At 42.3% G+C, this 72,089-nt stretch overlaps 2 protein-coding genes across 4 annotated transcripts; both read left to right on the forward strand.

Annotated features, from left to right (window-relative positions):
- The first annotated feature begins 808 nt into the window (after positions 1-808).
- LOC115387579 (macrophage mannose receptor 1-like) lies at positions 809-7,525 on the forward strand. The gene is made up of 6 exons (XM_030090355.1): positions 809-836; positions 1,813-1,891; positions 2,131-2,508; positions 3,275-3,610; positions 4,336-4,424; positions 6,566-7,525. Exons 2-6 carry the CDS (start codon positions 1,855-1,857, stop codon positions 6,701-6,703), a joined length of 978 nt encoding a protein of 325 aa, XP_029946215.1. The 5' UTR covers positions 809-836; positions 1,813-1,854; the 3' UTR covers positions 6,704-7,525.
- Positions 7,526-12,997: 5,472 nt separating this feature from the next.
- Positions 12,998-40,720, forward strand: LOC115387580 (P-selectin-like). Of its 3 annotated transcripts, none has more exons than XM_030090356.1 (4): positions 13,001-13,029; positions 17,369-17,447; positions 20,902-21,270; positions 40,614-40,720. In XM_030090356.1, exons 2-4 carry the CDS (start codon positions 17,411-17,413, stop codon positions 40,697-40,699), a joined length of 492 nt encoding a protein of 163 aa, XP_029946216.1. In that variant the 5' UTR covers positions 13,001-13,029; positions 17,369-17,410; the 3' UTR covers positions 40,700-40,720. The 3 variants fall into 3 exon arrangements, 2 of the variants coding, with proteins under 2 accessions (XP_029946216.1, XP_029946217.1); XM_030090357.1 differs by lacking the exon at positions 40,614-40,720 and adding an exon at positions 36,659-37,102; XR_003931396.1 differs by lacking the exons at positions 17,369-17,447; positions 40,614-40,720 and adding an exon at positions 36,659-37,102 and having other exon boundaries at positions 12,998-13,029.
- Positions 40,721-72,089: the final 31,369 nt, after the last annotated feature.

Consider the following 72,089-nt stretch of genomic DNA (forward strand, 5'->3'; position numbering starts at 1 on the left):
CACTGTTTAAAATCAGTATGTTTACTCTCGAATCCTAATGTCCACAAATGAATGAGTGGCCCAAAGTGCACTATAAGCTCAGGATAATGAGAGACATTGGGCTTCATTGGGTGATCAGGAAATAGGTCCTGCCTGAAATACAGATATTCATCAATAAGAACTCTTAAATAGCCTATCTGGCTGGCTGAAATGGCCGGTGTACATATCATCTCCACAATCTCTCGGAGTTGTAAAACAAGTTGCCATACTTTATTAACATCATTCATTGAAGATCGCTTTGGAAAAAACAAGGGGAATTGTTACACAGTGAGCGCCTGCCTTACCACTCCATGTCTGCTCACCAGACATTTTCCAACTCTTTCTGCGTGTCTGTTTCTTCTGAAACAGCTCTGTTTGTTGATGACTCAAAATGGGTTATCATCCTTTTTCTCAGCTTTCAAAAAACAGTGTGATGTTCATAGTCTAAAGGCATGCATCAATTGGTGACACTGAATTGCCCCTTGGCGTGTGTGTGTGTGTGTGTGTGTGTGTGTGGTTGCTGTGTGGTAGACTGGAGACCTGTCCAGGTGTGTGTCCTCAGCTGTCCAGAGCAGGCTTGATTTGACTTCAGAAAAAAAAAAAAAGATTTGACTTCAGCTGTGATGGAAAGCAGAAACATAACCCCACTGAAATGTAAATCATATGTTTATCAGTGTTTTCGCATTGGATGCAAACTGGAAACTGGTGTCGAACAAGTACATAGACAAAGAAGTAAAGCAACTGTTTTTGTATTTAAGGCTGAGCTGAGAAGCCCACTTCATCCTGATCTGCTCACTGACCTCCATCTTTTATGAAAGGTAAGACGTTTTCTTCAGGTGGAGCTTAAACAGTAACAGCAGTGTGAAGAATCAGCTGTTTAAATGGGACTCCAAAAGAAAGTATTTATTCTCTGTCTGCAGAGAGTGTTTTATTTTGAAAGGAAGAAAAGTTGGAGGATGAACCAATTTGGACATCTATAGAATCCACAGGAAAAAATAAAACAAAAACTCAGTGCTGAAAATCAGTTCTCATCTTGAATTTGATGTGATTTAAATGACTCATGTAAAATTAGATAAAGTCTGAATAAGCTTGAGTTAGCACTGGGGTTGTTCAGTGTAATGAGTTTTATATATAACAGTATATGTTGAATAAATGTCAACTCTAAATCGTGTTAAATCAACTTTATATTAAGTGTTGACTTTCAACACTGATCAAGAGTTAATACTAAAATGAACTCCATTTTAGAGTCACATTTACTCTCTTCAGAGAAGTGGTTTAACACCAAGAAGTGTTCAGTTTTATCTCTGAATAGGGGGTAAGAGATCAATTTCAAAAGCAGTTATTTTAACTCCAATCCTGGAGCCAATCTCACACCTACACTCAGACTGAGTTTATTCAACTCACATGGAGATTAATCCGAAAATACCAAATTTTGCTGTGTACTTTTCTTTGTTTTACTGATGTAAACTCGACAGGACACAGTTTTCACTCTACATTCTGGTCTTTAAGCAACCTGAATATGGCTTCACAATATAACAAAGAAACTGTATTTCACATATAGCATGTTGTGAGGTTATTGATGTCTGATCTCAGTTCTCTTTGTGTTGTCTGTGACTCTGATTAAAACACAAATATTAGCAGTTACTTTCACTGGAAAAAAAAGGCTATTCCGAATAATTTCTACAACCAAGACCTTCAGACTGTGAGGCATCGGTGTCAACAACTGAATGATAAAACAATGACCATTACATCAATACCTCATCAATCACACCATCTGTTGTCTTTCTCCTGGAGGGAAACAGAAGAAGAGCGAAGAGAAGCTGAATCATCACTGTCATGGACAGATATCTTGTTTTGTTCATGCTCTTATCAGGTTGGTGAGACTTTACTGATGAGTGTGTGTGGATGTGTTGCTTGATAACTCTTCATGAATGATGTGAATCACAACAAATATACAGTTCAACATTTACAATTGAGTCAAGTAAAGTTGGAAAGCCTCCAAAACGAGCATTAACGTCCTTTTTTTCATATGATTGTAGAGCATCTTCCAAGAAAAACAGTAATCATTAAAATAAATCCTTAGATAACCTGACTTTCTTTCCATAATCCCAGGTCTGTGTTTCCTACCGGCCTCTTTGCCATACAAATACTTCTTGATTGAAAAAGCAAAGTCGTGGTCTGAAGCCCTGGACTACTGCAAGGAAAGATACTCAAACCTGGCCATTGTTCGGAACGCAAAGGACATGGAGCAGCTGGTGGACGTTTCCCAGCCTCATTTAAGGAAACAGGTGTGGATCGGACTGCGGTATGAGCTGACCAAATGGCTGTGGATACAGGGGGAGGGAAATTATGTTCCAGCAGAGTTCACGATGTGGGCTCCAGGTGAACCTGATGACCACGAACAGGGACAAGAGAACTGCGTCTTTGCAAGAAATGGCTTCTGGCATGACTCCGTATGCAGTGAGGAAGAATACTTTGTCTGCTCCAATGGTAAGAAAATCACATTTTAGCAAAATTTCATGTCAGTAATACCACACCTGATGATTTCTGTTTCCAGGCAGCAGTGTCAAGTGACAACACAAAACTTCTGTTGTGTTTTGTGGCTTTCTGTGACGATGGTGTTCAGAGTCACAGCTTTTTGAAAACAGATCCTCAGGTGGCCCCTGACGTAGAGCACAGAGTCAGACACACACCTAAAACACAAACTGAGTTAGAGAGAAGCACAGCAAGCCTCGACAAGAAGTGGAAACACATAATGCACAGCGGTGGTTCTGAAATTAGGGTCTATGTAAACCTGGCGGTACTTGAAATGCTACGTGAGATTTAAAATAAAAAATTTAATTTAGCAACAATTTGAAAATCCTTCATAAAATATATTTATTCAATATTACTTCAATAATATATGGATGTAAGTTCTTAAACTGAATTTCATTTCAAGTAAGCTATTCCATTCCATCACCATGAACCCAGAGTTTCCCCCACACCATGATGGTTTGACCTTACCTATACCCCTTTCACACTGCAACTAGCAGGTCGACCCGTGTTTTCGACCCGCTAATAATCGCTTTTGTGTCCTTTCACACTGCCTGTAGACCTGAGTCTAAACCGCCTGCTGGCGAGCCGTGTGAACAAAAAAAACCTCCGAACTGTAACCTGGTATTTGCACGCTGTAGCGGGGAGCTCCTCCTAGTACGAATATTGGCATCTGTGCATTCCTGCACATATATCCCGTACATGTACCGTCTCATGTTTGCAGGACCATCGGTCACTCCCAGGTTCTTTTTGATGGACATCAAGTTGAGCAAGAGCAACGCCCACAGGCACTGCAGGAGGAACTTCACTGACCTGGCCAGTGTGAGCAATGAAGCTGAAAATGAAGAGCTGAAGACCCTCACAGCGGGCGTCGACCACTGGATCAGCCTCTTCAGAGCCCCGTGGAAGTGGTCAGATGGGAGTCACATGACTTTCTACAGGTGGAACACGACTCTAGAGGAACCAAACGGAGGCAATCGAACTCCCTGTGTGACGGTCCGTAGAGGAGCCTGGGAGGACGATGACTGCGAGCAACAGTTATTCTTTGTCTGTCAAATTGGTGAGTTCTGTTTCTGCTTTGCTTGAAAGACATATGGGTGGGATTGTCCTTCTGTGTAGAGTTTACACTCCCAGTATGTCTGGCTTTCCTCTTTTCTTGTGTAACCCCACCTCTTTTTAAGTGCTAACTGCTGATACTGGTGGTGTTTCAGAGTGAAGTTACCCTTTAAAAAAAAAGAAGAAAGAAAGAAAGACTGTTTTCATTGGGCTCTTTTTGAGCAGAGTGAGTTCGTCTCCACCTTATTAAGGAAGGCTCACTGTCAATAATTCAATGATATCAGCATCATAAGTCAGGTTGCAGTATACAGTCACAATTTCAGTGACAAAAGATCTGCCTTGACTGATTCTGTTTTCGGATGATTTTAAGTTGTTCTAAATCAGCATCCAGTTTGGTCTGTACAGGTACAAACTTTGCATGTTAAATCCAAGCTGGAAGAGACCATGAGGACTCCTTATGTAAGGATTTACACATGATAAACTTCAAATTTCAGTTGTGTACTGTTGTGTTCAGTGGTTCTGAGCACCACTATTGTGTAAATGCGCCCTAAAAGTCTGTCAGTCTGGTTCGATCTGATGCTTCAGCTGTAAGTTGGAGTCTGAGGCTGAAGCAATTTAACTCTGACATTTAGAGTTCATGCACTGGATTCAAATCAGAGACACAGAAGTTTTATATGAATCAAATGAATTTTTCATTATTCTGGATTTTCTTCTCTGTCTTTGACAAAGAGATTCATATGAAGAAGGTCATGTTAAAAGGAACCACTGAGAATTTATCACTGAACCTGGAGGATGAAGCAGAAGCCATCTTGCAGCAGGTAACAGTCACCTTTGACCTGGACTGTTGTCCTTGTGAAACCCAGTTTCAGGTGTTTTCGTTTATCTTGGAGACCGTTGAGCACTTCTCTGACAACTTCCCAAGTGCAACAACTGTGAACGGTAACAATGGTATGAAACCTATTTAACAATCCGCATGGTCAGAATGACAGAATGAAGTCTGAATCCTCGACGCCTGTTTCACAACATCACAAGAAAAGAATCCCAACAGTGGAGAAAGACTCGCATTTTAAGACTAAAATTTTCCTTATTTTGTGTTTCAAATGACTTGTTCATTGGAATGAACAGTTAAAGTGTCTCACCAATGCCATTTGTGTTTTCTTATAGTTGTAAATTTAAAAAAGAGAGACAGACAAAAAAATATGTAAAAACAGTAAAAAGTGCCAGAGGAAATTAAAGTCCATAAAATTGAGTTTTAATCTTCATGATCTCAGTTCAAATGTTCAAAAAAGGAGGACATTTGTAAGGATTTTGGAGAAAAGCTTTTGAGTGACACTGCATAAAACATAAATAAATACTTAAAAAAATAATAAAAACAAAATAATGTCAAGTTGTTCTGGAAATGCGATCTTATCACTGATGGATTTTCTTGCGTTTTCACGAAAGGAAAATACCAACATATATGACAGTGACCTGCCTCACAGATCTGACAATGCTGCACTAATTGCTTTTTTCTGCAGGACATTGATTGTCTAAGAATGGGCGCCTCAAGGCTGAAGTTGTCATATTTTGGACAGAAAACCTGAAATGTAATAAAATGGGACTACCTTTACACTACGGTGACCATATTTTTAATTCCAAAAAAGAGTACCGGCGGCAGGGGGGGGGGGGCTCGAGACACAAATTCAGATAGGCTTCAGAGGTTGATGAACACGCTTCAATGCAAAATTAACTTCTTTAATAAAATAAAATGAAAAGTAAGAACTTGCAACAAAATAATAGCTCTCTTAGACTCTTTTCAAATATTAAATAATGTGAACTCTTCTGCTGGAAAATCCAGACTCGACAATATATTTCTTAGTATTTGTAAGATAGAAGAATAAGATAGAAGAATAGAAGAGTCTCACTGAAATAGTAACGTAACAAACAAAAAATCTTTAATTGATTTCTTCATCCTGCTTTTCTTCTACATTCTATTTTTATCTCGTTATGTTGGATTTTTTTTTTTTTGCAGTTCATCTGTGAAGGTGCTCTTAAAGGTGCTGTAGGCAGGATTCAGCATCTCCGCCATCTTGCTTAGGTTTACCTAAGCAAGATGGCGATTTGAAACCCAGCACAGCCAATCCTGTCCTGTTTTCTCTGACATCACGCCCTTACGCAAGTTAAGCCCCTCCCACAAGAACGTGTGACGAACGCCCCTCGACCAATCACGGTTAGAGCCTCAGGGGCTCTTCTGATTGGTCAAAGATACCTGGAGCTGTGGAGATTCCTTTTCAGCTCAGAACAGAGACAGATGGAAACGCTGCGCCCTCGCGGTAGTGCAATTATGCTACACTCCTAAAGGATTATCAATGGATACTCTAACATTTAATCCAAAGAAAACACAGAAAAATTAGCATTGACTAGCAAAATCCTGCCTACAGCACATTTAAGCTTAAAGGCTAAATGGCATGTTCCGTGCTTCGCTGCCTGAACAGCCTCGTCTGCTCTGCTCCATCTGCGTGTGTGTGTGTGTGTGTGTGTGTGTGAGCGCGGCGCAGATCGGCTCACAAGGCAGCCTCTCGGTAATTACGTCGTGCAACAAAGTGTTATCATAATATTGTGTGCAAAGCACTGGTCAGTTTATGTTTACATGCTATGAGAAACAGTAAACCCCGGACATTTCCTTGAATTTAAAAAACCCGCCCGGACGCCCCGGGCAGGACGTAAAAAGTGGACATGTCCAGGTAAAAGAGGACGCTTGGTCACCCTACTTTATACTCATCTAGGTAAGAACTCATTAAAGTAACATATGAAACATGTTCAACAGTGTAAATCCTTCAGTTAGACTTCAATTTATTTAAGAGAACAGCTTCAGCCATTTTCCTCAGGGGTGGAACGTCGACCAGATCAAATGACTGGGTCTGATTGACATGATCCAGCTTCTTGGAGATCCCTGATCAGGAATGTTTGTGTTTCTTAGTTGAACCAGACAGTGACAGATCTCGGACTGACACAAGCAGTGAAGCTGACCTGGACGAAGCAGCCTGATGGGAAGATCTTCCACCAAGACAAAGAAGAGGTGGAGAAGTCCAAGGAGAACACCTGCATCGTTACATGAGCGAAGAATCATCTTCATGATCTTTTCTGTTCTACATGTGATCATTTTAATTCTATCTGACATGTGTCAGTTGTTCAGACACAAAGATAATGACAAAGATCCAGTGAGGACACAATTCACTTTTAACTCATATTTGTTTGTCAATCAGCTCAAAAAAAATGTATGCTGACTGCTTTTTCATTCCTTCTGAAGGAGTACAAGCTGGGTATTGTGCACAAAAACACAAGTTGCAGCTGATCTGCAAATTTGACAAAATGAGGATTTTTCCAGACAGATATGCAGACCTGTGATCATATCTTAGTCAATCTGCAAAATCGCTCAGCTGAAGAGAACATGTAGAACAGTGCTTAGAGTGTTTCCTAATAGAGCAACAAAGAAACGAGATCGATTTGATAGTTTTTAATGTGTTTTGAAGAGACAGTGCTTTCACTGTATTATTTTGATTATTTTTTTTGTGAGATTGATAAAAGAAAGCAACACAAAGTTATTTCACAGTTTCCCACTGTGTAAATGAAACTGTGTTTTAAATAAAACAGTCTCACTGAATCTCACTGATGTGTTGCTTGTGGTTGGAGTTGAAAATCTCAGTGGAGTGAAAAATCACAGGAAGTCTGTCCTGAAATGAGAGGGAATTAGGAAGTGCACTGTTACGGCTGTTGCCGTGTTCTCAGTTCTCCCCCCCCCCAATGTGAGTGTGTGTCTGTGTCAGAGTGCGTGATCCCAGGCTGCTGCTGCTGCAGGAATCATCTCCATTGCCTGCACCTGGGGAGCCTGGCCCGAGAGCACCTCGTCAACCAACCCTGCGGAGCAGCTGAGGGGATAAAAGCGGCCAGCAGGACACAGACTAGAGCTGGCAGTAGCTCGCCATGCTCTCGTGCCTCTTGAACTCTGAAATAGTATTGTGTTTGGTAGTGAGGCACTCGTTTTGGTTTGACTATTTGTAGTTTTGGTTCTGTGTTTTGAATTAACCTTTTGGATTTGTGTTTTGGTTTTACAACTCTAGGTTAGAGTCTCCTTTTGTTACCGTTTGGTCTTACTTTTGTTAAATAAATAACTTTAATTTCCACATTCAATCTGTGGTCTTTATGTTACTGCCTTGACCCATCTCCCAAACGAGCTGGTCGTAACATGCACTAAAGAAAAGACTTCCTGCCTCATTCCACAGCATACATGCCCGCTCCGCTTGATTCTGCTCTGCTCTGTTCCACCTCCCCATTCTACACGAAACCCATCGCCCTATATATAGGAGGGGGTACCCCAAAAAAAACGGAATTTGGTCAGAAAACAATAATAATAATGAGTTCCGACTTCTGGCCGTCAGATGTGCTGCAGGTAAGCCTCGTGCACATCTGTGAGAAATTTGAGCTCCCAGAGTTACACTGACGCCTGTCAGGCGCTATTTATAGCAACAGAGTGCAGCTGCGGTCTGCGATTTTTCCCAAAATGGCGATATTGACAGTGAAGCCAGAGCAGCGCGCAAACATTAAATTCTGCTTTTTGCTGGGAAAAAACAGCAGCAGAAACACTCACCTTGTTGCAGCAAGCCTACAAGGATGATGCTCTGGGGAAGAATCAGATCCATGAGTGGTTCGGGTGGTTTAAAAAGGGCCAGATGTCGGCGCGTCAGGTGCGCTCAGCCGTGAAAACAATGCTGAGCTGCTTCTTGGCTGTCCAGGGTATCGTCCACAGCGAGTCTGTCCCTCCAGGTCAGACTGTAAATCAGGACTACTACATGGAAGTCCTCAGACGCTCCGTGAGGATGTGAGGAGGAAGCAGAGCGTAGTGGCGGAGTGGAGCCGGTTGATCCACCACCACAGAGCGCCAGCGGACACGGCGCTGCGCCTCACGCAGTTTCTGGAGAAGAATGAGATGAATCTCCTCTCCCATCCGCCTTATTCGGCAGATGTAGCCTCCAGTGACTTTTTCTTGTTCCCCAAGTTGAAGAAAGAGCTGAAGGGACAGCGGTTTGCAGATGTGGAGGAGGTGACAGAAAAATCGCAGCCGGCAAAAAACGGCACTTTTACGCGCGGGTCTGACGACGCATTGGTGAAGTGGGAGACACGGCTGGAGCGCTGCATTAATGTAGATGGGGATTATTTTGAAGGCGACGGTGGTGTTTTATTTGGAAATGTCATAAATAAACAGTTATAATCAAATTCCGTTTTTTTTGGGTACACCCTCGTATATATAGGAAAAACATGTTCTCCTCTGATCGTAGCTCTCCATCAATGCCATCATATTCCATACAAGTTGTCATCAGGGTGCGGGCGGCGTTCGAGCCAGTATGATTCTATTGCGCTCATTGTTGAGGTATAGGCATTTGGTGCAAAAGGGCCTTGCCTTAGGGCCCAACTGGTAATGACCAGTGACGATTAATGTATCTCACATCAACAGTTATTTTTCTAACTTGTTATTCTGAAAATTTGATGTTCACTGGCTCTGAATACACAGGCATGGGGATATTGATCAGTCCTGGGTTGTGATGGACCATTGATGGAACAAGTCACATCTGAGCCATTTAAACTCAATAAACCTCATGTAGGTAAACAATGAGAGATTAAAGCAATTGTGTTCAAGAAAAAAACTCACGTTTATAGATTTTGCATCTTCTCAAACATTACTAGCCTACTACTTATTGACATGCCTCTCAAATCATTCGACAGATGCTTTCAAAACCAAGTAGAGCGGCCTCGTCATTTTGAAATCAGTCAGATGGACATGAAGTCTGACATACTAACACAGTTCAGCACCATGGACAGCAACACCATTCACCCAAAAGCGCAGTTCACACATATATATATATATCAACGTTTTTTTAAAGTTGCCGCAGATGCCCACAGTTAACGTGTCACAATTTCAACGTACAGTAGTACCCCTTTAGACAATAGAAGTAAAGGGAGATTTATTGTGAGTCTGAGTGGTCTTGGAGCTGAAACCAGAGACAGGGAGCCTGAGACTCTCAGCACATGCACACTGTGAGCAGAGGGAGAGAACAGGAGTCAGCACAGAGGACGTACTGTGCAGTGATCAAAGAGGTCTTTCCTGGAATCAAGAGGGGTGGGGGGGTGGGGGGGGTGGGGGGGGGGGGGGGAGTAAACTGACGATCTGGTGATCAGTGGACTTCTGCTGCAGTCTTAAGTAGAGGCGCTAGTGATGATGGTTCTCAGGTGTGCAGCTCAGGTGGCCGTCTCGCATGCCAGCTCTGCCCACCACACATTCAGTGACAGACAAACACATATCACATACCACATACAAAAATACCACGAAATAGACACTGCACAAAGAAAATTAAGATGCTGATAAAGCACCTAGGTCTATGATCTGAGCAAGACCAAAGGGTTGTAATATTACATTTTATAAGACCAGTGGTCAGGACCATTACCATTGCAAACATTGTTGCCAGTTCAGCGATGAAAGTGTTTTTTCCCCAAAGGTTATATTTGACATGTTATCATAATGTGCCTCCAGAGACATTGTGATAATCCACAAAAGACACTGTCCTATGACCTGACGAGCAGAAAGTAATTTCTTGTAAAAAGTTTTCCGCGAACAACAATGTCCTCGATGGTGTATGGTGATGATGTGTGCCATTATTTGCCATTTATTCTTTGTTCATTTAAGAATTCATTTGTAGCCTGAATGTCTTTATTAGTATTGATATGACAAAAAAAAAGCAAAAAAAAAAACAGAAGCTACCTGTGTTATTTCTGGGCAGCATAGATTTTCCTCCTCAGTGGGCATGGTCTCACAGTTTCCACATCAGCGCCTACAAATGCAATCAACAGTAACCTGGGACAATGAGATTCTGTTGCTTCCAAGATAACATGATAACATGTCAATATGGAACACGGCATACAGAATTACTAATATTTCATAACACAAAAGTACTCCATCGTTGCCAGGCTCGGAAAAGCATGATACAGCTCCTTTAAAATCCCAGAACCCTGAGAGGGTTGACAACGACCTGCCAGCTGAAGATTGTGTTCAGTTCAATATATCAAGAGCAAAAGCACCTGGAGGTCTGCTCTTTCCTGAAGTCATGGAGAGAGGTCACCATCCAGTTTCCTTTTTGTCATTCAGGTTAGAGGATGGGACAGAAAACCTTCGGTCACAAATGTGGTAAGGGGACATTACAGTCTACAAGGCAAATATGCGGGTGGACATTAGCTTCTTTGACACAGCTGGTTGTGTCTCTGAGATGAAAGGTCTCATCTCTTTGAAATGAGCCTTAACAGAAAAGGATGGACCCAAAAACACAAAAAATTAAAGTTTCTTTCAGAAAGAAATTCTGGTTCAACCATCATGATTTCTGTCTGTTGACATTCAGTTGCTCTCAGCTTTCTGAAAGTGATCTGACCCATCAGCACCAATTCAAGTAGGAACAGCAGTAGTACAGAAAACACCCAGGGCTTTTGCATATGTAAAACTTCGTTGGCAATAATTTGCAAAGTGATGACAGAGTTTTGTTGTAGCTCTGATTTTTCATATGCTTGCTTGATTTATTTATTTATTTTTTTGGTTTGTGAATGATTTACATGAATGTGTATGTGCTGAGCAGCGTCAATTCTATTCTGTAAGTGGCACAGTGTTAAACTATTCAGCCTTTAAAGAAAATGCTCTGTCACACATGCAAGAACTCCTTCAGTTAAAGTGATGAACATGGAAGTTTAATCCTCTACAAGCTCCAATACTGTTGACCGCTTTGCTGATTTGACAACCGAAGCTCAATGGATTATTTAAAATATCCACAGTTTCAATGCATTCATGAAGAAACTAAATAGTACATAGAATATAAAAAGGAATTTAGGATAGCTGAAGTATTGAAAAAACTTACATGTTCACATTATTTTCTGCTGTTGTTGCAGTAAATTTGGCGAAAAGCCATCTGTACGTTCGGTCTATGAAAAAGGCGGTGCTTAACTGAGATCGACTGACTCCACGGCCAATCAGAAGAGAGTAGCTTTTATCAGTTGAAAAACAAAGATGGTGACTTTTCCTTGTGTTTTCACTGTAAATCCTGAGCTGTAGACTTTATTTTAATAAAATCCATTTGAGTGATGCTACAATTCATCGTATTTTTGCTTTGACGTACATTCTTACGGCCTGTTTCTGACGTATGTCTTCTTGCCAGCGTGGCTGCTATGGATGCAAATAAACTGGGAGAAGGTTGTTGATGCATCATGTCTTGTGGTTGGTTGTAGAGTCAGTGGATCCCAGTTAAATATTGTGTTTTCTCTGTATAGACTGAATGAACACAATCTGTGACTCGTAGGAAAGAACTTCACATCAATACAGGTGTATATGCTTTTTCTCAAAATTTTCTGACATTGATAGAAAAATTGCAGCATACAGTACTTTTTTTTTTTTAATCTGTGACTTGAAAAATTGGGTTTGCAGAGACAGACGCATCCCCACCCAAGAAAAGGAGAATGGACTCCTAACATAAGATTGATTACATTTGGAATAAATTGAAAATAATAGCATGTCTGAATGTACCATTGAATCATTTCTTCTCCCCTGTGAAGATTTAAAGTCCTGGTGTCTTTGAAAACAGACCTCAGTGGTCTTAGATTAGCTACAATAGTATCTTCCTCATAATTCTGCTCCATTGAACCTTCTTGTGTGGACTCCTCTCTTGTTTGCATTCAGTTCCACTGGGAGCTACAGAGTTATGATCATTTACAACTTGACAATGGTTTTTTTTTTTTTTTTTTTTTTTTTTTTTTTTTCAAATTACTGGAGCTTGTGTGGCTGGATTTTGTTTTAACATCAGTAGGGAAATTGGTTAGTTTAATTGGGGACTTAGGAGTGAATTGTCCCGAGGCATCGGTGTGTGTGTGGTTGCTGTACGGCTAACTGGAGACCTGTCCAACTCTTTTCTGTTTTTTTCTGAAACAGCTGTTTGTTGATGACTCAAAATGGGTTTGCATCCTTTTTCTTAACTTTCAAGAGACAGTGTGATGTCCACAGTCCAAAAACATGCATCAATTGGTGACACGAAATTGCCCCTTCGCATGAGTGTGTGTTGTTGCTGTATGGTATGGAACCCTGTCCAGGTGTGTGTCCTCCAGGTGCTGTCCTCAGCTGTCCAGAGCAGGCTTGATTTGACTTTGGAAAAAAAAGAAAAGATTTGACTTCAGCTTTGATGGAAAGCAGAAACATAACTCCACTCAAATGTAAATGATATGTTCATCAGTGTTTTCGCATTGAATGCAAACTGGAAACTGGTTTCGAATATGTAAACAGACCGTTTTTGTATTTAAACTGAGCTGCGATGCCCATTTCATCCTGATCATCTGCTCACTGACCTCCACCTTTCGTCAAAGGTAAGACGTCTTCTTCAGGTGGAGCTGAAACACAAACAGTGTGCACACTCAGTTGTTTACATGAGACTTAAAAAAAGAAAGCATTTATTCTTTGTCTGCAGAGTCTTTTATTTTGAAAGGAAGAAAAGTTGGAGGATCGACCAATATGGAATAGGGATGACTTGATACCACTTTTTCACATCCAGTTCCGATATCGATACTGCAGCCTTGAGGACTGGCTGATACCGATCCGATACCGATATGATTCTTTTTGTCATTCTCAAAGTTGTTAAAAATACATGGATGTAATTTGCTTCATACTGACATCTAAAAATACCACGTTCATTGTACAACACCTGTTCTGGTCCCGTAAAGAAAGAAGGAAAATATGTGACAACAACTGAAGTAATGTGTAACTGCTGTGGGTTTATTAAAACTTAGAGCTCTCATTGCTTTCAACAACACTGTAAACAGCAGACCCAGCTGCACCATTCAAATGTTAGAAAATAAAATAAAGGTGTAACTTTGTGCAAATATTGCAATGAAATTAAACAATCCAAGTGTATAAATATAAAAGTCAAATTACAAAGACAGAAAAAGAAGCGTAAACAGAGACAGTGCAATCTGGTGTAGCATGGACATATTTCAATGCTAACATTAAATAAAATATTTACAGAAAATAAAACATGTTAGCTGCCTGACCTTGAACTTTAGAAAAATTAACATTTCAGCCTTCTCAGCACTCAGTCTGCTCCTCTTGTCATCAATAATGTTGGAGGCTGTGCAGGAGAGCCTCTCGCTCTCCACACTAGCGGAAGGTGCACAAAGAAATTTAGCAGCCTAACTGTCAAGGAGGGCAGTCTATGTTGGTTAACCTTCCAGTACAGCAGTGGGTTGTCTGAACACAGAATAGTTGGCTCGCTGAAGTAGGTTTGCACTTCAATGTGTGCACTTGTGGCTGGCTCAGGACAAGGTGTGCTTTCCTCCAAGATTTTGTCAAAAACATTTCCAAGTATGCTCTTGCTTGCAGCCTCCATCCGTGCCGTCTTCTTTGCTGGCTCTGAGGTGGATGAGGTCCCCTCTGCTGGCTGTGGGGAAGATGAGGTCCCCTCTGCTGGCTTTGGGGAAGATGAGGTCCCCTCTGCTGGCTGTGGGGAAGATGAGGTCCCCTCTGCTGGCTCTGAGGTTCCTGCTCTGGTCCTCCTCATCACCTCCTCCATCTTCATTACATCTGCCATTAGCACGTCCTTTCCCTGTCTGAGAAGTACCTGGAAATAAACATAAAAATAAATATATGCATGGTTTAAAGTTTAAGTGCCATAATATCCAGTGATTAAATCCAGTCTTACTATGAATAACAGTGCATAAGTTTTTAAAAATCCCTACACACTGACAGGTGTGGGATTATTCAGTTTATGTATCCCCTCACTCATTCTAATAAAGTAAAGAAACCAAACATACCTGTCCTTATATCTTGGATCCAGAAGTGTTGCAACTGAGTATTTTGGCTCGGTTTCCAGGTGTGTGAAACGTCTTCTCACAGCCTCCAAGAGGGTGCCTTTCATGGTCCTTATTTCCACATCTGCCTCCTCTGGTCGACTCCGAAGGCATTTCAGGACTTGGACAATGGGGATGACATCAGATGCAGAGGCAGATGAGGAGCTCACCTCCCTTGTCAGCTCCTCAAAAGGGGCTGGAGCTTGTACAGTCTTTTCTAGTAGCCCCCACTGGGTCGCAGTCAGTGTGGCTGGCAGGTCGTAATCTGCTGTGTATGTACACAGGGCTCGATCCTCTGAAAGGAGGCTCTTGATCATGTAATAGGAGCTGTTCCACCGTGTCCGTACGTCTTGCGGCAGATGTTTGGCGGCATATTCAACTGCTCTTGAATGCCTTGCAAGCGTGAGTATGCAAGTTGTGAGTGTTTGAAATGACCCACGATTTTTCTTCCAACAGCCAGCATGTCACTAACATTACGCTGCGACAGCAGCCCCTCATTAACAACAAGCTGCAGCGTGTGGGCGAAGCATCCTACATTGGCAACCCCAAGACGATCCATTGCCTTTGTCATATTACTGGCATCAGTGGCGTAGCTTGGATGTATTACACATGGGTTTTCATGCGGTGCCGAGAGTTGCCGAGCGGGGGGGGGGTCCGAACGTGTCCGAGCGGTGCCGAGGGGTTCCGAACGGTGCGGCGCTCACACAGAGCGTCGGAGCAGCGCAGAGCGGCGCTCACTCGGAACACGGAGCGGGCGCCAGGGGGGCCCGTGGGTTTTCATAACCCACCAACCCTCCGTAAATTACGCCTCTGACTGGTATTGTCCCACAAGATTACATGGACTCTGCCCTTCTCAATTTTCCATACAATCAGTATCTCCTCTGTTGCTGTCGTGATTGCCTCTCCTGTGTGTGAGCCACGAAACTTCTTAGCTTGTAGCACAGCTTTCTGCAAAGTAAAACTTGAATCTATCCACTGTGCTGTCAGACTTATTAGGGACACTGGACACACGTCTGAACTCCAAATGTCAGTTGTTAAACTAACCATGACTGCACTTTCCAAACGTTTAGAGATGAACTCGCTCACCTGTTTGTACTTCTGTGGGATAAGAGCATCAGAGATGCTGTGCCGGTTTGGTAGCTGATAGTGTGGCTCCAAATGTTGTACCACAGTTTCCACCACAGAAAGTGGTTGGTCATCCAACACAATGAATTTGGCAATTTTGTCTGTTATCATTTTGGCCTTGGTGCTCTCCGGAGCGAGTTTTTTACTTTTCTGTAGGGTTTCCTGCAACGATGGTTGTCGCGGTCCGCTTTTTTTTTTGCACTTGCCTGTAAAAACTCTCCGTACGCCTTTGCATGATGCTTCTGCAGATGCTTTATTAAGTTTGTTGTGTTGAAATGTCTGGTTTTGTCGCCACCCCTTGAGGCACCCATTTTGCAAATGTTGCACTCAGCTGTTGTACTTTTCTGTTCCGTTAGCCTCAAAGAAATTCCACACGGCAGACATGACTGCAGCTCTATGGGCTTCTGTTTACGCACCGCTCACGCTCTGCTCACATGACGAAAGCATGGGCACATGGTAACTATGGCAACAGCTCGTCTGTGTTACGGCATGTCGCGCAAATTGAACTTAAGTATGATTCAGACAGATTGGACTTATGGATCGGATCGAACGAGTTCTAATAAAAAACTCCGATGCTCGATCCAGTCATTTTGTCCTGGATCGAACTCGATATCAATCCAGCAGATCGGATTGAACCATCCCTAATATGGACATCTAGAAAATCCACAGGACAACAAAATACAAGAAAGATTTTTATCTTACTGAAATAATATTTCATGGAAAATCAGGTCTCACCTTAAATCGGATGCAAAATTACTTGACTCACATAAAATTACATAAAGTCTGGAAAAGCTTGAGTTATCACTTTTATGAAATGTTTTTTTTTCCATCTGTGATGATTTATTTTGTTGAGTGTAACAATTTAAAAATTGTGTTGTTTTTATGGCTTGTATTACCTAACCCTATCCCTAAAGGTTTTCCCTAACCTCAAAGCATTTTACTCTCTTAGTCAGATTCATCCATGTTTATAGGTTGCTCAACTCTAAATACATGAGCAACACAATCAAATTTTTCCTTGTCTGACATGAGAAACTCATTTCCAGAGGTTTTACCTTGTGGTCACATCTTGTTGCTCAGTTATTTCTCAAACTGTGACAATCATCAACAAATACAGCCATGTAGCGTTTATCATTTCAAAATCAGTAATTTACCTGTCTTAATAATTACACTTTTTTTAAATCAGGAAACATAAGTTCACTGTACAACAAAGATGTTAAATATATAGTTAAAAACAAGTATAAAGCATATTAGTTGCAGTATTCAGCAAAGTGTGAAGGAGTGAGGTTCAGGAGGGCCTTGAATGACAGAAGTAACATAAAGATGCTGATAACTTATCCAGGACTCACTGTGTTTCCAAAAAGCTTTACGTGGCGTCTGCTCGGCATCAACAGCAAACCTGCCAGTGTCACATGCTTTTCTTTGTTTTACCGATGTAAACCCCACAGGACAGTTTTCACACTTACACAGAGTGAAACTGCATTTTGGTGTTTAAGCAACCTGTCCAGTTACAGAAAATATGTCTTCACAATATAAAAAAGAAACTGTATTTCACGTACAGCATGTTATGAAGTTATTGACGGCTGATCTCAGTTCTATTTGTGCTGTCAGTCACTCTGATTAAGATGGAAACATTAGCAGTTATTTTCTGTGAGGCACCGGTATGAACAACTGAACAATAAACAGTGACCATATCATCAATACCTCCTCAATCGCAACAACTGTTGTCTTTGTCCGGCAGGGAAACAGAAAAAGAGTGAAGAGAAGCTGAATCATCACTGTCATGGATGGACAACTTGTTTTGTTCATGCTCTTATCAGGTTGGTGAGACATTACTGATGAAAGATGAGGCTTTGCACATCACTCAGTATGTGTGGATGGATTGCTTAATAACTGTTCATGAAAGATGCAGACCCACTACCTGCCGATCGAGCCACAGGGGCTGGGTGCAATGTGGATTGGGTGGCAGCCGAAGGCAGGGTGCCTGGGGACCCAATCCCCGGACACAGAGACTAGCTCCGGAGAAATGGAATGTCACCTGGCTGGGGTGAATGGAGCCTGAGTTTGTGAGGGAGGTTGAGAGGTTCCGGCTGGATAGAGTTGAGCTCACCTCCACACACAGCATGTTCTCTGGAACCCAATCTCTCGAGAAGGGCTGGACTCTAGATATTTCTGGCATTGCCCGTGGTGAGAGGCTGCGGGCTGGTTTGGGTTTGCTCATAGCCCAACAGCTTAGCCGCCATGTGTTGGAGTTCACCCCAGTGAATGAGAGAGTCGCATCCCTGCACCTCTGAGTCAGGAACAGGTGCCTCACGGTTGTCTCGGCCTATGGCCAAACAGCGTTGCGCAGGATCCGATTTTCTTGGAGTCCCTGGGAGGGGTGCTGGACAGTGCTGCAACTGGGGACTCCATTGTTCTACTGGAGAACTTCAACGCCCACATGGGCAGCAACAGTGAGACATGGAGGGGGTGATTGGGATGCATCCTCCCTGATCTGAAATTGAGTGGTGTTCTGTTGTTGGGCTTCTGTGCTAGCCACACCTTGTCCATAACAAACATGTTCGAGAACAAGGGCGTCCACAATTTCGCTTGGCACCACGAGGTTGTTGATCGACTTTGTTGTGGTATCATCTGACCTCCGGCCGCGTGTTTTCGACACTCGGGTGAAGAGAGGAGCACAGCTGTCAACTGATCACAACCTGGTGGTGAGTTGGATTCACTTGTGGAGGAGGAAACCGGATAGACCTGGCAGACCCAAACATGTTGTGAGAGTCTGTTGTGAGTGTTGGGAGAAACAAATCCTCGGTCAGCATGGTTTTCAACTCCCACCTTCAGGAAAGGTTCTGTCATGTCCCGAGGGAAGCTGGGGACATTGAAACCGAGTGGACTATGTTCTCCACCTCCATCAACGAAGCAGCTACTCGGAGCTGTGGTCTTAAGGTCTCTGGTGCCTGCTGTGGCGGCAACCCCCCGAACCCGGTGGTGGTCACCGGAAGTAAGGGCTTCTGTCAAGCTAAAGGAGTCCTATCGAGTCTTGTTGGCTTGTGGGACTCCTGAAGCAGCTCACAGGTACTGGCAAGCCAAGCAAACTGCAGCTCAAGTGCTTGTGGAGGCAAAAATTGGGGTCATCCTCCATAGGGTGCACAAGGGCTCATGGGAGTTCGCCCAAGCAGTCCACATGTGTTTTGCAGATTTGGAGAAGGCATTAGACCTCGTCCCACTGGGAGGCTCGTCAGGGGTGCTTTGGGAGTACGGAGTGTGGGGCCCCTTGTTAAGGGCCGTCCAGTCTTTCTTTGACCAAAGCAGGAACTTGGTCCGCATTGCCAGCAGTAAGTCGGACCTGTTGCTGGTGCATGTTGGACTCCGGCAGGACTGCCCTTTATCACCCGTTTTGTTCTTCATTTTTATGGACAGAATTTCTTGATGCAGCCAGGGGCTGGAGGGGATCAGGTTTTGTAAATGGTAAATGGAATACACTTATATAGCGCTTTTACACTGCATTGACAGAGCCCAAGGTGCTTTACACTGCATTATCACATTCACCCATTCACACACACATTTACACTCCAGTGGAGGCGGCTGCCATACAAGGCGCTCAGTCCATCCACTTGTAGCCGCACCATTTCATCTTTGCTTTTTGCAGACGATGTTGTCCTGTTGGCTTCATCGAACCCAGACCTGCAGCATGCACTGGGATGGTTTGCAGTCAAGTGTGAAGTGATGGGGATAAGGATCAGCACCTCCAAATACGAGGCCATGGTCCTTGACCGGAAGAAGGTGGTCTGCCCTCTCCAGGTCGGTGGAGAGACCTTGCCCCAAGTGGAGGCATTCAAGTATCTTCAGGTTTTGTTCACGAGTCGGGGACGGATGCAGCATGGGATTGACAGACGGATCGGTGCAGCGTCTGCAGTGATGTAGTCGTATTGATCCATTGTAGTGAAGAAGGAGCTGAGCCCAAAGGCAAAGCTTTCGATTTACCGGTTAAAGGAATACTCCGAAGATTTTGGACCCACGCCCTATCCCGATCATTTACAGAGTGAGATGAGCTCATGAATACCTTTTTTGTGTCCGTTCGTCCAGTGCCTGGCTAACAGCTGTTAGCATCATAGTTAGCTTAGCTCAACTACGGCAGGTGAAGAGGAGACAGAACCAGACCGAGAAAGTGGACAAAATACTCCTTCCAGTGGTCCAGGGGATGGCGTATTAGCACGTGAAGTAAATCCGAATGGTTATAAAGCATTTTATAAGACGTGGGTTTTTTTTTTCAATCCGTTAAAATAATGTTTTGATCCACACAGACCTGCGCATGCGCAGTGCTCCGCGGAAGAATATACCGGAGCATAGACTCAGCCGCTGTGCGCCTGGTATATCCTTCCGCGGAGCACTATGCTTGTCCACTTTCTCAGTTTGGCTCTGTCTCCTCTTTACCTGCCATAGTTGAGCTAAGCTAACTACGATGCTAACACCTGTTAGCCAGGCACTGGACGAACGGACACAATAAAGGTATTTATGAGCTTATCTCACTTTGTAAATGATAGGGATAGGGCGTGGGTCCAAAATCTCCGGAGTATTCTTTTAATATTCAGCCCTACCCTCACCTATGGTCATGAGTATTAGGTCATGACAGAAAGGACAAGATACCGGATACAAGCGGCTAAAATGACATTCTTCCGGAGGGTGGTTGGGTGCTCGCTTAGAAACAGAGTGAGGAGGTCAGTCACTAGTAAGGAGCTCGGAGTAGAGCTGCTACTCCTCCACGTCGAGAGGAGCTAGCTGAGATGGCTTTGGCATCTGTTCAGGATGCCTCCTGGACGCCTCCTTAGGAGAGGCGAGACTACCAAGCGTAAATTCTCGCTGGGGTCAGCTCATGAGAGGGAGCGGTCTGGTGATGAAAATACGCCAAAGCGGCCGTCAAGAGCAGCTGCAAGCTAACACCTGCCATGCAGCTAATGGCAATGGAAGGGCACGACGTGGTGGAAGCCCAAACATGCCCTTCTGGCAGGGAGTAATTTGAACCCTTTTTTAATGTGATAGACGAACATCTTCCAGGCCTCAGTCACACATAAATTCACATTAGAAAAATGATTTTTTTTTTTTTTTTATTCACAGTTCTGTGACAATGAATTCATAGTTGACATTTATCTGCATATGTGTGTGAGCACCCCGTCCATCCAGTGGATTAAACCATCAACTAAACAAAAAAAAAAAAAAAAAAAAAAAATCATTAAAATAAAGCCTGACTTACATAACCTGGCTTTCTTTCCTTAATCACAGGTCTGTGTTTCCTGCCAGCTTGTTTCCCACACAAATACTTCTTGATTGAAAAAGCGAAGACATGGTCTGAAGCCCTGGACTACTGCAGGGAGAGATACTCGGACCTGGCCGTGGTGCAGAATGCAGAAGAGATGGAGCAGGTGGTGGAGGTTTCCCAGAAGTATTTTCAGAGACGGGTGTGGATCGGACCACGGCATGAGCCGTCCAACTGGACGTGGTCAGGTGGTCGTGTTGGAGCAGAGTTCGAGATGTGGGCTGAGGATGAACCTAATGACCACACAGAGGGAAAAGACAATTGTGTCATTGCAAGGGATGGCTTCTGGCATGACGTCCCATGTAGTGATGAAGAACACTTCGCTTGCAAAAGTGGTAAGAAAATCATATTCTTTTTCATCCTTCCTGGTAGCAAGATGGTGGTGCTGAAAGTACTGAATGTTCCCCTTCACAAATGCACAGTTCGAGTATGAACAACAACAAACGTCACTTATGGCCCCTGGGTGACCTACGAACAACAATAAGTTCTGTTGTCCCACCCCAGGTTCGGTTCCTTTTTGTCGTGTGACCTGTGTGCAGTTCGCCTACAGATTGTAGATTATGGTCAAGGTCAAGGTCAAGTTTATTTATATAGCACATTCAAAAACAGAAACATACTGCCCCAAAGTGCTTTCCACGATTATTAAACCGCCATTATATAATAAAAGGTCAACTATAATAAACATTAAACACAAGACTAAAACAAAAACTGCTAATACAATAAAATTACAATACCAAAAAGCCTTAAAATCAACTTGAATTGAAAGCCAGTGAAAAGAAGTGGGTTTTCAGCAATGATTTAAAAGACTCAACAGAGGAAGCAACTCTGATATTAATGGGAAGAGTATTCCAAAGTTCAGGGCCTGCAATAGCAAATGCCCAGTCCCCTCTACACTGAAAAAAAAAGTTCTTTGGATTTACTTAATTTTAATGTGTACATCGGTCCCACATGATCACATTGTGCTCATCCGACACAATTTTTTCCCTTTCTCGTAACATAATTATATCTTGTCAATCCATCATATTTTAATCACATTAGACTGATGATAAATAATCATGTTGTTTCAACACTATTTTTCTTATTTGTAATGCCAATCTATTGTGTAATCTGAAAGTGATTTCATTATCTCCAATGTACATGATTTTCAACTGTTACTCTAAATTGATTTCTTCATGGTTATTTTATTCAGAAATAAGTTACTTTAATGCAATTTCATTACGTCCCCTGTTCAATTCAAATCTGTTAATATAACTTGATTTGGTAACTATGCAAATGTAATGTAGATACCCATTCTGTATCAAATGTGTGTGAATAAATGTTGATTTGCATTTAAAAACACAGAAATGAGTCAGTTCATTGATAACATGTTCTTATATTGAAATATTGACAGATATTTTTTTCCCCACAACAACAAAAATACAATTGGCATAAGCCGGTTATCCAAAATCAATATTCAGAATCAACATAGGATTCAAAAAAGTGCATGACAGTGCAAACGACAACTTTCACATTTTGATTAAAAAAAAAAATTACTTCTGTATGAAATGCAGTGTATGCACAATCACAAAATTTTGCACCATAAACATCTGTACCAATGTGTGCATCAATAAGAACATTATAAAAACAACAACAGCCGAGACATTTTTAAAACTGGAATAAAATTGTAGGAACATAGTGCAATGATCGCCAACAACATTAAGAACGGCAGGACATTTATAAAAATAGAACAAATTTGTTGGAACGTATAACAAACATTGTCATTTCAAATACAAAATGGTAAGTAACCACAAAGTGAATACCCAAATACAAATACAAAAGAGTAACTGCTGCTACAAACTAAGCAAATTAGATTTCCAATAGAATATTACCAAGTATTAACAGTATTTTCAATTTAGATTTACAGAAAAAAAATGTCATCAAAAATCAATCCTGCATTAATAGTTATCCCCTGGAAATTTACAAACGGTTCAAAGCGGCAAATGAAATTCAGCAGGTTTTTAAAGTTAACTCACAGGAGCAAAAAGAATTGGTGCAAACACCACAAACTGTTTTTGTAACAGATGCTCACTAAAAAAAAAAAAAAAAAAAATTGAAAATGTGATCAAACCAAAGATGCCATTCAGTATAATTCTGCCATATCATTTATGACAGACAGTGCAGTGACTACATATTCAATGACAGAGTCTGTTTTTCAGAGCAAGAGCTCTCCTGGAAAGTTTTCCTGCATCCATTTCCATGAAGATTTTTTGGATCGCCTCAAACGTATAGCGGAGGTCAGCAGGGTAGTCAAGATTCAATGCATAGATCAGTCCGAACAGCATAGCAACAGCTAATGCTACATTATCGAGACTTTGCAGGACCTTGATGCCTTCTAGGACAATTCCAATGTCCTCTGGCTCATCACTTCCAGCATGTTCTTTAAGAACATAAATCCCAACAGCTGTGTCTTCAATGGCCTCGTTGATAGCGCCTTCATCCATGCCCTGTACAAAACAAAGATAAATAAAGGGTGAACAAGCTAATTTGACCTATTAACCAAGACCTAAAAGGGCAGAGGTGTGCAGTCCTGGTCCTTGGGGTAAGCCTTCCTGCATGTTTTAGGTCCGTCCCAGCTTCCTCAATCTAATGTCAATGTCATAGTGATGTTAGTAAAAAAACAAAGGCTCACTGACTCCCTCATTGCAACCAGGTGTACTGCACCTGGGAGAAACCTAAAATATGCAGGCCAGCCCACCACCACCAAATTCCCACCCCAAAAGTTTTCTGACAGGTGGATAGTCACTCTCCTGCGACCCCTTGTGGGCAAATGGAAGAACAGTCCCACACTGCATTCAAATGTTGAGTGGGACACAATGCGCAGCGATACTAACCCCCCCACCACTACAACCAACAAGGTTCGAGACACTCGTCTAGGGTCACAAACGAGCCAGGGCCAGTCCTGTCTGCTATCAGGAAAAGAATAAAAAATGATCAAATTGGCCAGTGAAGCTGTGCAGTGACCAACATCAAATCATCACTTAAGCCCAAGTTATCAAGATGGAGAGCAAAACAGGAGTGGAAGATGAAGAAAAAAATTAATAACTGTACATACCACATATTCCCGTATGAGGTTTTCTGGATCTTCACCCATGTAGACACAGACTCCCTTGATGATACATTCTCGTCCAGCATCTACATCATCACACTGGAAAACAGTTTCTTGATTAGTGCTCTAATTCATTTTTGATTCCTGCATTTTTTAATTAAATAGTTTGTTTTTATCATCTATTAAGACAATATCACTTCAGGGTTTCTACAATATTACAAGCCTTGCTGTGAGCACCAAAACATGAAGGAGATTGGCAGTGAACAGAAAAGGAGGTTGACAATACATGAAGCTAAACAAGTAAATGGAAAAAGGTTGAAACAAAACATTATGCACAAATAGTGTAAGAAGTGAAAAACAAGGGCACTCATGGTCTCCATAGATTTTGCATTCCCATCTTGACAAATATACTCAACCAAAATATAAATGCAACACTTTTGTTTTTGCTCCCATTTTTCATGAGATGGACTCAAAGATCTAAAATTCATTCCAGATACACAATATTACCATTTCTTTCAAACATTGTTCACAAATCTGTCTAAATGTGTGATAGTGAGCACTTCTGCTTTGCTGAGATAATCCGTCCCCATCACAGGTAGCCTATGCCACATCAAGATGCTCATCAGACACCATGATTAGTGCACAGGTGTGCCTGACGCCAGGACGCACTGGACGCGGAAGCTTGGCCGTTCATATATGAGGCGTATCTGCTGCCTGCGCTCTCCGCGCTGGTCACACATCGACTGCACTCGGCTGGATCCGGCTGCTCTCGGTTTTCACATTTGTGACCTCTGTCTCGCTCTGCCAGTATGGATGTGTTTGTTTTGGTGACCTGTGGAGAGACTTTTTCTCCTCCTGTCCTCTTTTTTTCTGCATCTCGTGAATCTCTGTCGCCGAGTGTGTGTGTGTGTGTGTGTGTATTGATGTGTTTTTGTTTGTTTGATTGGGTGCGTATGTGCATATGTCTGTGTGTGTCCATCTCTTGTGATTAGATCCAAGTGACAAATTATAAACGGACGAGCAACACCGTCCGTAACCGTAACTAATCGTCATTTAATTCATTTTATTTTGAAAATTGACCGGATTCTCTTGCTTTTTCCGTTTCCAGCTGCCTGTCTGGGCCAATCTGCTTGACCCAGCTTGACAAACGGCGCTCTCGGCGCTCGCGTGAAAAATAGAATGAAGCGCTCCCCTGCGTGTTGTGTGCGGGCAGTCAGATAGATTAACAAGGGAGGCAATCAGAAACTCCGTGCGTGGCGCTTCCGCGTCCAGTGCGTTCTCCCTGTTAGACTGTTCACAATAAAAGGCCACCCTGAAATGTGCATTTTTTTTTTTTTTTTGCTGAATTGGGGGTCTGGGGACTCAGAACCAGTCAGGATCTGGTGTGACCACCGTTTGCCTCACGCAGTGCAACACATCTTCTTCGCATAGAGTTGATCAGATTGTCAGTTGCGGCCTGTGGAATGTTGGTCCACTCCTCTTCCAAGGCTGTGCCAAGTTGCTGGATATTAATGGGAACTGGTACACGCTGTCGTATACGCCGGTCAAGCACATCCCAAACATGCTCAGTGGGCGACATGTCCGGTGAGATGCTGGCCATGCAAGAACTGGGACATTTTCAGCTTCCAAGAATTGTGTACAGATCCTTGCAATATGGGGCCGTGCGTTATCTTGCTGAAACATGAGGTGATGTGCGAAGAAGATGTGTTGCACAGCATGAGGCAAATGGTGGTCACACCAGATAGTCCCCAATAAAGCAAAAAAAAAAAAAATGCACATGTCAGGGTGGCCTTTTTTGTGGACAGTCTCAGGCACACCTGTGCACTAATCATGGTGTCTGATGAGCATCTTGATGTGGCATACCTGTGAGGTGGGATGGATTATCTCAGCAAAGCAGAAGTGCTCACTATCACACATTTAGACAGATTTGTGAACAATGTTTGAAAGAAATGGTAATATTGTGTATCTGGAATGAATTTTAGATCTTTGAGTCCATCTCATGAAAAATGGGAGCAAAAACAAAAGTGTTGCATTTATATTTTGGTTGACTGTACATGGCAACTATGATCCTCCACAATGTCCACAACTTTAGCACAATTTCAATCCAAAATTTAAATTTGATTTTTTTTTTAATGTTTTTAGGTTTTACATGACTGTGGTACACCTGTTTTACTTACATCAGCCATTTGAGCATTGACTGCTTTGAGCCTCTCCCCAATCTGTCCTCCTCTCTTTTGGAACAGTCTTGTCAGCTTGTCTGAGTGTAGATCCAGCTGGGACAGGAATTTGGACTGAAGTGGGACAGTGGTGATTCTCTTGAATTCAGCGTTGATCTGAAAACAAAGTACAGTTGGGGGGGGGGGGGGGGGGGGGGGGGGGGGGGGGGGGGGGGGGGGTAAAGCACAGGCAAAAAAAACAAAACATCAGGCATGTTAGTGTACCCAAGAATTTCCTTTGATCAACAGAAAATCCAGGTATGGCTCACCTCACTTACGTCAAACAGAGCAGGCCACCTTGCCCTGAAACTCTCCAACATGGGTGCATCACGCACGACTTCATGCCTTCTGAGTGCAAAAGTCTTCTCCATCTTCACTTTCACAGTTTCTCTGTTGTTCCTCTTCTTTACATCCAATAGTAAAGCTCTCTGCACAGCGTCCAGACTCTCCTCAGTTTCTGCAGATGGGTATGTTGGGCAGAAATTCACCTCGGCTCTTTTAGCCTTTTTGACACCAAAGGCCGCACTTTGCCTTTCTGCAGGTTTGTTTTTCAGAGAATTCACTGTGACCTCTGGGCAGCCAAGTTTTCGCAGGTGTGTACGGTAGTTCGATAGTTTGTATTTCAAACTGGTTTTCCATCCACCGCATCCAGTGTCAGATGCCCTCTCAGTTAAACATGGATGTGTCTTGATAAGACTCTGTGCTACCTGTTCCATCTCTTTATCAGTAACATAGACTTTGTAATGCACAATTTCCTGCACCAAACCTTCCAGGATGGTTGACTTCAACTTGGGATCTGGCAAAAGTGTTGTGCCTTCTCTCAAATAAGCTACATTTGCCTGTGTGAGTTTTAATTCTGCATCGTAGGAGAACTTAGGCACATGAAACACAGCAGGCCAAGATGACCTTGAGCTGGTAGACTCACTGGATGACAACACATCAGTATCCACAGATGCACCTGACAGTGAAGAAGAGTCGTTCACAGGGGAAGGACTGAATGTTTGACGGCTTTGAACAGGACTGAGAACAGCAGGGCAGTCATCATGCTGCACAGTGGTGGGCCTTGACATATCAATGATCCTCAGAGTACCTTTATCTTGTACTTCTGAAACTGAGGTCAGGTTAAGGAACTCATTTCCAAACAACGAATCCATGAACTGAAGCCTAAAATTGTCTTGAAGTCCACACTGTTTCTTCACTTCAACCATCAGTTCGTCAGTGGATGCAGGGAGGCCATGTGGGAGAGTCAATCTTTGAGAGCTGCCATCCGGCAAGATGATCTTCAGGATCACAGGAGTCCCCATCTTTTAAGTCACTTACTCTGCAAACAAATGAAAAAGATCAAAGGTCAAATCTAAACATTTTAAATTTCTAATTTAGTGGTAAATTCAAAATTACTGAGGCCATAACATATGCAAATCAGTGCTTGATGAAAGAGTAGGAAAATGAAAGATAAAAGGAACAAGTAAGAAGATAACCAGCAGAACAGAGTGACTGTACATATCAAACAGCTGAATTGTGTATTCCAAAGATGAATGTTACCTACAATTTAGGCCAGGGGTCTCCAAACTGGACCAGAAAGGGCCGGTGTGGCTGCTGGTTTTTGTTCCAACCAAACAGGAGCACATCAGACTCCACCCATTTCCTCAAGTTAATCCACCTGTAGACTTGGTGAAATAGGTGGACTCCACTAGACTCCACCCATTTCACCAAGTCTACAGGTGGATTCACTTGAGGAAATGGGTGGAGTCTGATGTGCTCCTGTTTGGTTGGAACAAAAACCAGCAGCCACACCGGCCCTTTCTGGTCCAGTTTGGAGACCCCACATTTAGGCAGACTTTTAGCCAAATCATCTATTTCCAAAGGAAAATCCTCACTCCACATCAGAGGTCAGACATATATGTAGGACTATGTTGGGTTGTTGATCAACTAAACTTTAATTCATTTTCAATTAGGTTAGACCATTATTGTTAGTTTAAATCTACCGATGCCCTTTTCCCATAAAACGGGGCATAAGTAAATTCAAGCAATTTCAGATGTTTCACTTTGCAGGTCAGCATGAGCTGACTTATTCTCTCAGCAGGTACAATAAGTGCTACAGTTTGGTACCAAAGCAGGACCACCTTCAGTAGCAAACTATGTTTTGAAATCAAAAATCCAACCTCAATGAAAAACCATCTTTAGTTGTGTTAAATCAAATAAGTTGGAAATGTCTGTTGACATTGCTTCCTCATTCATTCAAATGATTTTAATGACGCTTAAGGCAAGTTTATGACCTCATGAATTACATTTTTAAAGACTAATATAAATTATTTTTAAAGACTAATAACTACTAAAATTAAATTTCAGACATTTTAAGTCTTACAAACCTGCAGGCAACCTGGAATCGAAAGACTAGATTAGAGCAAGTACAATTTGCAGTTACCAATTTCTTTTACTGAAAAATATTTAAAAACTTGCTGACGTACCTCTTATTTCAATATGTCTTTTCAATGTAACCATGCGGGCTGATCCAATCTTGTAGTCAACAAGCGGATAAGTATCCAAGAGTTCACTGACTGCCACGAAAGTGAGTGTTCTTGTGGGTGGTAGACTGAGTTCGAAGGCTCTATAATGTTCTCTGTACCAACCACTGAGCTCTTTGACTATGAAGAACACACAGTCATTTAAAATGCAGATTTGGTCAATTTCACTGAATTCAGGCAGTCCACCTTCTGATCTGTGGGCCAGTATCATTGCCTTTCTGTAAGTTATGCCCTTGGTTGTCGCACACTGTGCAAGATGAACCTCAGTTATGTCAGAGAACTTGTGTCTGATGACTTGTGCGAGCTCCTCTTTGAGCAAATGTACTGGTAGAATGGATACAGTTGAGACCTCGAGGTCAGGCTTGCTCAGATGTGGGGCACTCAGATGGTAAGATATCATCATCTGATGCTTTGAGGCTAATGAGAGAGGCACATTCTTGAAACAGCTTGTGTGTCTGATAACCTGCTTAAAAAAGCTATGCTTAGCCTCAAAGCGCATTGTCCACTGCCCGACAAGTGGACCAAACCGCCTGATCATCTCGGGGTAGTGCTCCAAATAATGGTGCTTTGGTAGCAGTTTGATCTCGGGGAATAACTCTTTGTATCTCTGCCTGTGCTCTACGATTTTACTTTCCAAAAAAGCCAGTGAATCATCACTATGCACAGGTGCAACAACAAGCTCTGTGATGTCCTTCAGATCCATGAGAACAAGCCACGCGGGCTCATTTTCAGGTACAAGTGAACCAACCAAAAATGGCAAGAAACGGAGCAAGCTCCAATTTTCATGAGCATTTCCCCCTACTGTTTTTCTGCGGGAGAAATTTTGTGGCACAATATGGGGTTTGTTTGCCTTGTCAGTCCACTTGTAGGGGAACTTCAGAATGGCATTGTTCAAATCACCCAGTGTGAAAAACTGTTGGGAAATTAGCACTCTCAAGCAATGAGCGAGCTCTACTGGGATTATTCCTTCCAAAACATCATGGGCCAGGTCGGGTGGATAGCCAAAGATAGCATGAAAATGAGACAGATTTTTTGTGAAGATGCATTCATTTTTCACCCCAAAACAAGCTGTACCAGTATCTTTGGCTTGTTTGACATGGGCCTGATGAAGCTCCTTGGTCCTCAAAGTGAAAGCACCAGAGGCAACAGAATGTTGCTGAATTTCACTGCTCTTTCCTGTACAAAACCTGCAGTAGTATTCGACTGAAAAACTCTGCAAAAATCCTGCAACACTGTGTGCTCCCAGGTTGTCAGCCACTACACTGAAAACTGTACCTTTAACTGACTCACCCAACAACGGGACATAAACACCCAGCTCCTCCAGAGTTTTCAGGTCTTGTACAAGTGGTTCAAAGATTTTATCAAAGCCATAGGTTTTAACATCATCAGTTTTGCATAAAACTGACAAATAGATGGATGATAATGAGGAATGAGACCCTGGAGGCAAGTTAGCTAACACCCAATAAACAGCACAAAGTTTGTGCGTTTTTCTTGAGGTGCCAAGGGGGTTACAGGTTTCAAAGTCATCCACATAAAGATTCAGGATGATGCTTGGCTTTTTTCCAGCAAGAAAACTGTTTTCTTTAAAAAGGGAGCCATCTCTTGAGGATTTGTACTGAAATGACACTCCAGATTTGCAGTCCTCCTGGCTCTGATGGACCTCAACCACTTTATCAATAATATCCCTTCTACCTAACAGCTGCTGTAAGGACTTCAATATAGGGACATACTGAAAACTGCGTTTATTTTTTGCGTCAAGAATGTATTCTACAGGCTCTACGACATTGAAATTTTCCTTGTAATAGCACCGACGCAAATGAGCAGTGCTTAGAGGGCCACCTTTCTGTATGGACCTTTGCACAGGATTACCAGAGCAAATGGCATTGACAGATTCTCTGATTACAGCTTCATCAACAGGGAGGTTTCTCTGACGAAAGATGTCACTCACAATGTCACAAGAGACAGGTACAGGTGCAGAAGAAATCAAATGATGGAGTTCCTCCAGAAACACATCAACAGCTGTGCCTGGTACATGGACCAAATGCTCTAATTTCAGCAAAGCAGATGCAAATCTTTGCTCAATGACATTTTGCAAGTCCTCTGTATGAGAATGACTACTTGATGGAATGGCAGTGTCTGACTGCTCAACACACTCTGGACTATTAGTCTCCAAATCACTCACAGATGATGTCCTCGTAGTTACAACTACTCCAGGTTTAAAATCAACCAGTGTGTGATGGCAGTGTTTTCGGTTTTTGTGTGACTTAAACGTACAATAAATGTTTGTCTTAAAGTCACAGCCTGAAAACATACAAATGACTGTCTCATTTCTTTTGAGATGTGCATTTACATGAGTAAAGTAATCCTTCTCTGATGCTAAATCACTGCAAGCACAAAGGTGGCAACTGAAAATTGCTTGTTCTGAGTTAGTAACCCCTGTGGAGTGGATCTTACTTTGGTGGACAATAAGAGCATTCCATGTCTTAAAAGTGCATGGACAGTGCATATATGTACATGGAAAGCGAGAACCACGCCCAAAGTGTGGATGTTTTAACTTGTAATGATGCAAAAGCTTGGTCCTACTTGAGAGAGTTTCTTTGCACCCTTTACAGCTCCACATTTTCTGCAACTAACTCTGTAACACACATTAATATTATGATTAATCACATTAGTAAAGATCCAATTTCCAATTCAGCTATAAAAACGGTACACCAAAATTCAAAATTAATTCATTAATAATTTATTCTCCCAGTGCTAAATTGAACAACAAATTAGTGCATCATTTGTTTTCTAATGTTGTTAAGAGATGCTTAGAATGGAAATATTGAGTAAATCAAGTCTATATTTTTATTTATAATAAACTGATAAAGAATTGTTCTCCTTATTAAGGGCTCAATCATTTAAATGCAGAAATACAACACTTACCACTAAAATGACACTCGCTGTGCATGTTGTGCTCAGATGATTGACCTGCAAAAAGAAAATATCCAGAATCAGTAACAGAAATCAGTGGGTTGCCTTAAAACTCACTGGTCAGTATAAGGTGAGCTGTCTGGTTTTCTCACATGGGTTGATGGAACAGGTTAGTATGACATCAGCATTATCTAAAAAGGTAAGCTTAGAAGTTTAACATCAGAAATGTTACCTTTGGTTCTTCAGTTATGTTAACAAAAGTACATTTTAAAGGTTTTTGAAAATTCTATCACACAAACTTAAATGTAAGATTTTAAAAAGGCTAATAAAGCACATTTATGATATAATTGTGCCTTAAAGAACTGGGAACTACTGTTCAGGTGCTACCACATGGACGAAAACGGGTGACGCACGTTTTAGCCAGGTGTACATGAACCGAGCCTTGAATGAATGGCCATGCAGCGAAGAGGGCACTGCATGGAGATCAGTGAATGAACTGTTTTCGCGCGAGAACATGTTAGCGGGTCAGCACGTGTCTGTTGACGGACGGTCAGATCAAACGTGGCTGCAGATTACCGAGCGCGCACACGTCGTTAACGTTGCCGTTAAAGACAAACAGTTTAACATTACTGGGAAACAAACAGCTACACTAACTTATATTTCTCCCGGGGTTGGTTTTAATTCACCACTGCAACTGAAACCCTGCACACGTCAGGACAGCTAACATCTAGGATGCTAGCTGCTGGCTAAAGATCGTTGAGCTGTCGGATAAAAAGAGAGAAAACTGACGTCGGTGCAAGAAGGTTCGCACACTACAATATACGACTGTGTTAGTGATTAAAAGTCTTCAACAAAGCTTTTTTAAGTGATAATATGCACACAGGATGCTAAAAGACAACGTTTGGGCACCCTGCGCTAAAGCACAAACAACACAGTCTATTGTAATCGCTGTATTTTGTTTCAGTACACTCAGTTTACCCCAAAAAATATATTAAGTTGATGAACTTACTTAATCCAGCGTCTTTCAAAGACGACATGCGGCTGCAGCCAGCGGGAGCGCCTCACACGTGTGCTGGCAACGCTTCTTCATGTGCTCATGCGGCGTTTGGGCTTGGCTCACTACCACCACCCTCTGACTTGGAGGAACCTTCTATTTCCGGTGGAGATCAAACGCAATTACATGATCTTTCGATTCTCAAATGAATCATTTTCATGTAACGCATTACAAACTCGTATATTCAACATTCTCAATAAACAACTTAAGTCAATGTGATGAAATTATGTCCGCAAGAAGAATATAATTGGCTTGTGTTGCATCTATTAACTTTATTTCTTTAAATTCAACGATCCACCATTTCCCATTTTTTCAGTGTAGTCAAACATCACTTATGGCCCCTACACAATGGCCGAGACACAAATTCCACGAGACGAGATGTCTCGCGAGATTGAGTCCACGAGATTGAGATCGAGACGAGACGAGACTGGGGGGGGGGGGGATTCGTGCTGAGGCTGAGCGGCGTGGTACTCACATGCAGCGTCGGAGTCGGGTCGGGGCTCCCCTTGTACGGCCACGGCGCCCTCCGCTGTACACTGCGCCCTAGGCGGCCGCCTAGTTCGCCTATTCCCATTCAAACCGCGGCGCACAAACGACGCCATGACTGCATTTGCACTTCATGCAACTAGGTGTGCTGTTTGCATGTTCAACCTTATTTTGCACAGACACCACAGAGGAAGAAGGGCGCCGCAGCCGCTGCAGGCTCTCTCTGCATGTTGTGAGAAAAACAGTGTGAGCCGGCAAGACGTGGTAAAATGTTCATTGATGCGATGCACCGTTTTTTCAATAAAAGAGAAGAACTGAACGATCGTTTCTGCACATTTGATTTACGTCGTATCAATTAAACTGTATCACAAGTAGTTTGTGTACTCAAAAGACCAAGATTCCTTGCGGATAGAACATGCGCAGATCAGTATTTCATGTCCCTTTCGACCGGGTTTTTAAATATGAATATGAGCATATTCAGGGTTTTACACGTGTTTATATGGCTGTGCGCCATGTAATGTATTATTCCATCAATATTCCAGTTATTAAAGAGTTTTTGCCTTCATATAAATGTACTCAATCTTGCGGCATTCGATCTCGCGAGATCTCGTGACACGAGATCTTGTCCCATCCCTATTATTTAATATATATCGGGGGGGGGGGGTAGTCTTGGAATTGTGTTCTCATCTCCGTTCTTGAGTTTCCATGAAAAGCCCAACATACTGTATATAACAGTGACCTGCCTCACAGATCAACTGATGTTTTCTGTGTAGAAGTACATTTATTTTACAAGAATGGACTTCTCAAGGATGGAGTTCTCATATTTTGCATAGAAAACCAAAAATGTAATGAAATAAAATGGCTTTACAAAATGAAAGGAAAACAGAGACTGACTCTCTTTATTCTCATCCACAGTAGGTAAGACGTCACTAAAGTAACACATGAAACACGTCTAACAACTTAAAGAGATGTCACCTAACAAAGCACCTAAACAAAGTATAATTATGAAAAACTGTGGTATTTTTAACCCCCTCTAATAGGTTTGTTCGAATAAATTATTTCAAAAAACCCACTTATTTCCAGCTTTTGTATCAATAATTAGCTTGCTGCACACTGAGCTAGCGCTCCTGCTAACAGGAACCTGTGACGTTAGCGGAGGAAGCTCCCACTGAGAAAGAGTGGAGGAGACCAGAAATGCACTGATTCTGCTTCAGATGATGAGGCTGTTTCTGAGGCAGATATAGTTCATCCCAAAAAAGAAAATGCTTTTGGTATTGTTCCTTACCTTTTTGAACCATATTTGAAGAAGTCTAATTGAAAAACATTTGTGAAAAAAGAACAGAGTCAGAGCCGGACAGCCCAGGCACTCCATCGAGAGTTGAGTAGAGCATCTGCAGAACAAGCAAACACACACACACACACACACACACACACACACACACACACACACAAACACACACGTCCTTCCTGGGTGGTATGTCCTTCAACCTTGGGTCCCCTCCCAGATCCCTGGGAGCTTGAGGTTTCTGTGCAGTTATTTATTAAGTTATTAGCACTGCGCTCTTTTGGACAGAGATGTCAGATGTTGTTCCCGGTATTTCCAGGAGCCATGCATCCAGTTTGGAGGTTACTGCCCCGAGTGCCCCCATCACTACTGGCACCACTGTTGCCTTCACACCCCCACATATTCTCTAGCTCCTCTTTCAGCCTGTGGTATTTCTCCAGCTTTTCGTGTTCCACCTTTCTGATGTTGTTGTCACTGGGGATTGCTAAATCCATCACTAATGCTCGATTCTGATGTTTCTCGACCACCACTATTTCAGGCTGATTGGCCATTACCAGTTTGTCAGTCTGAATCTTGGCTTGGTTGTTCTACACCACTTTTGGGGGTGTTCTCGATCTAGACTCTGGGTTCTCCGGTCCGTACTCAGCACAGATGCTTCTGTATACTGTGCCTCAACCTGGTTATGGAGTTCCATGTCTGCCTTTCCTGCCAGGATCTTACACCCTGCTGTACTGTGTTGTACTGTTTTAGGGGCTTCCTTGCACAGTCTGCTCCTGGGGTCTTGTCTAGTGTGATCCACCCCGGCTTCTATTGATCTTGTGTTTAAGGCCTGTTATTTTGCAGCCATGATCAGAAAAGATCGGAAAGTTCCGCAAAGATCCCATTTTTCTGCACGCTTGAGCCCTGCTGCATCAGGCTAAACAGAAGCAAGTTGGGTGCCGGTAGGAAAGATACGTGTTCCAAAATAAGTGATTTTAAAATGAAATCTGTCTTGTGTTTTTGCCAAAAAATCTTATTTTTAATTCTTCTGGTAGAATACATCAGAAACAACGTGATCTAGTCATTTTATGCATCGGAAGAATGAACGATTTTGTATTTAGTCATTGTGGGAAAGGCAAATGACACCAAAATTGCTCAAAAAAATAGCTCTATGACCGGAGCGGCTCTGTGTCCAGATTGGGCGAGTTTCTGTCAAATCAGGGTTCTTTTGAGCACATGGCGTGGGTTGGTGAAATGGTTATGTGCTTGTGACATATTTTCGATTATGCAAATCTGGTTTTAAAGTGCATTTTCTCCAGAGATGGAGTTCTGGGCTGCTTTCTATTGAGTTGGACAGGTTTTACATTGTGTTTGGGCTGAAAGAGCAACAGATCTGGCAACGTCCTTTAGCGGACCGCAGACACACTGAAGGGAGTATGAGTGAAAGTGCTGTGGAAATTCTGTACTGGAGCCGGACCAGACACGCACTGCATCCAGTGTGAGCCTGGCGAAACCTTCTTCTGTTAACCACTGAACCCTAGTCCTTCCTTCAAAAGTCATCGGAAAATAAAAACAGGCTGGCTGAAAGTGATCTGAGCACAAACAGAGCGAGCTGCTGTTCTCTTCTCCCTCATCCTCTGGACTCTTCACCCAACTGTCTCAAATGTCAGGGTTTTTCAGCAACCTGAACAAAGTAACTCCTTCAATGAGTGTGGTAAGAGTCACATCCAGCCATCCGGAGTGTGTTAGAGCAGAATTCAGCCTCACATCGCTCGCATTTTGAGAAAAAAGATTGTCAAGTGTTGCTCGTAACGATAATGAATGTAAAGCTGGAAGTCTGCACACATGACTTCCAGCGCTGAGGTCACACCGAGTTTTCTCCGCAGTCCATTGACAAATAGTCCGTTTTCACAAAAATCTATATTTTTATTGATTTTCTCGCAGATGGGGCAAAATTATGAAGAAAATACTTTGTATTAAATAACCTGGAAAATGTCACCCAAATTCTGTTTTTGGTGTCATTTGCACTTTAAGTCCTTAATTAGACTTCAATTTATTTAAGAGAACAGCTTCAGCCATTTTCCTCAAGGGTGAAACGACCACCAGGTCAAATGACTGAGCCAGGCTGATGTGTTTTAGCTTCTTGGAGATCCCTGATCAGGAATGTTTGTGTTTCTTAGTTGAATCAGACAGTGAACGATCTCGGACTGACAAAAACAGTGAAGCTGACCTGGACGAAGCAGCTTGATGGGAAGATCTTCCACTAAGATGAAGAAGAGGTGGAGAAGTCCAAGGAGAACACCTGCACAGTAACATGAGTTTAAAGAACATCATGATCATTTCTCTTCTGCATGTGATCATTGTAATTCTGTCTGACATGTGTCAGTTGTTCAGACTCTGTGTGTACTCACAGATAATGATGAGGATCCAGCGAGGACACTATTCACTTTGAAGTCATATTTGTGAGTAAATCAGCCTCCGTTCACTTGATTGTTAAAATGAATCCATGTCTGATTCAGAGATCATAAAGATGTTGTATGTTGGCTATTTTTCCATTCCTTGTAAAGGTGTACAAGTTTAGTTTAGTTTAGTTTATTTAGCACATACAATGAAATATATCACATAAACCAGTGCAGAAAAAAGAAACAGTGCAGGGAGGAGCGGGCAAGCCAAAGGCTTATGAAGAGCCCCCACCTAATAAAATTATGCAGATATCGTCAAAAAAAAAAAAAAAATAAAAAATAAATAAATAAATAAAATACATAAATAAATAAAATAAAATAAAAAACAACAAAAAACATCATAAACTCTCATGCAAAACAAAAGAAAGAAAGAAGAAAAAAAAAAGACAAAAGAAAAGAAAAATGCTGTTGACCTTATATGGACATGCTCATAAAATTGACATTTTTGTTGATCATTATAGGCAACACTGAAAATAAACTAAAAAGAAGTCAGCAGTCTACGGAAAAGCTAAAGTACAGAGCTCTCTTGGCTACACTTTTGAATTAGATGCTCTCTTGCGCGACTTTTAAAGATAGATAAAGATCTACAATTGTTGGCAATGTGGTACCAACTGTTCCAAACTTTGACACCTCTATACCTAAACAAAAATTGGCTTCTAGATTTAAGACATTTGGGCGGATGTAGAGCTGAGGCCTGTCGTGTTGAGTAAGAATGAAAATGAGAATTTGCTGCAAAGTACGTCCTAAAATGCTCAGGGACCTTGTCATCTGAAGAAAATATCTTGTACATAAAAATGCATATTTGATAACTGTTTATATCATAAATAGTGAGAATCTGGAGATTTTTAAATAAAGGAGCAGCAGTAGCGTCCCAGACAGATCGAGATGCAAGTCTAACAAAGCGATTCTGAAGAATTAAGATTTTTATAAGAGTGGTTGTAAATGTACTCCCCCAAACAATATTACAATATGAAAGATGCAGATAGATTAGACTGTAATAAAGAGTAAGAAGACACTGTTTACTAACAAGTTGGCTAACTTTCCTTATTATACCAAGAGATTTGTATATTTTCTTACTCACACAGTAAATCTGTTCTCTCCAACTCAAACTCTCATCAATAATTATTCCTAAGAATCTTGTAGATGATACTTGGGGCATCTCTATGGACTCAATTATAATTTTAGATAAATCCTTATTGTATGATTTTTTTCCCACTGAAGATAATAAAGTAACAAGCAGATTATTGTGCACAAAAAACACATATAGGGGCTGATCCAGGTATGGTATGGTACAATGAAGACTTTTCCTTACCAACACGCAAAATGACCAGTGATAAGCCAACATGCAAAGTCGACCATCTGAATAGAACATGTAGAACAATGCTGAGAGTGTTTTCTGATAGAATTAGACGTGATTTATGATTTTATAGAATTTAACATGTATTTGAAGAGACGCAGCTGTCACTGTGTTGCTTTGATGATTTTATCATGACATTGATGAAAGAGAGCAACAAAAAGTTATTTCACTGTATTTCCTGCTGTACAAATGGAACAGTTTTGAATAAAATGTAACACCATTCTGGATCTCACTGTGTGTTGCTTGTGCTTGGAGTTGACAATGTCAGTGGAGGGACAATGGGAATGGAAAATCACGAGAACGTGTATTAAACAAAAGATTACACATCAATCCAAACTAAAGCATAAAACATGAAATACTAAACAGTAACACTTGATGAGACATAACACTAGTTCAGTTAGCTTTGTGAAAAAACAAAAATTCCACATGAATTCAATTCAATTCTTTTAATTTATACAGAGCCAATTAAAACACAGTCATTTCTAGGCTGCTTTTACAGAAAAAAACCCAAACTGTTCCACATGAACAAGCATAAGCGACTGTGCCAAGGATAGACTCTCTTTTAAAAGGAAGAAACCTGCAGAAACCAGGCTCAGAGGAGGAGAAAAATGCAGAGCCGGAATGATGGATGTGAGCACAGATCAATATCTCCTGCTCCAGGCATGGCGTTGAGCCCCGACTTGTCACCCCCGTGTCTTCCTCTGAAGGTCACAGGGGACATCGCATCTGTCAGGAGGATCAACATTGTGTTACAGAGCGCCTTCACCTGATGGGTTACAAAGCGCGTTCACCTGATGGGTAACTGAAATGAAGTTATCCTTTAAAAAAGAAAAACATGTTTTCATTGGACTCTTTGCCTGAAGAGCTAGTTTACTTATATAAATTCAGTATTTCAGTGATAAAACTGCATATTAAGCAGTTACTGACTGACTGTCTGAAAGCTGTTTTCAGCTGAGTTTAAGGTACAAAACTTGACATGTTCACAAGAGACCGTGAGGGTTCCCCAAGTGACAGTTTACTCAAGAGAAGTGTGGTGGTGGGGTGTGGCAAAGCTGCATGGCAGAGAGAGAGAGAGAGAGAGGAGTTGTTGAGGCAGGCTGGGAGAGGAGTGCAGGGAGAAATGTGTGGTGGAAATTTCTAATGAGTGCATGTGTAACAGAGTGGTGCGACTGGTCAATTTGGATGATAGTAATCTCCTCAGCTTCCCCAGTCACACAGAAGGACACAGGTTCACTGGCTGACAAAAGGAGTACAGTGGTTCCTTTTTGAAAATAATTTATTCTCTTTCTGTTAAATTCGGTTAAATTATCTTTACACAAAAAAAAAAAACTTAATTTACGGACGAGCGCTTCATTCCAGTCAAAAGTCCCGTGCGCGGTTGGGCTGGCCCACACCAACACGCCACTGTACCGAGGACATGACGCAGGACCAACATTTAACATGACAGCAGCTCCAGGATGAAACAAAGACAAAGACAAAGACAAAAAAAAAAAACAAAGAACAAAGACAGCCGTGGTGTGTCTGCGCTGGAACCGGGGCTCGAACAGGGCAGAACCTAATAAGAAAAGGATTTGTTACAGCCTGCACACCTGTTGATTAACAGAAAGTTACACAACAACATACCGCTTCCTACTTCCGTTAGCGGGACAAATGCTCAGACCAGCACTGGACCATCGGGACCCATGCGCCCGATCTACAGCTGCTGTGGCATGCGCTTGACGCGCTCCCCCGGAGCCATCGCGATACTGCAGGGCATAACTTTCATCAGGACCAACACGATATATTTCATAGAAGGGGCGTCAGCCTTTACCTGCTCTCATGGAACACCGCTACCAACCAGCACCAACCCGGAAGTGCAAGAACCAGAGGCCGACATAGACATACGAGGGGTTTTTATAGCGCCCCCAGCCAATAGGCTGAGAACAACAATAAACACACCCATCCTGCCACACGTGCTTAACTGTTTTGCAGTGCTTGGATTTATTTGTTATAAATAACCGTAGCTCTCACACACTCAGATGTGTGGGGAACCGCAAACGCTTTGTCTCGAATTTACTTTCCCTGATAATCTTAGCGTAGCAGCTGCAGGCACTCCTGTGTCCAGCCTACGGCTGGGTGCAGTCAAGGCCTCTGGGAGTGAACGTGGCAGATAGTTATTAGAGACTTGCTGCCCCAGCGAGGGCAGAACTCACTCTGTTACTCTGTTGACTGCATGACTTCTCCTGCTGTACAGGAGAATAAAAGAGACCAAAACGAACTCGCCGGCTGATGCCCTTTGTTAAATAAAATTGCCATAACAGTTGGCGTCACAAACAGGATCCTACAAGTGGAATCCAGCAGAGGACAGAGACCTGGTGATTGGCCATCCTGCGGACAAATTGCTGCAGCCCCGCCACCATTGACGGACCCTATGATGACTGGGTCCAAGCCTACCATCCGGACCACCGCTAGGATCCACAAACTGGTTTCCCTCCTTTTCGGGGAAACTCCTACAAGCACCCGGTGAGTTCTTTCCATATTGGACTGGTTGGAGGGCGAGTGACATAATACACAGCATAAAACCTAAATCCTCCCAGAGTGTTTGGTGTTTGGAGTGGGAGAGAGATTGGAGAGGGTTTTTTAGCACTTTTGCATCTTCGGGTCTGGGCTAGGACCGTAAAGGCGAAAAGGCCGTTGGAGACATCCAATTGAAAATGGATGACAGATCTGTTGACCACGAGGAGACGAGAGAGGGGTCATTTGTCCCCCGTCCCGCTGTCGGACGGGAGGGGAGTTATTTCGCCCAGGCTCATCTGTTTGTCAGAGTACGTCTGATAGGGAGGTTGGAGGGACCTGGTCTCCTAGTCGAGAGTCCTACAGACACCCCAATATGTAATGACATGTCAGGAAAGTGTGTGGGACGTGTGAGAGAATTGAGTGAATGGTTTGGGTTCCCCAAAGGGGGAAGTGACTGGTTCTGCTAAAATGTTCACCGGGAAACAGGAAAACTGAGGGAAAGAATGATTGAGAAGTCACTTAGATGAGTGAAGCTGGAAGCAGAGATAGAAAGCAGAGGGACAAACGCTTAGGGAGAGAACAGGGAGAGAAAGCATCATGAGGGACATGGGAGGGTTTTACTACAGATACATGTGTCTCCGTGCCATCTGCTCTCTTTCGAGGTCGGTTCGTACTGGACGTCGGATGTGTGAGGAAAGCGACTGGACTCCTCCCCTACAAAGATCCATCCAACCATCATGGCCTCTGCTCTACACTACTAACACCCTCTCTGATGTGTTGAACTCCACCTCTGCATCACCTTCCTGCTGAAGGAGTGGTCTGTCAGACACTCCCAACACATCGGCGCTGGAAAGCACCACCTCCTGGATGAATGATGGAAGTGAAAACCGAGCCAACAGCTCAACATCTTTCATGGTCATTTTTCCGAAGCAGCTCTCCTCAGGGCTCAAACTACAAGCACCACCCTGAGGGGGACGGTGGACGCCAGGGTGAAGCTGGTGGACAGATTGGACACTGGGTTCTTAACTACCCACATAAGAACTGTGGACATGGATGATGGTGTGGAGAACCACACAGAGGAGCACAAGAAGGGGGAAACGGACACCGGGTCACGTTGAATTCTCATCCGACTGACGGAGGAAGTTCTGACTGGGAAGATGAAATCACCACTGATGGCATGGGTGAAGTACACAAACAACACACAACCCGCTAACCGCAATGAAGAAGCGCTTTGCACTGATACACAGCTGGACAGGGTCAGGATAGAATAGCAGAGCTTGAAAAGAATACACAAAAAACACATTGATTAATCTTATTTCATGCACAGTCACTGATGTACATCTCAGGTTTCCCATGCTCGCGCTCAAGAGCACAGGCGTAATTTACGTAGGGTTGGTGGGTTATGAAAACCCACGGGCCCTCTTGTGGTGAAATCCTGTCCCACCACCACACTGCTGACGATTTTTGTGTTTGTTTTTTGTTTGTTTAAATCCAAGACAGAATGAACGCAGCAGCTGCCTTCTCTCCGGCCAGAGGCGCCGCTACACATAGGGTCCTGAGCTAGCTGAAGGGGGCCCCGAGGGACGGCTGACATCAGTCAATTTCAATGACAAATTAAAGGCACTACACTAGACGCTGCAATGACAGCGTGTCGAAAATCCCCCGTATGGGGCCCTTTCCGAGTACTCAGCGGTTTGGCGGATATCAGTGTTGGGAACGTGCCTAATGGGGCCCCACTACTACCCGGCTTGCATCAAAGCAGGGCCGGTTGCAGGCATAGGCGAACTAGGCGGCCGTCTAGGGTTCAGTGTGGGGGGCGCCGTGGGGGTGCCATGGCTGTACAGGGGGCGCGCCGACGCTCCGTGTTCCGAGTTAGCACTGCTCTGTGCCGCTCCGCCACTCCGTGCGCTCGGCATCGCTTGGACTTGGACTCGCCAAACCCCCCCCCCCCCCTGCCGCCGCCACCCCCCACCCCCGCAACTGTCGGCACCGCATGAAAACCCATGTGGAATAAATCCCAGCTACGCCATTGCTCAAGAGGGTGTGTGGGACGCTCTGTGGGATTTTTATTTTAGTTTATTTTTATAAATTGGGTCGATTCTGGGACGGCAAATTGGATGTTGACTCCTGGTAATAGAAGAAAGCTTTTCATGTCCACTTAGATGCGACATGTTCTTATTGTCTAAACTTTGCCTGATGACTCTGATTGAATGGCAGTTAATGATCAAACTGGAGATGGTGCTCACATCAACCGCAAATTTATCACTGCAGACAAACCCCAGTGCATATCACATGCACTGTGCATACAGGACGTGATGTTGACTATGAACAATGCTTTTTTTTCCTGGACTTTGACAGTGATTTGACTATATTAGCGTTTTTTTGACAGGACTCAATGCACAGCGTCTGTATGTCTGTCTACTGTCCAGATGTCTCTGTTTAATGTTTCGGGTTCTCACAAATGTTCCCAAAGTTCCCTTGCCAAACCCCGCGATGGGCAATGGAATGATTCGGGATGGTTCATGCGACAACGCGTGATTGGCTGACTGCTGATATCAACCCTCCAATACTCGCCAGTCTCTCAGGATATCGTAAGACCTCCGCTGAAGTACATGTTTAACAATCTGTGCTGATGAGCACGCTCGAATAACCACATATGCAACTGAGTTTTAAAGAACAAACAGAACATGGAGTTCACTTTCTTAGGATCAGAATGTAAAACCTAATTAATTTAATCTTGAGAGGGTTTTCTTTATTTCAGACCCTCCAAAGCGGAACCGTAATAAAAACAGTTCATTCAGTAGCTGCATCTTTATCGGCTGAGGAGCCGAGTGCAGTTGAACATAAAACAACTGCACAGGCGACATTATTGATGACGACATGTTTACTGCTGGCTGATTGCCGAGGTCAGAGCATGAACACACACACACACGCACACACACATACACACACAGACACTAACACTGCCACACAGACAGATAAAAGAGAGGCAATTGGAATTCCTAAAGTTATTTTATCAACTTTCAAATGATGATGTGTTTATTGGATCTTGTCAATCTCAAGGGAGAAATACTAGTGGGTCAACAGGACTGATCGATCCTGATAAAATGGAAAAGAGGCAGCAGGCTGCCTCCATTATGGGTCACTTCTCTCCCCACATGGCTGTGGCTCTGACCACAGGCTGTGGGGCTCGGCGTCTTAGTGAAATGATTTAAAATGTCATGCTTTAATATTGTGAACTTTGTGTTTGTCTGTACGTATTATGGAGAAAATACACCAATGCTAAATACACAAGAGAACTTACTTGAGTGAAGGTTTGTTTATGATTGGCTACAAGAACTCTCAATCAAATGTCTATTTCAAGATCCACTGACACAGATGGCACTTCCACCTCCATCTGATTTAGCTGAAATATTTGTGGACTAAACATATAAACATAAAGATTATGTAGCTTAGTAACCTCAGCTAAACCTCCCAGAGTAACACTAAGGCCAAGTGTCACATTAACACGTCCTGGACGATGACAGCAGTTACAGGTACTGGATGTGCTATGGAGTGAATAACTGATCAAGGTGTTTGGTTGAGACAGAGAGTCCATATGATTCACCAGATTCACACCAAAACCGCTCACCAGGAAACAGGTTGTCTCTTTCCTGGGAATGTATTCCTGCTGCCGACAGTTTATTCCAAATGATTTTGATTTTATTGCTCCCATTAGGTCTCTGACTGCATGTTTGCAGGTTTCCTGGACTCCAGATGCACTGGAAGCATACCAGGCCCTGCAGTTTTTGTTCACTTTTCTGTCTCAACCTGTCATTTCGTTGTTTCTGATATTGAACAAACTGTGATGTTATGGTTCTGCTTGTTCTAGTAAAATGATAATGTTGTTTCTATATTAGCAGCTTGCTTCACGATGTGCTGTTTTGACCACCAGGCTCAGGTTGTTTGGGATTCACGCCGGGGAAATGGATGGCGTTGAAGGACATGCTGATAACATGCAGCTTGTGTTTGAGGTTGTTTTCTTGGAGCTGTCCCTTCAGACTGCTCAGCCCCTCCTTTATACTCTCAGCAACTTTCTGGGGAATGAAGACAGGTTTTCCCCCCTGCTCGAAGCTTCAATTAACAAACTAATCCTTTCTGATGTGTTGATGTCTTGGTGTATGTGCGTGTACATGGTGTGTCTGGAGGGGGGAATGGAATGCGACCTCATCAGTGGCAGCAGAACAGCACTGTGAAGTGTTTGGTGTGTGCAGCTCACAAGGCAAGGCGAGGAGAATGCTGTTGAGAATGCTGCTCACCCGCCACCTGAGTACCCCTGTGTCCCCTCCTGGCTGAAGGCCCTCTCCACTCTCCACTGGATGAACCCAGGTGACTGGAACAGATGTTTGCACTCAGCTGTTTGCAGTTAATTGTCTCTCCCTCCTCCCCTCTCCCAGGGCTTCAAAGAGCTGCTCAGGAAGCGGCGTGGGGCACCCACAATAAGAGTTTCATAGCCTGAAGACAATAATAATTCAACAATAATACCGTATTGGCCCGAATATAAGACGACTCCGATTATAACACGACCCCTATTTTTCAAAGATCATTTTGTGAAAAAAAAAACAATGCTGAAGACAATAGGGTCACTCATAAAACAACTTTTTCATTATACAATTATTATAAACTCAAAAACTCACAACTGAGATAACATTTCACGAGATATAAAATGAAAAAATATATTCTCTTTCTCAAAATAAGAAACAATAAGCAACAAATAAGAAGCCTCAAGGGGTCAAAACTGCATAAATGATGTAAATAACTTTCCAGTGCCTTCAACTGAATCACGGCTCTGGTGGTGGGCATTCCGTCTTTCCGTCTTTCAGAGACCTATTCACTCATCCTTCTATCAGTCTCTCTGAAGCGTCGCTCTCAGGACCTGCAAATCTCCGCGGACGAGGGACTGCGACGTCAAGCAAGATTTCACCGATTCGAGAGAAACCTCCCCACAAAATACATCAACATAACAACATAATCGTGCAAAATACGATGTTCTTTTTAGCTTCTACAATAAAAAGTTAATTGTCCATGGTGGGGAAAAAAAAAACCACCACTGGCAACCCGCAACAGTTGGGAGAGGACAAGACGCGCCGACACAAGTGGAAGGACCTGCACCCAGTTTTCCGTGGCATCCGAAATCCTTTCTTTTTTTTTTTCTCCTGTCCTTTTAGTGTTTGCTGCGGCATGCGGAGAAAATAGACTCGCTGCGAATTTTCTTTTGTGCAGTGCAGCTGCATTGTGTCTTTCTGCTGTTGAGCTGTATTCAGTGTGAATACAGCCATTCATTACAATGGAGGCTGAGCCTTACGGCTTCTGCAAAACAACACATCCGGTGTGAAATGGGGGTCAGTCCACATGGGCCATGACAGTATGGTATTTCCAATTAATTACAACATAACTGTTCATCCAAAACTAACCATTTCAACCACTTAGAAGTGGCTAATTTATTTAACCTATTTGGCAAAAAATGAGTAGAAATAACTAAATTAAATTGGTTTACACAGAATGGTTTAGTTATGAATCCTCGGACACAGAGACTAGCTCTAGGGAAATGGAATGTCACCTCGTTGGGGGGGAAGTAGCCTGAGCTTGTGAGGGAGGTTGAGAGGTACCGCCTAGATATAGTCGGGCTCACCTCCACACACAGCTTGGTCTCTGGAACCCAACCTCTGGAGAAGGGCTGGACTCCACTTCTCTGGCGTTGGCCGCGGTCAGAGGCGGCGGGCTGGTGTGGGTTTGACATCACTGTCCTTGTGGTTTGTGGAGAGTTCTGCCTCTGTAAAGTAATCTCTATTACTAGTTGACTCAAACTTGAAACATTCTCAGGAAACTCGCTCTACTAATTAACATACTCCAGTTGGCCAACCTGATCAGTGATGTGGAATAATGCTTTGTTTTCAAAGTTCTCAGGAACACAGTGTGAAGGCCGCTCTGTTTTGTCTGAAGTCACTTGGAAACAGCGTCTGCTAGTCTCGTGAGATCTAGCGATATGAGATGGCATGGCCGGAAGTCATGCCAGAGTCGGGTTGGATTCTCCCAGGAGCAACAGCCTTGCTCTCAATCAGCTGATTTGTGTGTGCTTCCTCTGCAATCCTCAATAAATCCTCCTTGTGCAGCGTCAACACCTTGACTCGTCATCTTTGGCTCTGATTCACCAAAAATTCCACAACAGTTTGGGGGCTCGTCCGGGATCTAAATACAACATAAACGAGGTGAGTGCAAATGTTTCCTCTGTTAAATATTTAACTCAGGAAGTAATGCCTTACCTGTGGGGATGTTTGACTAGATAAAAGAACTATTTCATAGTTGATTGGAATTGTAAAAGCACATTTCTAAACATAAAGAGCCAAAGATGTCCCTACATTTTTGATTGATTCTTATCAATCAATTGCTAATGATTAGCAACAATTGGGTTGTAATAATAATTTAATTCTAACTTGGAACTGTGGCTGAGAGAGCTTAGGAAGAGTTTCTAGACTTGGAGTCTGGACGGCCCTGGGGGCCACTGGCGTGGAAGGGCTGAGTCCCCGAAGCGACTTTGTTTTCACTCGGATTGGATCCGATCCGAGATTGACGCACCGCAGAGCTTGGGGGGTATCTTAATATAGCCTCTTCACCAGGGCGGGCCTGGTGCATGTAACAGAAGGGTTGATGATTTCCCTAACGGGCTGACCTGCACTGTTGCAACTGTGGGTGGCGTCGCGTGTGGAAGTTTCTACTGGTGAAACTTTTTGAAAACTGGGTGAGTGTGATTCTGCAGGTCACACCTCACGACTCTGACTCTCTCTTTCACGATAAAAGAAAAGGGGGTAAATAAAGAAGAAGGTCATGATGCTGGGAGGTTGTTTAGGTTTGTAGAGGACATGTGTTGCTGTTTGTGTTGCTGTTTTGTGTGCAGTTATTGTTTGTGCTAAACGTTTGGTAAACACCAAAGTGTTAAACATAGGAAAAGAAGAGACAGGAAGTAGAACAGCACGGCGTGGTCTGATCCCGTTGAAAGTTTTCAGAAACTATTCGATAAGTTCACACCGGTCGGGGTGGTCGGCAGGATCAAGATATTGGAATGTTTAGAAGAGTCACAATCTACGGCCCGAGCGATGATTTCTGGCTGGTTACGCAGACAACCGAGTGATCTGAGAACACCGAGAGAATTAAAGTTTACTTTAATGCATGGTGGTTTTGATTTGCTGGTTCTGTGTAAAACACGGATTGCGACTCCTCACTTGTGCCACAAAACCGGTTGTAGAAGAGAGAGAGAGAGAGAGAGAGACAGAACAGAGAGATAGAGAGAGCAGGGAGACAGAGAGAGAGAGAGACAGAACAGAGAGAGAGAGACAGAAGAGAGAGAGAGAGAGAGACAGAACAGAGAGAGTGAGAGAGAGACAGAGAGATAGAGAGAGCAGGGAGACAGAGAGAGAGAGAGAGAGAGAGAGAGAGAGAGAGAGAGAGAGAGAGAGAGAGAGACGGAGTGAAGTGAAGAGATGAAGGGTTTGATGAACAGGGAGGAAGAACAGGAAGTTAAGAAAAATAAGCAGGGTTTTAACCAAAGGGAAAGGTTTTCAACCTGTTTGTTTTGTTTCCTGCTTTTTACATGTTTAAAATAAGGAATCCATCAATGAGTCAACAAATTTGCTTGTTGAACATGTAATCTACTCCACTATTTTTAACCTCAAGTCTACTGAGGACACCCAAGATTTGAATTTATATTCAAATTTTTCAATCTAATAGCCTGTCTGATCACGACGGGGTTGATTAATCTATGATGTGATTGATGATTGGTTCTCTGAGAGAGATTCACTCTGCAATCTTAAAAATTGATTAATCTAAAAATCGAATTCAACTGCAGATTAAACCAAAATAAAGGAAAAACAGTAACCTTTTCCTAAAGAGAGGGAATACAATAGAAATAGATTCCTGCTTATATCTACATTTGGTCACAAGACAAGCTGTCTTGACATAGTTTTTCATTATTCCTCTGAGGAACAAACTTTGAATGCAGTATTTTATCAGAAGAATCAAATAAGATGTCTGCTGCTGACAACACAAACATCCACTGGTTAAAAGTAACAATACTTTGAGCAGTTTGTCTAGAGACATGCTTTGCACTCATAAGTATTTTCTGATACTGGTACTTTTACGGGTCATTGAGCATTAATCAATGTAGCAGTATTTGTACTTCAGTGCTAAATTTTCAGAAACCTCTGCCTCTGGAAGTTTGTCAAAATAAGTTTCTTTTCTTTTCCATCTTCAGTAGGTGGGCAGAGGCCAGAAGTTCCACCTGTGAACCGTTTCCTGGATAATGCTGTAGAGCATGTGATTCAGGCCTGTTTGAGAGAAAACTGATTTCTCCAAGACTGCCAGCTGCGTGCAGGGTCAGAGGTCACTGCTTGAGCCATTGACAGGTTTGAGGATGGTTCCCTGAGGTCAAACTCTCAGGATGATTATTCATGATTGTGTTAAAGAGAAAAGACAACCTGAATTTGCTGAATTTGAGAGGCAGTCTATTTTCTTTGACAAAATTTCCACACTATTTTAAACCCTCCAAAGTGAGCTGAAGAAAGCAGTTCTTTCAGTGGTTCTTATCAGACTGCTGAGGAGCCAAGGACCCTGAACAGAAAACAATCCAGAGAAAATATCAGCACTAGTGAGAGAATGAGGACGAAGGTCCACCAGTCACATTGTTTGATAGACAAATATGATAATATACTAATATGTTTTTTTCTCTTGAGTGTTTGTTTTGTTATAAAGTCCTGTACAGGCACTCGCCGCCCCGATCCACAGCCCCGATCCTCACGGCCAGCTGCACTGCACCAGCCAACCGGGAGGGAGAGGCTCTGTCAGCAGCGGGAAGTACAGACACATGCACACAGGAGTGACGAAACTCAGATTTTAGCGAGAAAATTGTGTTTCTATGATGATGACATGTGTGGCGATTCTCTGTTCTTCTGTTCTGCTGAGACTTTCCATACAGGAGAGGAGATGTTGTGACTGCAAAAGCAGTGGACGCATTCTTGGAGACGGCTGCTCCTGGTGGCTGGGTGGCTGGCTGGGAGGAGGCTGTGGAGGCGGTGGGTTTGATTACGACGTGAAAACATCGGACGTGATAACGGCGTACCACTACGTGATGAAAAATATGAGGCAGCATGACCGCGACAAGGTCAGGCCATAAACACACACTGGGGGGAAGAGAGATTAGACTTTAAAGAGTTTTAAATTCCTTACTTTTTTAGCTTTTGAATGAATTATGTGTTTTGTTCGTTTTATAAGTCACTAGGAAGATATCAGTGGGTCGACGGGCTGAACCGTCCTGATCAGACTGAACCAGAGGCAGCAGGAAGCCTCCATGATGGTCACTTCTCTCCCACATCACTGTAACCTGAACACAGGGTGTGGGGCTTTAGTGAAATGGTTTTAATTATCGACCAATTGCTCAGATGGGTGAAGAATTAAAGTGAATTAATTAAATGAATTTGTTTCAATACAGTTTCAATGAAATAACTTGGAGGTCACATTCCGGGTTTTCAAACTGAGTGAAGGGGGAGACAGAAGCAACAGGTTTATCTCGACCTTCCCCTTCGACATAACAAAACTAGCATGACAATGTTTTTACATGACTGTGCTACAAGAATTTGTTACTGTCTATAAATCTACATTCCTAACTTTGAAATCTACTGAAATGAATTACATTTGCACCTTTATTTGATTTAATTGGAGAATTTGTGGACTAACTATAAAGAGATTACTCAGATTTAGCATCGACTAAATCTCACAGAATCACACTGGAGCTAAATGTCTAACTGCTAGAGATAGACAATAGAATGTTTGTTCAGAAGTCATGGGAGGTATTGAATGTTTTATGAAGTCATTGAATGATTCAGTGATGTTTAGTACCGACTCTTTCTACACCAAGACAAGGAGGACCTGATGGGTGGACATTTTTTTTCAAGATTTTATAGAAATCAATTGAACTGTACTATCTGCGACACCAGAATCTGCTGATTTTTTAAATAATTTTGTCTTTTGGACCTCTGACTCATGCTACTATCCAGTCGTTGACCTGTCTGACCTGTCTGCTGCATTATTTTCACTCAGATTGGATCCTGAAAGGCAATATTTACCTGCATTCACCTAAAAAGGTAAATAATGCTTCACATTTGGCCCAGGACTTTGTCTCTGGTCTGGGAGTTTGTGCATCGGCGGTGAGGGGATCTGGGTCTGGACCTGTCTGGTGGGAAATCTGATACAGTATGAGGATGATGTTTTCGGATTAAAAGGTTGAAGGAAGCTTGAAGAGCCTGACACTGTTCTACTCCTGAACCATCTCCCTGAGGGAGGCCACCGAGCATCCTGAGCCCAGCTGCAGCTGAAAGTGACGTTCCTTGGACATGTTCTGGAGGAGAGGATCTGGAGGAGAAGAACCGGTCCTGGTCTTCGGGAAGACCTGAACTGTGGTCTAATCTGCCGCTACAGACTAAAAGAAGAGACGTCGTCTTTTCTCGGTCTGGCAGAATGCTGTCGTCACTGGATTTTTGGTTTCAGCTGTAGACTCTGTGTTCGAAACAACCACACAAGGATGTTTCTGCAGGACTGGAGTGAACAGAGACAATGTCACGTGAGGGTTAACATCTGGAAGAAGACTAAACATCAGCCTCTGGTCTGGGATTACCTGGCTACGGACCGCCCTGTCATCTCTATTCCAAGAGAAAGGACGGTTCTCTACAGGTATTCTGGTTTGGACACATGGATCACGGTTTCACCCTGATGCTAATTTCTCTTGCAGACTCCTGACTGGGTTCCTGGGCTCCTAAATAGTCTGTGAGCAGCTGATGCTCCAGCAGAGATTATCACTGCAGCAGGTTTTGGTTCGGGGCGACGGATGCGTAGTACATGCGTCACATTCTGCTGCTGGTGAATAAAGCACAGAGTGCCTGTCAGCAGGGGGGTCGGGGTTATGAAGCCATGTTCTGTGTTTTTACTTTTACCTTGGAAATATATGCTCAACTGAATATGGATGAATGTGACTGTGACTGTGTTACGGCTGACAAACTAACTTACTAACAAACTAACATTGACATTGATGACTGACTTTGAGAACGACCAGATGTTCAGTGTTTTATTGTTGTGTTCAATGTTTTTGCTGATTTTAATGGTTTTTCTTTCTTTTCTTAGTTTAGCTTGATTGGACACATCGCGGCCACTGATTGTCTTTTGCCTTCCTGGTTGATTGGCCTGGACCAGGATTGATTGTTTGGCATGAAGGTATTTCCAGCTGTCACTGTCCCATGGGTTGCTGATTTGTTTAAATTGTGCATCCATGACTGAGTGCTGCTTGGTGTTTTTGTGACAGTGGGTCAGTTGGAAATGGTCGTTGAAACATAGGTAACTTAGGACATATAAAATAAAAATGACAATGCACTTGGAGGAACTGATCTTATTGATGTTTATGGAGAACATTAATATTGACGTGTGATGCAAATGAAAAGTGGTTTTACTTTGTCTGGCTTTACTGTCTCCGATAGTGAGTTAGATTATTGTTAAAATTCGAATTTATTTTGTGTCTGGTTTTGTTTAAATTGAAATTTAACAACAGGAGGGATTGATGTGGAATAATGCTTTGTTTTCAAAGTTCTCAGGAACACAGTGTGAAGGCCGCTCTGTTTTGTCTGAAGTCACTTGGAAACAGCGTCTGCTAGTCTCGTGAGATCTAGCGATATGAGATGGCATGGCCGGAAGTCATGCCAGAGTCGGGTTGGATTCTCCCAGGAGCAACAGCCTTGCTCTCAATCAGCTGATTTGTGTGTGCTTCCTCTGCAATCCTCAATAAATCCTCCTTGTGCAGCGTCAACACCTTGACTCGTCATCTTTGGCTCTGATTCACCAAAAATTCCACAACAATCAGGACATCCCTTCTTGAAATCTATCTCTAGTATTGTGTATCATTGCTTAAAAAATTTCTTAGCCTGTTTAACTTCTTGAACGTCAACCAGAAGTGGTTTTCTCTTGATTCACAGCTATCAGATTATAATGACTTTCAAGGGCAGGTAATGCAAACTCATTCTAGGTAAATCCTGTAATCCAGTTTTGTGAAATCAGATGTAAATTTGTCTTGATCCCTCTTTTGGCATGGAGTGCAGACTGATGAGTGATGTGAAAACTAAGGTTTCACAACTCCAGGGTGTCAGTACCAGAACTACAGCGGACTCACAGCATCACAGCTCACTTCCAATTTACTTTCCAGTCAAAGGTAAGGAGACCTCAATCTAGAAGGAGCTGGACCTGCTTCCATTGAGCCTGAACAGGATAAAGCACTAGAGAAGATAGTATGGATGAAATTTGGGGATGCACCAATTCCAGTGTCTGGTATTGGTCCAACACTGCACAGAGCAGTTGATAAAGTTCCCTGTTACAACTCTGCCAATACTACATAACGCCATTCTTCACTAACAGGAAGATTAAAGAGCACAAGGGAGATTGTTTAATACTGACAATGGCAAAAGTAAGACAGGCTGTAAACTATGTTCTGCCAAAATATCAAGATGAGGAGAAACATAGTTCATATAACACCTCCAACTTAATCAGTAGCAGAATTGGAGTGATGACGCTCATTGATTTAATTGCTTAGCATGTAATGCAGTGTAAAACACTTTGGGCTCTGCTGTAACAGTGCTTAAAAGCACTATTTAAGTGTAGTTAAAAATATACCATTGACCATTTCACTCTGAGCATGGTATGTGCTAAACATTTTAAGTGGTCACACATCAGTGATGCTACTTGCTAAAAATGATTAAAAGTCATGAACAGTGAGTTCGGTCCCTCGGTCTACAGTCCACTGTATGCATAGTGCAGTCCATAAATAGACACTGCATGCACTGCGCTATGAATACTGTTAGGCTGCTGGAGGTGCATGTAGCGTTGATGTTGGTTTGTGGTCATCCATAGCTTTTGCATAGTGTTTGCAAATGGAGTATGATTTAGGTTATGTGGTAATTAATACATAATGGTACTGGTCCTGGGTATCAGCAAGTAGCTAAAGGTTAGTACTCATACTTGTACTCATCCTTTAAAAAAGTGGTATTTGTGTGTCTATAGTAAAAATATTTGCTGTTGAAAAGGGGGAAGAAAAAAGTGTAAAAGGCTTCTAGAAAGGTCACAGATTGTGCACTTAAAGCTATGTCAGTTTAAAACGAAGAGCTGTTTTAATGCTCTGAAGTGCATTCTAAGAAGAAAATTCTGGTTCAGAAATGAAATTTAAAGAATATCCCTTTATAGTTCAGGGTTGAGTTTTTACTCTTTAACATATATTTGAGGTTTAAGGTAAGCTGCAGTTGAAAAGTTAGCCAGGGTGATTTTTAGGGTGAAAAACCAACCAAACGTACCCATGGATAAAGTGTGTGGGTTCTGACTGTGGACCCAAGAAATGGTGAACCAAGAGATTTGTGGGCATTGAAATACAGTATCTTATGGGGTCAAATTTGAATAATATGACATTAAGCATGTATTGAAGGGTTCAGAGTTGGTTTTTCTCTCTTGAGAGATCTCTTTATCCCTGCCGGTAACCTGATCCTTATCTCCAGTTTACCATCATGATGAATGTCAAGAAGAATGTCAGAGTAACTTCTAAGTTTTCTGTGTTCTCCAAATTCTGACAGTCAGCAGAATTAAAGTCTTCAGCACCATGTTGATATGTAGTCATTCTGGTCCTGATGGAGAAGCATCATGGATTAAAGGAGTACAACACAGAAAATATCTCATTGATGGTATGAATTGTATAAAGTAGTCAGGAGAGACAAATTCATTTCTTATTTGTTCAATAAAAAAGGGTCCTCTCATGGTGTCTTGGTGTAGGGTGGTGGTGGGTGTGGTTGGAGGTCCAGCTGGGGTCAACTCAGAAACTGACCTTGGCGAAGGGGGGGGGCCATTCTCTCCCTCCACCATTGTCATCACATCACCACACTTCATTCAGTAATAAGGCTTTACTGACTTTATCGACCGACACATTTTCTGCTGATATATTTGACTGTTCTCTGGCTCTGTCATCTGTTCTTTGACGACCCTCTCCCAGCTGAAACAATCACTATCATGATTTTGCAGGATTGTTTTGCCATGTCTCGACTGTGTCTCCTCATGCTACTGATATCCAAGAACATTCTCCCCTTGATCCCTGTCCGCTCAAAGTCATTCGATCTGTATTTCCTTATTTACAGTCACTTATTTTCATTCATTTCCCTTTATTCACTACATAAGGAAATAAGGCTTACTGGGATGAATCACATCTTCAATCACATCCTGGTTGTATCGTGCAGTGGAAAACAAGTAATCCTATCTTTGCGTGACACAATTTTACAATTCAAATCACTGAGCCTCTGGTCTGGAGGAGTAGAAATGTATGTCACGTGGAAACATCTTGCAGCTGCTGAATGATGTTCAGTAAATGGAGTAACAGAAGTATTTCAATGAATAATGCTTTGTTTTTCTCTGACAGAACAGAAACCAAAGACTTGTCATGGATGGAAGGGTTCTAATAATCATGGTCTTATCAGGTGAGTTAAACTTCCAACAAACGTGCAAACAGGTGTAAAACAGGAGCTTTAAATAGAGACAAAAATAGAAGCAGCAAACAGAATGGTGATGTTCAGTGGAACTTCAGAAGTAAGGAGACAGTCTGACTGAAAGACATCTTTCATAATGACAGTAGTAGAAACTAGAAATACTAAAAATCAGACCTTAAACTCTCTTTTTTAAGAGACGTGGATGAATTGGAAATAATAGGTATTGTAAATTAAGAATAAAAAATCAACTGATTACTGTGGCATAGATATGATATTTATAAAAGATATCATTCCTTTTTTCGTTCAGGAATGTTCAAAATGGTGATTCTTCTCTTCCCTTCAGCCACAAACTCATCAACTCACTCTGCTGGGTCAACACAATTCACCTAATTTTGGGTAAAAGTGACCCAATCTGCACAAAATCTACGGCTATCCAGAAAATGGGTTGGGAAAATAACCCAGCAGGTTTCAGAGTGTGGACTGCTGCTGTGTCCTCAGTTATTTCATGTAGTGTCTCATTAATGATCTGAGGTGAGCATGTTTTTACCTGCTGTGTGTGAGATCTGAACACATAGTGTGGTTTTGAACACAGGAGAACTGGTTTTGAAGTGATAGTTTGATTTTCACAGAAATGTCTGTGGTTTTGTGAATGTAGTGTGGATTTTTGGATTTGTGTTTAGGGTTTTGAGAAAATGGATGGAGGTTTCAAGAAATGTGTTTTAGCAATTTGCGAAAAACTGTAAATCAAATCTGACTTTCTTTCGAGAGCACTTTTTACATCAACAAAAAACACGAAGTGCTTTACAGTACTTTACAGCAGAGCTTTACAGTAGTAAAAAATAAAACCAAAGGTTTTTTTTTACAGCTTTTACAGTAGTAAAAAAATCTATCACCATAATTGCTTGTATGTGCACATGAACACGCACACGCACACACACACACACACACACACACACACACTTGCAGTTGTAGGAAATCCATTCCCATCCATGACTTGATGTATAAAATACAGTTAGAAAGGGTTTCCATGGGCCCTCATTCATCAGAAGAAACAAAATATACAGCTGATCAGCGTAACTATGGAAACTGATGCTGTGTCTACTGATGATGTCCCCAAGAGGAAGAATGTTAAGCTTAAAAAGAATTTGACGTGAAACTGAGCCTTGGGGAACCCCACATCTAATTTCATGGGTTCCTGAGGAACAAGTATCCATACTTACATAAAAACATCGATCTGTGAGATAAGAACTGAACTAGTTAAGAACAGTAGCAGAAGCCCACCAGGTGTCTCAATCTACCGTATTGGCCCGAATATAAGACGACTCCGATTATAACACGACCCCTATTTTTCAAAGATCATTTTGTGAAAAAAAAAAAAAAAATGCTGAAGACAGTAAGGTCACTCATAAAACAACTTTTTTATTATACAATTATTATAAACTCAAAAACTCACAACTGAGATAACATTTCACGAGATATAAAATGAAAAAACATATTCTCTTTCTCAAAATAAGAAACAATAAGCAACAAACAAGAAGCCTCAAGGGGTCAAAACTGCATAAATGATGTAAATAACTTTCCAGTGCCTTCAGCTGAATCACGGCTCTGGTGGTGGACATTCTGTCTTTCCGTTTTTCAGAGACGTATTCACTCACCCTTCTATCAGTCTCTCTGAAGCGTCGCTCTTGGGACCACGGAAAGCTTTTCTCACAGTCTTAGCATTCTGTAGGCATTTTTTCTGTGCTCTCCAATAAGAACGAGGCACTCTGCTCCACCAGATCTCCTGGCGGCTTGGCAGTTGTTTGATGACTCTGCTGCGTTGATCACCATCAGTTTAAAGTTGGTATCATAACTTCGCCTCTGTTGTTTGCTCAGTTGTCCAGCGTTCAGCCCCTTTGTTCCAGATGATCCGCTGTTTTTCATCAGATGATTTGATCTCATTTCAGCACTCCACTCGCTTTCTGGTCAGTGATACTTTGGCTCCATCTAGCGGCGCGGATGGGTATTGACCATCTACCGTAAGTCCGCGATTATAACACGACCCCACTTTTGAGGATGCAATTTCTGGAAAAAAACATTGTCTTATATTCGGGCCAATACGTTATTTGTTAAAATGTGATGGTCTACCATGTCAAAAGTAGCTGCCAGGTCCAGTAGAACCAACACTGAGTTTTTTTTATTATCCAAATTCCACCTGATATCATTTCAAATGTTTAAAAGGGCCGTCTCGGTAATGTTTTTCACTTTAAAACCAAACTGATGTCTTTCTAAGAAATTTTTTGTGACTAAAAAGTTTTTTGTTTACTTGGTAAAAAAAACAGTCTTTCTAAAACTTTACTTAAAAACCATGAATTGGATACGTTTGTAATTATTCAGAACGTTGGGGTCTAAATTGCTCTTCGTCAGAAGAGGGTTCACCACCACTGTTTTAGAGACAGTGATGAAGACGCCAGTCTGAAGAGAGCTCTTCATGGTATTGAAAAACTGTCCCTCAAGGAATCCATAAAAACATTTCAAAAGTCGTGTAGGGATGGGATCTAAAAGGCAGGTTGTAAATTTTACTTGGGAGAAAACTCGACCAAGAGTCCTTTATCAACCAGATTAAAACTCTCCGACACGGGCAGCAGTTCAGCTGTGTTCAGTGATAAAACTTGTTGTTGTCCATGATTTTAGTTCTGTAGTGGTCTGCAAAGTTCTCACTTGTGGGCCTTTTTCCACCAAACTGGTTCCCGTGCTGTTTTGGGCAATAGTATGTGTCTGCAGCCGGATGCTGCTCGAATACGACCCGCACGAATACGACCCTACACTTCCGGCAAGTTTAGACCACTTTCTAAAGAGAGTGCCATCTACCAGAGGCTGCACGAATACAACCCGCACGAATACTCCCCGCACGAGAGCGCCACCTACCAGTGGCTGCACGAATACGCCCCGCACGAATACAGCCTGTAGAAGCCCATAACGTAATAACGACCCATAACGTAATAAATTTGGCCTTTTTAAAATGTAATAGGCCCATAACGTAATAACTGACCAATAACGTAATAAAAGTCCTGAACCTATAACGTAATAACTTTTGACCCATAACGCAATAACTTATTACGTTATTGGCCGGTTATTACGTAATGGGCCTGATGCAAAAACAAAACCCTTTGAAAATGTAATAACTGAGCCAATAACGTAATAACCAGCCAACAGTGTAATACATTTGCCCTTTTTGACAATGTTATAGGCAAATAACATAATAACTGATCGTAATAGCGAATACCACATCAGCTGGTGCCTCAAAAAAGCACTTATTTTTGTCATGAAAAATGCAACTTTTATTAAAACTCCATAACAGTTGTTCCTTAAATCTATGATATTTGTTATGGCTTATGTTCTTCAAGATAAAATTAAACATTAAACTAGAATTTGGCACTCAGAGAGCGCAGACCTCCGCCACAGGTCAAATCAGTCACCAAGCCGCGCCGCATGCCGCATGGCCCCTGTCGGCGGGCCTGCCCAACTTTGTCAAAGACTGCCCTATCTCTCAATGATAAAGAATCCTTTAAACAATTCCTGGATCCAGACAGTGATCCAGATCATCACCAAAATTTAATGGATTCTAAGTTAGCCCAGGACCCACCTTTCCACAAGGTTTCATTGCAATCCGTCCATTACTTTTTCCGTAATGTTGCTGACAATCCAACCAACAAACCAACCAACCAACAAACCAATGTGATTACATAACCTCCAGGCGGAGGTAATAACAAAACTGAGTTCTGGTCTCAACAACTTTAGATCCTGAACTGAACAATAGAACAACAGAACTGAACATATTTTACCTGAGCACAAAATTAATGAGGATTACTGTTCCCTTTTCTTACATTTAAACATTCCGAAAAAAAAATCTAATTCAAATTATTTTCTACATTGAAAAACACACCAACTTGTCTTTGGCAAACAGCTCTTAAAGACCACTGTTGCATCCAGCAGCCATCTACAGTAAAAACAAACAAACAAACAAACACACACCAACTTAGGGCTTAATTCGATGGGTGAGTGTTATCTACTCTGATCTCAACAAACGGACTGGTGTCACCATTTTTTAGCCTGAAGCACGGGACAAAGCAGTACGATCCATGAAGCCCCCTGTTATTCATATTATTCCTTGAGCCTATAGCAGCCACAATCAGAACTGCCAAGTGAATCGGGGGTGTTATACATAGTTCGGAAGAGCATAAGAAGTTTCTGTATGCTGATGATATTTTGCTCCTTCCTCTTCAGTTCCCAAGGTTTTATCCACAATTGAAAATGTTTCAAAACTATCGGGCCACAAAATTAACTGGCAAAAGTCATAAGCTATGCCTATATCAAAGGGATGTTTTCAACCTCTTCTTTCTTCATTCCAGTTCAGATGGATACCTGTGGGAATGAAATATCTTGGCGTGAAGTTGTGTTCAGAGTTGACTAATACGATCTCAATAAATATGGAACCATTGCTAAAAATGTTGAAAACAAAATTGGATAAATAGAAATTATTAAATCTTAGTCTGTGGGGTAAAATTAGTTCCATTAAAATTCTTGTGGCTCCACAGTTTAATTACTTATCTATGATGATACCAATAACAAAAAATAATGCCTTCTTTAAACAATACAACTCACTAATTAAGGAATTTCTGTGCTTGAACCAGGGGTGCATAAAATAGGTCATCTGTATAGAGATAATAATTGTATGTCATTTAGTCTGTTAAAAGAAACATTTAATTTGGCTGACAAGGGAGACTTTTGGAAATACTTGCAGGTTAGAAGTAGTGTGAGCTCGGCTTTTAGCTTAAATCGGTTACAGACAGACAATATATTGCAGTAATGGTTGACTAAGCCAGGTAATTTGCAGTAGGCATCAATGTTTTATAAAAATCTGTTGAGTAATAAAGGCACAATATGTGATGGTCTAAGAATTACTTGGCAAAAAGATTTACATATTGAAATTCAGTGGCGGACCGTGCATTTCACATTAAGGCCTTCAGAACAGATCCGCCTGAACCAATCCACCCCTCAATAACTATTTTATGTCTATAAAAAAAATCTGGTATCACTTTACTTGAAGCCCCCCTGCATAACACATTATAAGTACATTCATAAAGTATTATAATGCCATTATAACATGTGTAGCTATAGTTATAAACATTCATAGATGATCACAATGCCAGGACCTAACCCTAACCCTAACCCTAACCTTAATCCTATGCTGTATACTGCTGTATAGTGAGTTATAAAGCATTGTGATCATGTATTAGTGTTTATAACTACTTATAATGTGTTATAAAGAGGGGCTTCAAGTAAAGTGTTACCAAAAATCTTATTATGTAGATATGCATATAAAGAGCTGCTGCACAGCAGATGGATACTTGTGCAGCCAGAATAAATGCCTTTGCTGAAGTGCCGTTTTTTTTACTTTTGAGTCCCGAGTGGAGCAGTACAGTAGAATAAAGTTATTAGCAGACCGTGTCAAAAGCTATTTTTTTAAATCACCAAATATCTTAAATAATTCTTTATGTCCACAGATTTGATAGTTTACACCAGAATAAAAACACGTTGAGCTTTGATTAGGTCAGTTTCATTATAGTCCGCTCTGTCTCTGAAGGCACGGAGTCAGCGGAAAGTTTTTTTTTTTTCTTTTATTATTATTTTTTTTCTTCCCCATTCTTCCGTGATGGTTAATAACTGAGATTAGTTAAAACATTGGGATTATTGCAGGACTGGCGGAGATGCAGATATTAGATCGAAGTTTGGGTCTGAATGGAGGAAATACAGTTCATCCAGGAGTGACGGGATTAACCATCACTTTCTGTACAGCTGAGTTTAGGAGCTCTGGCTTTTCTGTTTCACTGTAAGTCACATTCAGTAAACGCTCGACAGAAGGTAGAAATTTTACCTCGACACTGTGTTTTGAACAAGTTCATAGTTCCTGTAACTGTCATCTCACACCTTCAACATTTACTCCAGAAAGGTCACAAATCCATCCATTATTTAGGCTGCTTGACTTTTTCTCAGGGTCACAGTGATTGGCTGCACCCAGCTGCTGTGGGTAAGGGTGGGGTACACCCTGGACAGGTTGCCAGACTGTCACAACGCATATATAGACAACCACTCACTCTCACATTGAGTACGTTTACATGCAGGCAGTAACCCTTTCTTACAGTTTTTCACGATTGTTAACACACGTTTCTCAATACAGTAGCGGCTTTCTCAATACTGCACACACAAAACTGAAAACTGCACACACAAAATGCTAAACCTGACACTCCCTTTGCAAAAACATTCTTGCCATCAAATCTCTACATTGTGTTCAGAAAATGGAACTCATGTTTTCATTTGCTACACACAGTCGTATTTTACATACCATTCATTGAGCACACACAGGTAAGGTTTGGCTGCACACTACCAAGCATTTACAGCACACTGTAGTGAAAAACTGAAAGCACTACTGTAAAATGGAACACACCATATGAATGACAGGGACTCTGGAAAATAAGATTTTTCTCCTTTGGTAAAAATGACTCAATGTAGCCTACTTTTTTCATTAAAAAAAATTAAAACTTAAAACAGCACACAAACATGTTTTACTTTTGGACATACGAGGGTGTACCCAAAAAAAAACGGAATTTGATTATAACTTTTTATTTACGAAATTTCAAAATAAAACACCACCGTCGCCTTCAAAATAATCCCCATCTGCATTCATGCAGCGCTCCAGCCGTGTCTCCCACGTCACGAATGCGTCGTCAGACCCGTGCGTAAAAGTGCCGTTTCTTGCCGGCTGCGATTTTTCTGTCACCTCCTCCACATCTGCAAACCGCTGTCCCTTCAGCTCCTTCTTCAACCTGGGGAACAAGAAAAAGTCACTCGAGGCTACATCTGGCGAATAAGGCGGATGGGAGAGGAGATTCATCTCATTCTTCTCCAGAAACTGCGTGACGCGCAGCGCCGTGTCCGCTGGCGCTCTGTGGTGGTGGATCAACCGGGCTCCACTCCGCCACCCGCTTCCTCCTCACATCCTCACGGAGCCGTCTGAGGACTTCCATGTAGTAGTCCTGATTTACAGTCTGACCTGGAGAGACAAACTCGCTGTGGACGATACCCTGGACAGCGAAGAAGCAGCTCAGCATTGTTTTCACGGCTGAGCAGACCTGACGCGCCGACATCTGGCCCTTTTTAAACCACTCGAACCACTCATGGACCTGATTCTTCCCCAGAGCATCATCCTTGTAGGCTTGCTGCAACAAGGTGAGTGTTTCTGCTGCTGTTTTTTCCCAGCAAAAAGCAGAATTTAATGTTTGCGCGCTGCTCTAGCTTCCCAGTCAATGTCGCCATTTTGGAAAAAATCGCAGACCGCCTCTGCACTCTGTTACTATAAATAGCTCCTGACAGGCGTCAGTGTCACTCTCGGAGCTCAAATTTCTCACAGATGTGCATGAGGCTTACCTGCAGCACATCTGACGGCCAGACGTCGGAACTCATTATTATTATTGTTTTCTGACCAAATTCCGTTTTTTTTTGGGTACCCCCTCGTAGTTGAGGAACCATCATGATCAAGCATCATCATGCCTTTGGTTTCTGTCAGGCCAGAGGCCTCGTCCACATCACAGGCCATGTTCTCCCTATGGAGACGTCTCTGGAAGAACCGCCTTGAGTGGCGCACGAATCCCTGAATGGACTCGAGGCTGACGTCCCCACAGGCTCCTTCCATGGCCTGGACCAGTGGGGCCTGGGTCTGGGGGTTTCACTCCTACACCTTCAACCTCCAAGCAGAGAAGAACTCCTCTATGGGGTTGAGAAATGGAGAGTACAGGGGGAGGAATAACACTGTAAAGTGTGGCTGGTCCTGGAACCACTGACGTACAAGCAGAGCCCGGTGGAAACGCACACTGTCCCAGAGGACAACATAAGTAATTCTTTGAGGATCATTGGTGTGATCTGGTGGAACAAGTTGTTCGTGGAGGTCATCAAGGAAGGCCAGCAGCAAGTCTGTGTTATAGGCTCCAAGATGTACATGGCGGTGCAGGACACCATAGTGATTTATTGCTGCACACACGGTTAGGCTCCCACCACACTCACCGGGGACCCCAACAATGGCCCGCTGGCCTATGATATGTCTTCCCCTGCACCTCCTCTTGACCAGATTAATTAATTTACCATCACAGCGGATGTGTGAACCTGGCTGCAGAAAGGGCCTCACTGACCAGCTGTTGTGTTTGTCCTGATCTTGCATTGTAAGCTGGCGATGTTGTGATAAAATAAATTATGCTGCTAAATTAACATTTGTGACTGGGAGACGTTTTAACGAGCCATACGGATAAAGAAGGGAAGAAATGGCTCACATTTCATTGGCCGGTCCCCAACACGTCTAATTCTTTCAGTGCATTCTCAAGCAAACTCTGAGTTTTACTTGAATTTACAGACATTACAGTGAGATATAATCCCAGATGGACCGGTCCATTCTGATCAAAATACTGTTGTATCATAAATTTATTCAGCAGAATTGTTGGTTCTTTAGGCCCATTACCAGGAAGCCCTAAAAATACTAGTAATAAAATATATGTGTGCCCATCTCTGACGTGTCCATTTCTCAAAAGCAGCATTTCAGGACAAATTCTGGTCAAAATATTATTGTATTACAATTTTTATTATACAGACATGATTAACTCCTTTTATATTTATTTATTTTTTTGTCATGAAAAATGTGCTTTGCTGTCAAAGCCCACAGACAGAGGGCAGGAAACTTATTTCTGTTTCCTTGTGCTTTAGTAAATCTGATTTAGAGTTATGATGCTCACACATTAAAGACTGTCGTGCATCTTGGAAGGACAGTCAATGCTGACTTGATTGTATGCATAAATGTTCGTATAGATTACTCATTGATTAAGTATGATGTGCTACATGCCCCCCCCACACACACACACAAAGAAAAAGAAAAAAAAAGCTCTTCATACTAAACAATGATAAACCAACAATGGTTGCTTTGTTTTCTCTAAATAATCTGCAATAAAAGAGCAGGTAAACATCTGGTGGGAATAAATGACATGAAAATATATAGAGTAGTAAAACTACTAGCAGTATCCCTCTGTGATAACGGAAATGTATAAAGGGGGTGTGAGTCGATGGTATTAAACTTGCCCATTTTGTTTTTGTCAAAACGATTTGTCACTGACAGCACACTCCATGTGTTTACATGGGACTTTTTATTCCTGTATAAATCCAAATAAAACCTAATCCCACTCGACAATAACCATGTAAACACCCAAAAACTTTGTTTGGAATTAAGTTTGAATCCGAATAGACAGGTGGGTTTATTTTCCTTTGGAAGCGGAATTATATGTAAACTAAATATGTAAAGTGCCAAAGTTAATCGAGAAAGAAAGAGAGAAAAAAGCAGTTTACTTCTGGGAGACGTTAGTATGTCACGTCCAATCAAAACGGTTCACAGACCCCAGCGCGAGAGAGGATTTAATCCTTCATTTTTCCCTTTTAACCACAAAGCTCACAAATATAATTCTGAATTGCTGAATTCAGCATAAAATAATTCCACATTAAAAACACCCTGTAACCACACTCATTGATACATAGGATCGCTGCTCTTCCTCCTAACTTCCTGCAGACAACATGCGTAGTGTAGCGGGGAGAGACGTTTGCCTCCCTCCCCCACACACTCCGGTCAGTAAATCTAACAAAACAAGTTGCCTTGCAGTGACTCTGCATATTCCCTGCTGAAATGCGTTGTTCTCATGACAGAAGCATCTCTTTACACCTTCCTTTGGGCCATTTGGCCCCTCTGTGGGTTGGATGCAAAAAAAGACCAAATTTATTCGCAATAACTCCGGTTGCACAGAGCCATGTAAACACATGCAAAAACATGAATTTGCTCATATTTCGGTTTTTAAAAACCCAAATATTACCCCTGGGTTACTCCTTTTGTAACCCAAATTTCTGTTCATATAAATGTGCTTTGGAATATCCCGGTCGAAAGGGACATTAAATACTGTTCTGCGCATGTTCTATCCACAAGGAATCTGGTTATTTGAGTCCATCAACTACTTGTGATACCGTTTAACTGCTACTAAGTAAATAAATTGTGCGGAACCGATCGTTCAGTTCTTCTCTTTAACTGAAAAAACAGTACATCGCATCATTGAACATATTACCCAACTTCTGGGCTAACACTATGTTTCTAACAACATGCAGAGAGAGCCTGCAGGGCCTTCTTCCTCTGTGGAGTCTGTGTAAAATAAGATTGAACATGCAAACATCACACCTAGTGGCATGAAGTACAAATGCAGTCACGACATCGTCTGTGCACCGTGGTTTGAATGGGGATCTCCCTGATCATGCAGACGGGAGTAATTCTGTCTGTTTAAGCATGTAAACGGGTTATTCCAAATGTTTCAGAAACCGGAATATTGACCTTAACCCGAATATTGACTGCATGTAAACGTAGTCATTCATACACTAGGTGCCGTTTTTAGAGTTACCAACTAACCTGACATGCATGTTTTTAGACCGCAAACATGCGAACCCCACAGAAAGACCCCTAGACGGTATTTGAACCCTTTATTGCTGTGAGACATTAGCGCTAATTCACTGAGCCACCGTGGCGCACATTTTCCATTATGCTAAAAGGATTTATAGCCCCAACCTTAACACATTCCTTCATTGGTTGTGGTAAACAGACAAGATTTAAACAAGTATTTTGTGACTTTTTTTTTTCTTGATCTGTCCAGGAGCATGTTGCCTGACCACCTGCAGGGAATATGGCTTTATTGTTGTGGATGAAGCAAAGTCGTGGACAGAGGCCCAGAAGTATTGCAGGGAGCAGCACATTGACTTGGCCTCTGTTGCAACTATGGAAGATACTGAAAACCTGACGACACTGACTGCTACAAATCCAAATGAGAAATACTGGATTGGACTTTACTTTGTGGAAACACCCTGGAAATGGACACTTCAATCTCATGTTGGTGAACATGACACATTCAGGAATTGGCACATGAACCCTACAATGGGCCAGGGAAGAAAGACCTGTGCCTACATGCTTCCCACTGGGCAGTGGGTTGAGGAGGACTGCAGGAACAAACATCATATTCTCTGCATGAACGGTGAGAAAAAAAACTGACAGGACAAGTGACAATCATGACTCCACTGGGTATGTCTGATTCAGGTTGCAACAAGAAACCACCCACCTAACTTTTGCTTGTAAAGAAAAAAGTTCAAGCTTGCGTGACCTTTCTCTACTGCCATGAGCAACAAGAAGTACTAGAGGCAGTATGCAAAACATTTGATCTGTGCAATAGAGATGATTCAGCAGAAAGAGTGTAGACACTGAGCAGAGCACAGGTTGAGATCTGCAGCTTGACAATAGTCTGTAGTTAAAACAGCAAAGTCAAAAGATCATTTTACCACAGAGGAGCAGCCACTATTTGATCCTGTTTGTACCAATGTCACAAAATCCTGCAAAGCCGCTGTGGCTGCTGACTCATCAGATAGGGTTGTTTTTAAATTGCTGCTGACTGTTACTGTCTACAGCAGCTGTGTGCAAACTGCAGCTCAGTACAAAAAGGTTAGAAAAATGAAGTGTCTACCATCTGAAATTCAAATGGAAAGGCCATGAATTTTGCAGGACCAGTTATATTTAATTAGGTGGAACGTGACAAAAGTGTCTCTTTGGTTATAGATATAGTACACCTCTGGTCAACAAGAACATGTGTAAAGCTGCACATCGTGTACAAATGTCCCAGGATCAATGTAGAAAATATACCACATACTCCTTGCCACACTTAAACTATTGACGAAACAATAAACTGTTCACAATTTTTTTTTATTTCTCTGAAACATCGAAACTGCTCTCATTTTATCTTACTGGGTTATTTTTAGCCCATTCATAGAGGTTCTACATGTTTTGCTAAAACAAATGATGGCATGATAATCATCTACTGATGATTTTAGGTTTATTTATAGATTTAAAGATAAGCAACCAACACTAACATTTACACTAGATTTTGTTCCTGAAAATTCTTCACTGAATAATGTGAAACTTCTCCAGAGAAAAAGTGAATTGTAACATTTCAAATGACTAACAAGCCTTGATTCTCTCCTCCACAGTCCCTGGTGTTCCGGATGCCCCTCCTGCAGGTCAGTCACATTTCACCAGAACATTTCACAAGGTGTGGCAGTGACAAAAACAATGATTTGTTTTCTGTTAGAGGGTCAGCTCAGATTACTTGGGCCGATTGCATGTGCTGGAAGAGTTGAAATCTTCCACAGTGGGAGCTGGGGAAGCATCTGTGACGTCGGCTGGGACCTGGACGATGCGAGCGTGGTCTGCAGAGAGCTGGGCTGTGGGACTGTCCTGCATGCTCCTCCACCAGGTGCCTTTGATCGAGGAGAAGGCTCTGTCTGGTTTTCAGACGTGGCCTGTACAGGAACCGAGATGCGTCTGGCTGAGTGTCAGCGCTCAGTAGCGAGTGACTGTGACAATTTTCGAGATACTTCTGTCGTCTGTACAGGTGAGACATGAATGCCGAATGTTGGAGGAGTTATCATAGTCACACTTTGATTTTAGTAGTCAATGCCACAATCAACTATGAGTGAAATTTTACCAAAATTGGAATTAAAGGCAAAAGAGAAATGAAATTTACCATGAAAATTATTACAGGTGTTCCTGTTTGTCACCCTAATATGGAAGAAACCTCCACTGTCATCACTAACAATGCCTTGGTTAAGTTTTTGTCCTCAAATGGTGTCACAGGTGCAAGTGGAAAGCCAGGCAGCCAGGTCAAGGTCAAGGTCAAGGTCAAGTTTATTTCTAAAGCACATTTAAAATACAGTTTCCACTGCCCAAAATGCTGTACAAAACAATGCCATACAAATTATAACAGATAAACAGGGAGACATACGGATCACAATACATTCTCAGCTTGTGTTAAAGGCCACTGCAAAAAGGTGGGTCTTCAACAGTGCTTTAAAAGCTTCAACATCTGAAGCACAGCGAATACTCAAAGGGAGACTGTTCCACAGTTTAGTCCCAGCTACAGCAAATGCCCTGTCACCCCTGGTCTTTAGTCTTGACCTAGGACGAGCTAAAAACAGCTGGTCACAAGACCTCAAAGCTCTTACAGGAGCATAGACAGACAATAACTCACTCAAATATACTGGGGCCAGCCCATTTAAAGCTTTAAAAACCAGTAATAACATTTTAAATAGAATCCTAAAAGACACTGGCAGCCAAAGCAAGGACTGCAGCACCGGAGTAATATGCTCCGAGCGCCTGGTGCCTGTCAGAAAGCGCGCAGCTGCATTTTGTACAAGCTGCAGCCGGCGGATGGAGGAGGCATCCAGACCAAAATATAATGAATTACAATAATCCAGTCTGGATGTAATAAAAACATGGATGACTCTCTCCAGCTGGTCTGACGGCAGGTAAGACTTCACTTTGCTCAGGAGTCTAAGTTGATAAAAGCTGGTTTTCACCACTGAACTGATTTGCTTGTCAAATTTCAATGAGTTGTCAATTGTGACTGCAAGATTTTTTACTGATTGACATCTTTCTTTCGTTTCGTTTATTTGGGCATATCACATAACATAGCAAACATATCAACAAAAATATACAAAACCATTCAATGAAAGCCCAAAAGGAGTAGGCTGAAGCAGGAGCTTATCAATGCCTACCCTTTCCCATATCTCATAATTATATCACTGAGGGTCACATGGCAATGTTGTTGTATTTATACATGTTTTATCATCCATACCCAGGCCATTACACAGTAGCATGTGCATGTGCCTGCCTATGAATGTGTATGTGTTATGTAGTACAAGCTGCATCATTAACCATTCATAGTCATTATTCATCGTTATTCAAACCAAGCAAACAATATTTCATATTATTACAGTATACTCATAATCATACTATGTCCGACAGTATTATTATATTTTGTGTGTTCATTTTCCATACCCAGGCCCATGCACCCTAACCCGTGCATGTGCCTGTTTATGAGCGTGTGTTATGTTGTACAGTATTCACATCCAGTATTATGTTGATCTGGCATAGTTATCAAAAATACGGCGCATATACAGTTTTTTGAATTGATGTATAGTTATGGCACTTTTTAGGTTCCCATCTAAACTGTTCCATAGATTTACGCCTCTCCGGGTAATACATTGGCTTTTGAGGGTCGTACGAACACGTTGAACTTTTAAATTAAGCATTTGCCTGGAAGAATAATTGCCCTCTCTATTAGCAAACAGACAATTTATGTTACCGGGAAGTAAATTGTTTCTTGCCTTGTAGAGTATTAACAGAGATTTCAAATTTACTAAATCCTCAAGCTTTAGAAGACATCTGTTTGAGGACGGCATCCCAAGAGTGGTAGAAATGGAAATGGAATCAGATGTCTGGCTGTCACCAAAAACAATAAAATCTGTTTTGCTTTCGTTGAGATTAAGAAAGTTTGATTTCAACCAGTCTTTGATTTCAGCGAGGCACAGCTGAAGAGACTGACAGCTGTTTTCAGGCCTAATAGGCATATAAATTTGTATATCGTCAGCAAAACAATGAAAAGGTATTCAATACTTCCTAAAATTGATCCAAGGGGCAACATATACAAAGAAAACAAAAGTGGGCCCAAGACGGAGCCCTGTGGCACCCTGGAAGTGAGAGGAGTTTTGTCTGACGAGAAAGGACCAAAGACCATAGAAAACTGTATTCCTAGCAAGTAGGATTTGAACCAATTTAGAGCTGTACCTTTGATACTAACATAATGTTCCAACCAAGCCAATAAAATATCATGATCAACTGTATCAAAGGCCGCTGTAAGATCTAAGAGGACTAAAATAGCAGACTGACCAGAGTCTGTTGTTAAAGCAGGTCATTCAAAATCCTTACAAGTGCTGTCTCTGTGCTGTGGTTTGATTTTAAACCAGATTGGAATTTCTCTGTTATGTCTTGAGAAAGCAAAAACATTTTTAATCAAGACACAACCTCCTTTTCAAGAACCTTTGATAAAAATTTTAATTTTGACACTGGACGATAATTAGAGAGAATTGAAGGATCGAGGTTGTGTTTTTTCAAGAGCGGTTCCACCACAGCCTGCTTAAACTGTGTGGGAACACATTCAGAACTCAATGACAAATTTATCAATTTCAGAATAAAAGGCCCAACAGACTCAAAAGCATCTTTCAGCAGTTTAGAGGGAACGCAATCCAGAGGGCAGTTGGAAGGCTTTATGCTTTGGACCACTTTGGCAAGTTCAGAGAGGGACACAGGCTCGAAGTAGCTGAACTCACCAGGACAAGTGGAAACAACAGTATCTATAATATCCCAAGCAGCATTGGATGACCTCAGAACAGAAATTTTGTTGATGAAATAGGAACAGAATTTTTCACAAAGTGCTGCACTTGGAGTTATGCCATTAGTTGCAACAGGATTCACCAACCTACTTAACACATTAAACAGGACATGAGGTCTATGGCTGTAGCCAGGTGGAACGAAAACCCCTTTATTTCCAGGACACAGTATAGCAGGACAGGGTTGAGCTGGTGCAGGCACCGGAAACAGGAACACGCAGACAGACCCACAAGGAGCTGAGAAGACACACCAGGGGAGCAGGACTTAAATAGGGTGGACACAGGTGAGGCACATTAGGGCGCTAACGAGGAAGGAGCAAAAGCAACAAAACAGGACAAAACGGGCCCTGAGTGCCCTCATATGGCCGCAGCGGCACAGGGTGTGACAAATGGAGAGGTACATGGCTGTCAAAGATCAGACTCAGAATCTCAGGCACAGAGACACAGCAGATCAGTTATTTCTGAAAACTAATTTTATTTATAGAAAAGAATCCAACACAAAAACCACGCCAATGCAGTACTGCAGAAAATACACAATTACTTCCTAGGAACAAAAACAGGATTCCAATTAATTCTAAAAGCTTACTGAGGACCCAGGCAGACATACTGGCCAACTCTATATGGAAGTAGCTGACAAGTCACAAGTACAATAAACAAAGGACTGTGTAGAACCCTAACCAGCACAAAGCTAACCAGGATAGAAGGGAACCAAGAAAGCTAATGACTGAATTGCAAACCTACCACTACAACACAGCTAGTGACTTTGCTAACTAAGAGGAAGGCATAAAGGAGGTGGGATGGTGGATGCTCAGCCAGTGGTGAGATTGGACAGAAATGCTGGTGTAGCAGCCCAGCGGGGGTGAGGTCGAAGAGACCTTTCCAGCACAGAGTCAGAGTGAAGTAGAGGAGGCTCAGGGGCGTAGCCCAGGACTGAGTGCCAGTGGTGTCACCCTTGACACCGAAGCTTCGAAGCATGTGTTAAAAAAAATGAACCTCTTCTCAGTGGAGCTTTGTATCGGAGCTTGATTCAGTTCCCGATAATCACGTGATCCATGACGTCTGAAGCTTCATTCGCGCACACCCACCTGACGGTTCAACCGCTGCATCACAGGTTTAAGAAGTGCTGTAACGCGGCCAGCTGCTTGTGGGTTGTGGAGGCGGTTTGTGAGTCGAGACAGCGAGAGAGAGAGAGAGAGAGAGAGAGAGAGAGAGAGAGAGAGAGAGAGAGAGAGAGAGAGAGAGAGAGAGAGAGAGAGAGAGAGAGAGAGAGAGAATTGAGATGATATTGTTAGAATTTCAAATGGAGCCTGTGACAAAGAGAGGACTTTTTGAA

The sequence above is a fragment of the Salarias fasciatus genome, chromosome 4 (assembly GCF_902148845.1).
Source record: "Salarias fasciatus chromosome 4, fSalaFa1.1, whole genome shotgun sequence".
In the NCBI taxonomy this organism is placed as follows: Eukaryota; Metazoa; Chordata; class Actinopteri; order Blenniiformes; family Blenniidae; genus Salarias; species Salarias fasciatus.

What these genes read in the sequence shown, in the direction of transcription:
- LOC115387579 (XM_030090355.1), top strand. Translation starts at nt 1,855, where the DNA reads ATGGACAGATATCTTGTTTTGTTCATGCTCTTATCAG. An exon ending in TTTGTTCATGCTCTTATCAG is followed by an intron (nt 1,892 to 2,130) that starts GTTGGTGAGACT and finishes CCATAATCCCAG; the next exon opens with GTCTGTGTTTCCTACCGGCC. An exon ending in CAGAAGCCATCTTGCAGCAG is followed by an intron (nt 4,425 to 6,565) that starts GTAACAGTCACC and finishes TGTGTTTCTTAG; the next exon opens with TTGAACCAGACAGTGACAGA.
- LOC115387580 (XM_030090356.1), top strand. Translation starts at nt 17,411, where the DNA reads ATGGATGGACAACTTGTTTTGTTCATGCTCTTATCAG. An exon ending in TTTGTTCATGCTCTTATCAG is followed by an intron (nt 17,448 to 20,901) that starts GTTGGTGAGACA and finishes CCTTAATCACAG; the next exon opens with GTCTGTGTTTCCTGCCAGCT. An exon ending in ACACTTCGCTTGCAAAAGTG is followed by an intron (nt 21,271 to 40,613) that starts GTAAGAAAATCA and finishes CGTCACAAACAG; the next exon opens with GATCCTACAAGTGGAATCCA.